This window comes from Cyclopterus lumpus, chromosome 2 (assembly GCF_009769545.1).
Source record: "Cyclopterus lumpus isolate fCycLum1 chromosome 2, fCycLum1.pri, whole genome shotgun sequence".
Classification (NCBI taxonomy): domain Eukaryota; kingdom Metazoa; phylum Chordata; class Actinopteri; order Perciformes; family Cyclopteridae; genus Cyclopterus; species Cyclopterus lumpus.
Window position 1 is genome coordinate 12,714,583 of NC_046967.1, and position 70,099 is coordinate 12,784,681.

The 70,099-nt window shown below is 43.9% G+C and overlaps 5 protein-coding genes across 11 annotated transcripts; 4 read left to right on the plus strand and 1 right to left on the minus strand.

The window, feature by feature from the left end:
• Positions 1-10,156: 10,156 nt before the first annotated feature.
• LOC117741076 (chloride intracellular channel protein 4) lies at positions 10,157-18,744 on the minus strand. 3 transcript variants are annotated; one of them, XM_034547776.1, is made up of 8 exons: positions 18,247-18,744; positions 16,879-18,141; positions 16,105-16,719; positions 12,383-12,492; positions 11,245-11,370; positions 11,036-11,142; positions 10,492-10,673; positions 10,157-10,318 (listed from the first exon to the last, which is right to left on the minus strand). In XM_034547776.1, the coding sequence occupies exons 1-8, from the start codon at positions 18,742-18,744 to the stop codon at positions 10,157-10,159; spliced, it is 3,063 nt and encodes a 1,020-aa protein (XP_034403667.1). The 3 variants fall into 3 exon arrangements, with proteins under 3 accessions (XP_034403667.1, XP_034403683.1, XP_034403674.1); XM_034547792.1 differs by lacking the exon at positions 16,879-18,141 and having other exon boundaries at positions 16,105-16,131; positions 18,547-18,570; XM_034547783.1 differs by lacking the exon at positions 18,247-18,744 and having other exon boundaries at positions 16,105-17,011.
• Positions 18,745-21,529: 2,785 nt separating this feature from the next.
• LOC117741088 (calcipressin-1-like) lies at positions 21,530-29,071 on the plus strand. 3 transcript variants are annotated; one of them, XM_034547815.1, is made up of 5 exons: positions 21,530-21,825; positions 21,908-22,075; positions 27,023-27,196; positions 27,682-27,841; positions 27,944-29,071. In XM_034547815.1, exons 2-5 carry the CDS (start codon positions 21,950-21,952, stop codon positions 28,126-28,128), a joined length of 645 nt encoding a protein of 214 aa, XP_034403706.1. In that variant the 5' UTR covers positions 21,530-21,825; positions 21,908-21,949; the 3' UTR covers positions 28,129-29,071. The 3 variants fall into 3 exon arrangements, with proteins under 3 accessions (XP_034403706.1, XP_034403696.1, XP_034403716.1); XM_034547805.1 differs by having other exon boundaries at positions 21,531-21,825; positions 21,927-22,075; XM_034547825.1 differs by lacking the exons at positions 21,530-21,825; positions 21,908-22,075 and adding an exon at positions 24,740-26,263.
• Positions 29,072-29,639: 568 nt separating this feature from the next.
• LOC117746419 (histone-arginine methyltransferase CARM1-like) lies at positions 29,640-44,715 on the plus strand. 2 transcript variants are annotated; one of them, XM_034555535.1, is made up of 16 exons: positions 29,640-29,881; positions 31,047-31,124; positions 32,258-32,390; positions 34,839-34,965; positions 35,592-35,717; positions 35,799-35,950; positions 36,035-36,139; positions 37,945-38,055; positions 39,869-40,046; positions 40,703-40,793; positions 42,129-42,210; positions 42,328-42,413; positions 42,877-42,966; positions 43,172-43,309; positions 43,431-43,520; positions 43,746-44,715. In XM_034555535.1, the coding sequence occupies exons 3-16, from the start codon at positions 32,289-32,291 to the stop codon at positions 43,771-43,773; spliced, it is 1,506 nt and encodes a 501-aa protein (XP_034411426.1). In that variant the 5' UTR covers positions 29,640-29,881; positions 31,047-31,124; positions 32,258-32,288; the 3' UTR covers positions 43,774-44,715. The 2 variants fall into 2 exon arrangements, with proteins under 2 accessions (XP_034411426.1, XP_034411417.1); XM_034555526.1 differs by lacking the exons at positions 29,640-29,881; positions 31,047-31,124 and having other exon boundaries at positions 31,607-32,390; positions 43,431-43,562.
• A 159-nt stretch (positions 44,716-44,874) lies between these two features.
• Positions 44,875-47,309, plus strand: LOC117745116 (CCR4-NOT transcription complex subunit 9-like). 2 transcript variants are annotated; one of them, XM_034553195.1, is made up of 5 exons: positions 44,875-46,115; positions 46,209-46,319; positions 46,413-46,477; positions 46,590-46,665; positions 46,800-47,309. In XM_034553195.1, the coding sequence occupies exons 3-5, from the start codon at positions 46,447-46,449 to the stop codon at positions 46,966-46,968; spliced, it is 276 nt and encodes a 91-aa protein (XP_034409086.1). In that variant the 5' UTR covers positions 44,875-46,115; positions 46,209-46,319; positions 46,413-46,446; the 3' UTR covers positions 46,969-47,309. The 2 variants fall into 2 exon arrangements, with proteins under 2 accessions (XP_034409086.1, XP_034409095.1); XM_034553204.1 differs by having other exon boundaries at positions 44,880-44,979.
• Positions 47,310-49,880: 2,571 nt separating this feature from the next.
• plcd4a (phospholipase C, delta 4a) lies at positions 49,881-59,958 on the plus strand. Its single transcript, XM_034547029.1, has 15 exons — positions 49,881-49,899; positions 50,047-50,205; positions 50,437-50,665; positions 51,027-51,156; positions 51,243-51,474; positions 51,555-51,756; positions 52,338-52,482; positions 52,967-53,119; positions 53,503-53,670; positions 56,688-56,844; positions 57,031-57,147; positions 57,792-57,970; positions 58,047-58,179; positions 58,757-58,906; positions 59,304-59,958. The coding sequence occupies exons 1-15, from the start codon at positions 49,881-49,883 to the stop codon at positions 59,393-59,395; spliced, it is 2,265 nt and encodes a 754-aa protein (XP_034402920.1). The 3' UTR covers positions 59,396-59,958.
• The last annotated feature ends 10,141 nt before the right edge of the window (positions 59,959-70,099 follow it).

The window sequence follows — 70,099 nt, forward strand, 5'->3', positions numbered from 1 at the left end:
TCTCAAAGACTGGACCTGTGTGTTAGAATGCATTAACATTAAACTCATTACATGTAGTTTATAGAGCAGACAAAGTGAGTGTGGATGCTAAACTTCTTTACAAACTCAATGCCATTACGATGTTGACTGATTCAAAATAGGCATACAAATCTGTGGAATATTTATCAGTTATTTCACAACGTAAAACAATTTTAATATAGGTTTAATCAAATGAAGAGAAGTATGGGACCTTGGAAAGGGACAAATTAAGATTTGGATGGTAAATTAAATTGTTAAAAACAACTTTTTGGTCCATTGTGTACTGCTGGCATTTCTTTCATTCCTTACAAAACTACACAATCCATATCCATCTATTGCTGTGTGTGTTTGTGTGTGTGTGTGTGTGTGTGTGTGTGTGTGTGTGGACATCGTTTTGTCTAAACACAAACACACTGAGCTGCATTGTTGCAAAACCTCAGACGTCATTACGCACACACATAAACACAATTCATGCAACTCTTATGTCACAGCCGAAGGTCTCGTAGCAACTCTTCTAGCAACCAACAAAGCAGTGGAATCCCACCAAAATACAGTGTGTGTGTGTGTGTGTGTAAGGTCATGTGAATGCAGACTGAGAATCAAACAAAACCTAATCTGAGTTAGTCGCTGGGAATAGATTATTTTCAACCAACCCGTTAAAAACTCAACTAACTTCACCCATGTCAGAATTAGATTGCTAAGCTAGGAGGTTGGATGAATGGTTGGGTCAAACAAACACAGACTTTCACCCAGGAGGGAGCTGTCCATGTCTTGTGTGAAACCAAGGTCATGACTTATTTGACCTGTCTCATGTTACGTAACCTACATACTTAACTAACAGTATGTAACAAAGATAGCTATTCCACGTAACAAAGGTTTCAATCTTTCATGAACCTAAACCAGTAGTTTTGCTGCCTAAACATAACCAAGTAAACCTACAGACTAAGATAGGACACATTGTACGCAACCAGCATATTAAATGTATGATTTTATGTACATTAAGCTTAGCTTTCCCAGGACCACAGCCCCTACAGGACAACCCAACGACTCACAGGACAACCCAACGACTCAGCAAAGGGAAAGTCTTGTGTGCCGGTTAAAAGCACATCAAAAACCAGTCCCTCTACAATTGTATTTTCCCAGGCTTTGTGAAACCTCTTCCGAGTCTCACTCATGCAGAGAAGTCTTCACCACTGAATCCAAGCCAGTACCTGAAACACTGGCTTCTGAGTACCAAAGCAGCTGGAGTGGACAGGACAACAAGAATCACTGACAAAACCACTACGAGGACCATCACTGCTGGGAACAAAGCGAGGAGGCTGAGGACCAACTCTGAGACAGCCGGTCCAGATAAACAAGCCCAGATGCTGAAGATGATCTCAGCCCTGGAGGATTTGCACAGGACCTTTAACAGCACGCTGATCTCGCGGATCACCATCATGCCACGAGGTAACATACTGTGGACATGTTAGGTTCACTTGCTGCAGGTGTTTTGAAACTCCATGAAGGCGTTGATGAGAGAGCTTAAAGATGGGTGGCCATTCAGTCAATGAAATCAATGGAAAGTTGCAGATTTATTATAGGAAGCAAGAATTGAAGTGAGGACATAACATAGCACCATTTCTACTCTTTATCACCAAATACCATCCAAACTGTTATCACAGATCAAGGTAGGACAAAGGAGGAGAGACCACACATGAGATTTTAATTAACAGCCTGCACTAAAAGGGAAGTTAGGGTAAAGATAAACTAAATGTAACACAATCAAACAGCCACCTGGCTTACTGCTTGTAATTTAATCTCGGAGCCCCCAATTTGTCACAAAATGGCCGTAAATCAGTTGTAAAAACAGGAAATCACACAGGAAAAGACGTCATTGTTCATTGTAAAATGAAGTAGGTGGATAATGAATGCAGAGTATAGATGTGTCATGGGTATGAAGTGAGAGATGAAGCCAAGCTGACAGGAAGTTAACGTGGAACCAAGCTGTTTTCTTTGCAATGCAATTCTGTTGAAACGGTCTTTAGGCTTAAGGCCAAGTTAATCAGGGATGCAGTTTTCTGACGTCTGTTCCCACTCTGCCCATTGGCTCTTGAGAAAAATCTCTTTTATGTCTGTTTTTTGCCACATAAACTCACTTCTGAGATACTGTCCTGCTCTCCATCTGAGGATTTTCACTGAAGTCTGTTTGGTTTTTCATTTCAGCAAACACCAGACATTCAGGAAGAAGAAATAAAGTGGTGAGTTGAAATACTTGCTCTCTTGTATTTAAGGAATACTTCAGCTTGCTCACTGCCACTTTATATTCTTGTATAGTGTTTCTATTCTCATTTTATGTTTAATAGCTCTTATTACTTATTCTTTACTTTCTCTATGTGTCTGTACGCATGTCATCCTTGTGCTGCTGCAACAACCTAAATGATACATTTAAGTCCAAAGAAATATGTAATCAATTCATGGTAGAACAGTATAAATGGATAAAAAGGAGTTCTTGTTGTGGGTTTACGAGGGTGCAGGCACTTAAGGATCCTTGGTTTCAGTAATCATCAACTCTCCATTCTTTCTTATGCTGCTGTTGAAGCCTCCTGCTCCCGAAGGAGGGGTAAAGCCCACCACTGCGGCCCCGGCAGCGGTAGACAGCACTGCGTCCAGAGCAAGTGTCAATGTCCCCAGTCTGACTGGTCGAAACTTCAAGAAGTCCATCCCACCGCAGACCAAGAAGACCAACAAAAGAGGTGAAAGTCAAGGACCTAGTCATTGCCTTATCATAGTAACTTTACAGGGGAATAAAGCAGAATTAATTTGTGTGGGTTGGTATTTGGTAGCTACCCAGAGAACAACACCAACATGGCATCCACCCTTAGCACCATTAGCTCTATTTAAGTGCCTTAAAAAATTAAAACTAAGCTCTATTGTTGACAAAACCAGGGCCATCTGGTAACATGAGCTTGTAACGTGAGCCTGTAACATGAGTCAGTAACATGAGTCAGTAACATGATTCAGTAACATGAGCCTGTAACATGAGTCAGTAACATGAGCCTGTAACATGAGTCAGTAACATGAGCCATTAATATAAGCATGTAACATGAGTCAGTAACATGAGCCATTAATATAAGCATGTAACATGAGTCAGTAACATGAGTCAGTAACTTAAGCCTTTAACATGCGCCTCTAACATGAGTCAGTAACATGAGCCTGTAACTTAAGCCTGTAACATGAGTCAGTAACATGAGCCTCTAATATGAGTCAGTAACATGAGCCTGTAACTTAAGCCTGTAACATGAGTCAGTAACATGAGCCTCTAACATGAGTCAGTAACATAAGCCTGTAACTTAAGCCTGTAACATGAGTCAGTAACATGAGTCAGTAACTTAAGCCTTTAACATGAGCCTCTAACATGAGCCTGTAACATGAGCCTGTAACATGAGTCAATAACATGAGTCAGTAACATGAGCCAGTAACATGAGTCAGTAACATGAGCCAGTAACATGAGTCAGTAACATGAGTCAGTAACATGAGTCAATAACATGAGCCAGTAACATGAGTCAGTAACATGAGCCAGTAACATGAGTCAGTAACATGAGTCAATAACATGAGCCAGTAACATGAGTCAGTAACATGAGCCATTAATATAAGCATGTAACATGAGTCAGTAACATGAGTCAGTAACTTAAGCCTTTAACATGCGCCTCTAACATGAGTCAGTAACATGAGCCTGTAACTTAAGCCTGTAACATGAGTCAGTAACATGAGCCTCTAACATGAGTCAGTAACATGAGCCTGTAACTTAAGCCTGTAACATGAGTCAGTAACATGAGCCTCTAACATGAGTCAGTAACATAAGCCTGTAACTTAAGCCTGTAACTTAAGCCTGTAACATGAGTCAGTAACATGAGTCAGTAACTTAAGCCTTTAACATGAGCCTCTAACATGAGCCTGTAACATGAGCCTGTAACATGAGTCAGTAACTTAAGCCTTTAACATGAGCCTCTAACATGAGCCTGTAACATGAGCCTGTAACATGAGTCAATAACATGAGTCAGTAACATGAGCCAGTAACATGAGCCAGTAACATGAGTCAGTAACATGAGTCAACTAGAACGGGCACTCGGTAGAGCGCATACCTTCGCCGCAGCCACTTTTTGGTACTTGGCATGAGAGTGTGGGGAACAGTAAATTGATGTAACTTGATACCAGATATTGTGGTAAACATCACAAAAGAATTATGTATGAACATCAGCCTTGATTTATTAATTTCGAAAGAAAACCATGTAGTGGTATTTGATACAATTTGGACTGTACTGATATTGTGGTAGTTGCATGCAAATTGGATAAAAATTTACCGCGTTATGATAAAAATACGATTTTGACCTTTTCATGACCTTGACCTTGACCTTTGACCCGATCGCTCCCAAAATCTGATCAAATGGTCCCCGGATAACAGCCAATCATCCCACCAAATTTCATGCGATTCGGTTTAATACTTTTTGAGTTATGCGAATAACAAACAGACATATTTACAAATAAATACACAGCGATCAAAACATAACCTCCGCAAAAGTATTTTGCGAAGGTAATAACATGAGCCAGTAACATGAGTCAGTAACATGAGTCAGTAACATGAGTCAATAACATGAGCCAGTAACATGAGTCAGTGACATGAGCCAGTAACATGATATGATCTTCTTCTTTTTCTTCTTCTCCAACAGTGTGTTTCTGGAAGTACTGCTCCCAGAACTAATAGTGTTGACCTCCCGACTGCTGGTATCCCTACATACTCTCCCAGCTTATCCCACACCTCACCCTCCCGTCACCTTCTCCATCTATCTGTTCCTCCGTCCATCCGTCCATCCATCCATGCACCCAAAGGTTCTTACCTCCACTCTCCCATAATGGTTAGATGCTGTATTCAATACTTCTGGTCAGATTCTGGTCATTATCATGAAGTGATCCTGTTGATTGTTCTTTTCGAAAGAAAGTAGCCGGCAGCTCAGGGCCTTTACGCTAAGATAGCTAAGTGGCTGCTGGCTGTAGCTTCATATTTGCTCTGAAAAGACGCTGCACAAGTGAACAAGTCTCAAAAAACGGTTCATTTGTTGATGTGTAATCAGAGTGTAATTGTTAATCAGAACATTTGTTATTTGCAGGTCCAACCTAGAATATCAGCATCAGTGCAGCTCATACCGCTTCATCCACCCATCTTTCTCTCCCTCCTTCCACCCATCCAGTCTCTCTTCCTCTCCTCTGGCTCTTATCGGACCTCTGCGTGCTTTGACACTGTTGCCGTGACATCAGGATGCCCCGCTCCTCCATCCACACCGGCGGCAGCCTCGACTTGGACCTTTCCTTCACTCATTAATTAACAAGACTGACTAATCAGAGAAGACGATGTGTGCTCGTGGCCGGGCACATGAACATGTTAACCCTTTCTCTTCATTATAAGACAGACACACATCGTTGTTGTATGTGTGCACCCACTTTGAAATAAAGTTCATTTCTAGCATGAAAAACCACTGTGACAATAAAGATTTTATTTTTTATCTTACACTCCCTTCAATTGTTTATTATGCAGACTGACTGACGGGTCACCTGCTGAATTACGTCCAATAAGAATGAAAGAACTTCACTTCTACACAAGATAGAATACACTTTTACTTCAATTAAATGATAAATAAACAGTCCTTGTGTGAGTTAGGGAGTCGTATTGCTCATTTTACATCCCAGCAGCATCATCAGCATCACAGCTGTGTGAGATGTAGTCTGTCCAGGTGTTGAGATCAAAAGGAAGGCTGAGCTTTCAGATGTTGTCCGGATATAGGGGAGTACATTGGGGAAGGTGCCATTGGGCCCCCACTTTACGCCCCTGGTCTGATTTAGTGGTTGATCTCCAGTTATTAATGCTCTTAAAGAACAAAGAACTGTTCGGAATTAGAGAGTTTGTGTCACAACACTTATTGAAATCAATTAATTCCGGGCTACACTTGAACCAGGACTATTAGTGAAAGACCAGCACTTGAATGATGAACTGTGTTTCATCCTTGAACTGTATGATTATCCTATTAGAAGTGTGACTTCACCCAGCGTGATGAGTTCACAGCACCACGGTATGAACACAGGACATTCATCCTCTGGATGTTTCTATGGTAATTGAGCTGTGTTTGCTGTCTGGGTGTGTAAACTCTGGGTCATTACATTCAGAAGGGTTCCACAGAGGTCACCCTCTGTCGCCCCGGTGATCAGTGTGTGTGTCTGCACATGCGCTAATGTTTATGTGTGTGTATGGTGTTAAGTACAGTGGGTCGTATCATTATTTAGAATTCTTTGAGCCAAAATTCTTCAATACCAGGTAAAAGTGCAAAGTGTTCTTAGCAGGAACCATACCAGGAATCATATCAGGAACCGTATCAAGAACCATACCAGGAACCATACCATGAACCATATCAGGAATCATACCAGGAACTATACCATGAACCATATCAGGAATCATACCAGGAACCGTATCAAGAACCATCCCAGGAACCATACCAGGAACCATATCAGGAACCAACCATACCAGGAACCATATCAAGAACCATACCAGGAACCATACCATGAACCATATCAGGAATCATACCAGGAACCATACCATGAACCATATCAGGAATCATACCAGGAACCGTATCAAGAACCATCCCAGGAACCATATCAGGAACCAACCATACCAGGAACCATACCAGGAATCATACCAGGAACCATATCAAGAACCATACCAGGAACCATACCATGAACCATATCAGGAATCATACCAGGAACCATACCATGAACCATATCAGGAATCATACCAGGAACCGTATCAAGAACCATCCCAGGAACCATACCAGGAACCATATCAGGAACCAACCATACCAGGAACCATACCAGGAATCATACCAGGAACCATATCAAGAACCATACCAGGAACCATACCATGAACCATATCAGGAATCATACCAGGAACCATACCATGAACCATATCAGGAATCATACCAGGAACCGTATCAAGAACCATCCCAGGAACCATACCAGGAACCATATCAGGAACCAACCATACCAGGAACCATACCAGGAACCATACCAGGAATCATACCAGGAACCATATCAAGAACCATACCAGGAACCATACCATGAACCATATCAGGAATCATACCAGGAACCATACCATGAACCATATCAAGAATCATACCAGGAACCGTATCAAGAACCATCCCAGGAACCATATCAGGAACCAACCATACCAGGAACCATACCAGGAATCATACCAGGAACCATATCAAGAACCATACCAGGAACCATACCATGAACCATATCAGGAATCATACCAGGAACCATACCATGAACCATATCAGGAATCATACCAGGAACCATACCATGAACCATATCAGGAATCATACCAGGAACCGTATCAAGAACCATCCCAGGAACCATACCAGGAATCATACCAGGAACCATATCAAGAACCATACCAGGAACCATACCATGAACCATATCAGGAATCATACCAGGAACCATACCATGAACCATATCAGGAACCATACCAGGAACCGTATCAAGAACCATACCAGGAACCATACCATGAACCATATCAGGAACCAACCATACCAGGAACCATACCAGGAATCATACCAGGAACCGTATCGAGAACCATATATTCAAAATAAACTGAATTGAATGTAATTGAACATTGAATATATTGGTGCTGTGCTAAAGGCCCACCACCACTGGGAGGAGCTCTAATGTAAAGCACTTTGATTCAGTTTGGGACAATGTTGATTCAGTAAAGCATGTATATGATACTTTCAATGCATTTCATATTGTAGACACATTGTTATAGAATTGACAGATCACACAATGAAAGGATGAACACAGAAACCCGGAGACATCAGTGATACAATCAGTTTAATAAAGATTCTCTCATGCAGAGAGGATATAAGGCCAGAACGCAGCAGGCTGGACTCACGGCTGGTTTGGTGCCGACAACTCAAACATCTCAAACCCTGAATGTCTGGAAGACGTCCATCAAAGTGCTGGTTTGAACCACTCCTGTCCATCAATCAAAGAAATAAAGCTGCATTCAAGGGAACTAGGACTTTTGTCCTGAATTATGTTATTCTCAAAAGCCTGTAATAAAATACCAACATTGATTAAAATAAAACAACACAATTTTATCATGTCACACTCAAATCATTTTGTTTTTAGAAATAGTAAATGACCATGACAGGAGGCACTGACTTTGACTGATCAAGGTGATTATTGCTGCACCGACAGGAGCAGGGGGACGATGAGTGAGGATAGTATTATGATGGTGGACCTTCAGGATGAGTCCATCAAAAGGTCAAAAGGTCATTATCAGCAGTTAACCAAGGCCCGCCAACAATCAGCCAGTCAGTGGCATTAGATACAAAAGCAAGATGTCAACGATGATCACAATCTGAGTACATGGTGTCATTGCATCACACATTCAGTCCAATGAAATGTTCACACAGCTGAGCTGTCCATCTGGATTTTACCTCCGATTCCTCAAGTAAGGCTTCAAGGAAGATGTCTGATTCATTCCAACTTGAATATGACTTATTATTGAATATGTCCTGCAGTGTCAGCAGGCTAATGATGGCGAGCTAACGTTGATCCCTGGTCCCGTTCCGCCTGCACTGTGTTACTTTTTTACTTTTACCTTCATTTCAAAGACCAGCTGGTCAAGAAACACCAGCGGTCCGATGTTCCGATGTTCTGCCGAGGAACAGTGGACCGCCATCTTTACAGTGACACAGGAGGTCAGAAGTTCAGGAGGCTGGACTGCACTACGCTGAGGATGTCATGACGTTATGTCCTCAACCTGTGGGCTTGGTGAGTAAGCCTACAATGTTATTATTATGTTATGTAACATGAGAGCGCTATAGGACCAGTAATACCTGGACAGCTTTGCACAGTGGCACACTTTGTGCTATTTAAATCTCAATTTGTCATTTGTCCATCTACAAAGTAGTAAATATTCTAAATGTATGATACACATGAATGATACACATGAATGATACACTATATGGCCCACTTGTAATTGTAATGACGTTGAGATAAAGCTGGGGCATGATCGCAGAGAAGATGGCGTTCAGTGAGCCAGTGCAGGGGCATACATAATCAGAACTCAGCAGTTATTAAACTATGAAACATGCCATGTTTCAGCTGAGATATTTGTCAACCTGGGCCCTAGATGTGAAAGTTGAAAGGCTCTCAGAACCCAGATGCACATTAGATGTCATGTTATGTCATAAGCCATAATGTCCAAGAGACACGTTCTAAGAGATGTTCTAAATTCCTCTCTTTCCAGGGGTTAGATAAGAAGAAATGCATGTACGCTAAATATGAAGCTTGATGTTAGCTTAGCATAAAGGGTGAAAACACGTGGCTAGCCCAACTCTTAACTCACTAATTACCATGAACTGTACACAAACAGTTACACACTGGACCTGTTTGTGGGTCAGTGGCTGTATTGTTCTTTAATTTCACATATTAACTGTTACAACAATTTAACATTTGATGTTATGTTCAGATTCCACACAGTTATTATATGTTAAAGGTTCTAATTAGAAACAAGTTGTGAACTAAACTCTACATTGTTCTAATTATTTAGTCTCTGCAGTGAACTTGGACCGGCCATCATCTGAAAAGTCAAACTAATAAGATCTCTAATAATTACTGCTTGTGGTTATTTGTAAAATGATAGGTACAAAGATACAGTAAATTACTGTGCAACCCAACCTGTGAGAGCACACACACACACACACACACACACACACACACACAAACAGGTAATCATGCCTCCACTTCCAACTGATGCAGCGACAGTACAGTTAAGCATTATGAGTTAATAGAATGTATTAGTATGGATCGGCCTCGTCTATAACCTGGAGTTCTTATTCTTCATATAGCTTCCTACATCATCAGGATTTTCCCACCAGGTGGATTTCTTTCCTCAGCACCAGTATTCTCCATCTTTACTTTTTCTTGAGCCTCATCTCTCTGGCCGTGCTTCCTTACTTGTCGTACCATCTCCATACATCTCTTCAGGGTTTAGAATAAACCTTTTTCTTGTCTATGTTGTCTCTGTTATTCCCTACTCTTGCTCTCATTTGATTTGCTTTGCGACATCCAGATAGGCAAAGTGGATCTCCCTCTCAGCGGGGCAGGTGCTGGTGAACTCCTCCCTCTGGTATGCGCAGTTTAAATACCTCCACACTCCTGCCATCTCTGCTGGGATCTCAAAGCCTCTGTATTTCTTGGCTACGACCTGCAAACAGAACAATTCAATTAAATTTATTTGTAAAGCCACAAATTAGCCTCAGAGTAACCAGGAGTGAGCTGACAGGTGTTGGGAACATTGTTGCGGGGATCTAAGCAACCCTAATATTCCCAGAATGCATTGTTTCTTTCCCTACAGTATGAAAACCAGGCTGCGTGAACCTTCAGGATGTGTAGTTTAGGCAGCAGGTTGCAATCAGCCAGGGAGAGCTCAGACCCGTCCAGGAAGCTCCTGGAGGACTCAGGCAGGTCTCCTGAGGCGTCGGCATCGATTTCCTCCGGCAGAGGGGTCCTCAGGAAGTCATCAAGACGCCGGAGAGACTTCAGCAAGGTCTTCTCTAGGGCTGCAGACAGAGATGGAGATGGAGCTTCTTGAGTGAGAGATATAACCATCACAGATCTATAAAGACATATTGACATTACAGCAGAGCAGCCTAACAAGCTGTGAACTCAACACTGACACATTATCACCTTATAATATATATATATATTACTAATATTCTCTCTCTTTGAGCTATGTTTTTGGTCTCCACCCCATTGTGAGAGAAGCATCCTAATGCTCCACAATGTTCAGCAGCTGCTCTCTAATCTGTGCTGTTTGCTTATTTTCATCAAAGCCTTTCAGCCCGTATTCGTCGGCGTGACGACCACTTTGGTTAAAAGGAAAACCCCTTTGAAGCCAGCCTGCACACGTCCTCTCTCTTACCGTCGTTGGTGTCTTTCCTCGGGTTTTTGACGTAAGCTGAGAACTTGGCGAACACATCGATGCCCGCTGTGTTGGCTTCAGGATGTCTGGGAGCCAGTCTGGGGTAGCTGAGGTTGAAGACAAGTTAGAGAAGGCCGCTGTATGCCGCTGAATGCCCCTGTAGGCGTGTAGTAAACGTGTGTACATGTGTGTACATGTGTGTTCGATACCGTGGCGGGATCAGTTTCTCCTCCAGGAACTCCTCGATCTTGTTGACATCGACCTTGACTTCGCCATTAAAGGTCACAAAGGGAGGGTTTGTTCCTGGAGCGAGGTCCTGCAGGTCGGCCGGCTTCCTGACAACACAAAGCATATGGTGATACGGTGTCTCCCAGGTTATCACTATTAATGTCACATAAAGCCACAGAGACTAAAGTAGACTTAGGTTGTTACTCTTCACACACCAGGGAGAAAACACACAAAAATACTGAAATATGGAATATGCGTTGAGGACGCTCAGACCTTTATCTTCACCGATTATTAAATGTGGGCACAATCATTAATAGACCATGTGTTTATATTTCTATTACAGCTGTAGCGTTCTAGGAGTCAGAACTAAACATGGAGAAGCAGCATTCAGATCTTCTGGTACATTTCTGGAATAGAGCTACAGGTCTGCTGAGACCCTCAGAGACCCTCAGAGACCCACAGAGAACCTCAGAGACCCTCAGCCCCTTCAAATTCAGATTGAAGACTTTTCTCTTTGCTGTTGCCTTTAATTGAACCAGATTCAAGGATATTAATACATTTCTGCATCACACTACGGTATTTCATATCTTGAACTGCATTGCAACTTTTATTATATTTTTAGCTTTTTGACGTTTTACTGTTTTTAATGTTTAAATGAATGTTCCTATTAATTGTTATTTAATCTTCTTTTTGTTTGCATTATGTTTTGATGCTTTTAATGGTTTTATGTGGAGCACTTTGAATCGCCTTATTGTTGAACTGTGCATACTGTACACATAAACTCTCGGTTCTGACACGTGCAATGTCTTACCCCTCTTTTGTCTAATCTAACTCCCCAGGTGTTTTCTTTATATACATTGTCTTTATCATCATTACTTTGTTTGGAGATCACACGGATAGCATCATATAGCATCATATAGCATCATATATAGTATCATATATATATAGCATCATATATAGCATAAGATATAAATAGCATCATATAGCATCATATATAGCATCATATATAAATAGCATCATATATAAATAGCATCATATAGCAGCATATATAGCAGCATATAGCATCATATAGCATTACATAGCATCATATAGCATGGATATGTGTGTCTAGTGTGTTACCGTTTGAGGTCGATGGTGGTGACGTTGAAGATGACTCCTTTAAGCCACAGGATCATAAAGAGTCTCTGAGAGAATGGACAGTTACCAATGCTCTCCCCATCACTTCCCGCCTACACACACACACACACACACACACACACACACACACAAACACACACACACACACACACACACACACACAGACAAACAGAAATGAGAGCATGCCATAGATCACATAATACAAAGCCTGAGAGAGTGTCAGTGCCTACACTTTAGACCTGACCTATGACCTGGGTACCAGCGCTCTGTTGATGGTTACAAAAACAAAAGCTCCTCTGGCAGAAAGTCTGGAGGTGTATCACCATGACCTCACGTGACCTCACATTTCTAATGACCTGGCCCGTCAAACCCATTAACCGTAACCATGGCCGTTGGTCGGACTCCACCTTTCCCCAACGCTGCCGTTCATGGTTACAGTTGAAAGGCATTACCAGTGTCTGTGATTCTAATTAGTCAAGGAGTTCACCACTTCACTTACCTTCACAAAGAGCTCAATGGTAGGGAAGCCCAATGTCTTAACTGCAGTATCACACCACGACATGGTGACCGAGTGAAAGGTGAAAGGTCACACTCCTCTGAAGGTACCCCAAAGACAGTTTCTTACCCCAGGAGCAACAAGCAAAGCCCAACAAATACAGTATGGTCCATGTTTAGTTCATTCTCTCCAACTATCCCATAATAATAACCACAAACCAGCAGCGTGCCTGGCTGCCTGTCCATCTGCCCGCTTTCTGTGTCTCCTACATGCAACCCCTCTGTGTCACACTAATGGTATATGTGTCTGTGTATTAATCACAAAGTTAGGATATGGGAATAAAAGCCATGTAGGAGCAGGCAGCTGGGCATTGTCCCGGTGAGGGTTGTAGTCGGGGGGGGGGGGCGTGGTTTACTCCTACCCCGTGGCCAGAAACAATGTTGGCATTGTACGGTCAATGTTGATGCTTCTGAACTTTTCCGTGGTTAATGTAAAATGTATCATGGTTAATGTTCAATAACAACATAATGTAACCGTACCAACGTAAAGACCATGAATGAATCACACCCAGACCTGCCATTGGCCACATTCTGCCTTATTGGACATAAAACCCTAATCAGTGTGTGTGTGACAATGGGAGGCAGAACAGTGCAAGAGGAGTGGGGGGAGAGGAATCTCAGACACTCACAAAGTATCCAGAGAGAATGTCACTCCCACAGCAGCTTTGTTGGTTAACCCTAACCATCACCCCAACCCTAACCCTCACACTAACCCTAACCCCCTAACCCTAACCCTCACCCCAACCCTAAACCTAACCCTAACCCCCTAAGCCTAACATTCACACTAAACATCACCCTAACCCCCTAACCCTAAGCCTAACCCTCACACTGGAAACATCCAACATGGGTTCACCAAGCTGCCAGTAGGACTGAATTCAGCCAGAATGGCTGTGAGACACACACTCTGTGTACCTCCTCTCCTAAGGAGAACCAAGTGAGTGAGTGAGTGAATGAGTGAATGAGTGAGTCTACATCATATGAAGTGCCCTGTTAATACTGGTCCCGTGCACATACAGCTTTCTCACAGCAGACACACAGTGTATTCAGCAGAACACTGAGACTACTACTCCCCTTCCATGTTAGAAACAACTAGATCAAATGAAGTCACATAAAGTAGGTCCATAAAAAAGTTAATTCAAGATTGTTTACGAGTTTACGGGGGAGCAGGAGTGTAAGTAGATAGGACAGCATGGCTCATCAGATCAGCAGAGCAGGGTCACAGATCTAACCGTCATAAATGCCCTGTGTTTAAATACCACACAGGGAACCTTGAGTCAACTCGGCTGTTAAACATGATGCACATGCAGTAGTTAGTTTGAGGAGAGCATGTGTTGTTCCTACAGCTCTCAGCAGGCTAATCAGCTTACAGAGTGAGAATGCAGAGCTTAACCCAGCATGCAACAGCTCTGTTATTCACTCATTAGTGCCAGTCATACAAAACTATACCCATAGTATGTCACGATCACATCTTACGAGTTGGCCAGGTGTTTGGTCATCATGAAAGAAGGACTCTATGAAATCCTCCACAGACATGTACGAAGGGGCTGGCTTGTTGTCTCTGGGGGGTAAAGCCCGTCTACATTGTGTCCTTCAGGTGCTACTGAGTGCAGCAGCACAGAAGGACTCTTGAGCCTTTTGATGATTGTTCTACCTCAGTCTGTGCTGCCAACAGAGTCCCCTTTGTCTGAATGTGAGCACCCACAGAGAACCGGCTTGTTGTGTGAAGATATTAGTGCATTTCTCATGGTGTTAAACCTCTCTGGCCTGAGTTTGGAATGTGCTGCTGAAGCAGGAAGTGACCTCTGTGTGTGTACATGTGTGCAGGTCTTCACCTGGTATACACATCAGAGTTCATTCAAGCTTAAGCACACACCTGTAGAGGGGGGAATGGACACCGACATAAACTAACCAGTATCAGCTTCACAAAGGTCACAGTTCTAACAAGGTTATTGCATTGGCTTATATTGTAATATGTGTGTTCCTATTATTTTGTCCACAACCTTAAGGATTGCATGCATAGAGCAATGCAGGCTACCGGATGGATTAGTATATCACTGACTAAATGATGTAAGCAGATCAACAGCTCTGAAACAGTAAATATCAGCAGTACTTTATTTAGTTGTGAACAATAATGATACAATATGACCATCATACATAGGCGTGATAGTACATGTGCACCTTATCAGGGGCACGTCTTAAATGGTTTCAGTTGAGTCTGCAAGCTAACTGTGTTGCATGGCTTGGTTTAAACTGATTATGTTAAGATTAGCAGGTGGCTAAATGTTTAATTGTGTTTTTCTTAAAAGTAGCCACAGAACAGCAACAATGTAGCCATTAACACCATGCTGTATGTATTTGTCTGCTGGGTGGATGTTTTGAGCTAATGTGAAAGGTGCTGCTTTGGGACTTTTTGTTGGTCCACATTACTGAACGTGGCCTTTGTGCAGCGACGTACCTGAGCCGCCTCACGTTCGGGCCAACCAGCTGGAGTTAGTCAAAGGTAGCTGGCTACCTGTATTCTATCCAAAAAGGTTCTAGCTGATGACTTCCAGAGATTGGTTTCCATGGCAGTGTTAACTCCCTAACTGTTAGACTTCAAAGGCGAAAGACCTTGAAGCACAAACTAGGAAGTCTAGATTGAGACGTGCTTAATCATGGGTTGACACGTCAACTCTTCAGTACCACTGATGATGTCCATCAGCTCTCGACAAAAGAAATCATTTAATCCCAGACCAGCACATCACAGATAGGGCTTGACTTCCTGTTTGTATGATACATACTGTGTGTGTTATGGATGTCAAGTCATCAAGATTAAAGGCTCATCACACAACAACTGCACAGCTATTAAATGCAGTGTAATACAGGAAGTTACAACTATATTTTCAATGTGGCATGCAGACGAACTAACAACGGTCAATTCACAGTGAATTGACGGATATGTCACATTGCAAAAGTTGACAGATCAACATTTTTGCCTGACGACAACAATTAATTGTCATCTTTTAACTGTTGTTTCTTTTATTCTGTGTACAATTCTTATTTGTACAGATAGCCTTCAGTTTCATTGTGTCATTGTAGGGTGCTAGAACCATCCAAAGGGATGGCGTACGGTATGTTGACAGCATGTGTCGGTTCATATGGTTCCTTACCTTGACATACAGGGAGATCTCGTAGTCCTGGTCTAGGGGTGTTCTGCTGTTCCTGTGCCCAAGCAAAGGGTTCTCCATCCTCTTGTGGGTGATCAGTTTCACCTCCTCTCTTTTCTCTTTGATCATCTCCTCCCGCTGGGGGATGTACGAATGGCTATCCTCCAGCAGCACCACTCGCTTTTTCTTTACATGCTCATCCTTCTTTTTGTATAGGGTCTCATGTTTGATCACTGACTTCAGCTCCTTTATCCAGTCCTCCTTCCTCGCAGGGCTATTCTCTGCCTCTTTTCTCCCCCCCTCAGATTCCCAGATATCTTTTTTCACAGGCCTCAGTTCTTTCCTCCAGAGTTTCATGTCTGGTGTGCTCTCTTCCTCTGGTTGAACCTTTTTAATCCAGTCATTATCTTTCCTTCTGGGTGACAGCACTCGTGCCGTCCCCCATTCTTCCATCCTGAGCGGCTGTGGCTCACGATACAAGATCCCATTCTCCATTGCTTGTTTCAGTCCTTTAACTCTTTCATTTATATCCAACTCTACCTTTCTGTTGCCATCAGTTGGCCTCTCATACTTCTCCACCTCTTCTTTTTCTTCTTTCTCATTCTCATCCTTCTTTACCTCTGCTTTTTCATCTTTCTCATTCTCATCCTTCTCTACCTCCTCTTTTCCATGTCTCTGTTCCTCATCCTTCTCTACCTGTGCTTTACCATGTCTCTGTTCCTCATCCTTCTCTATCTCTGCTTTTCCAACTTTAACTTTCTCATATTTCTCTTTAACAAGTTCAAGCTTCTCTTCTTGCAGTTCTTGAGTATCTTGATCCTTTGTCTCCAGTGTGGTGTGTTCAGAAGGGGGTGTAATGGTGGCAGGCTTTTGTTCTTCAAGTTCTCTCCTCAGACTGTCCTCTATCTCTTCAATCTCATCGTCTAAAACAGTCACAGGCTCTTCCGCCATCTCGCCCTCTCCTTCCTTTGCTTCTTCTTCTGCTCCTCCTCCCTTCTCATCTTCGACAAGGGCATGCTCTCTTAGCTGTTTTCTCAGTGTTTCTCCCCAATCGGTTCCTCCTTCTTTGAGAAGCTGTGAAGCATGTTCTTGTGAATCACCTCTACCTCTACTTGTGGCCTCTACTCCAGCGTTATCAGGTACATCTTCATGCCCTTCCTCGAGTTCAAAGACTTCCTCCACCTCGTCCAATTCCACATCCTGCTGTTTGCCTAACGGTACCTCCTCCGCACACTGCGGTAGTGGTTCTGGAAGATCTTCCTTAGCCTGGTTTTCAACTTGAACACTCTTCTCTTGTTGCACTTTTAGCTCACCTCTTCCTCTGTGCTCTTCTTCCCCCATTGACTCTCTAATAACGTTATCACCCGTCTTCCAGTCCTCTTCCATACTGTGTCCTCTCCCATCCATCACAGTTAGAGTAGTAACCCCAACCTTTCGCACTTTGTTGATCCTTGCCATCCTTGTTTCCTCGATCCCTCCTTCTGTCTGTGGCTGTTCTTCAGAGGTTCCAAAGGCAAAGTCCGGTGTCTCTACCTTCTGATTCACTTCACCCTCTATTTCTAGGACATCATGAGAGGTCATTGCATCTTTCACAAACTCGTTGGTTACCTCATCCTGAACTTTTGCTTCTATACAACCCTCCTGTTGTCCAGCAACTTCCTGTTTGCTGGATTCTGCTTTGTCCTTCTTATCAGTGTTTTCCATCTCATCATTCTTCTCACTGGTTAATTGGTCCGTCTGATTTACCACCGGTTGGATTATAGCACATGTATCAAAGTGTATTCCAATGTATTGAACAGTTGAGGTTCGGCATCGATCCTCTTGATAGTGGACTTGTTCTTTTATTCCCATGGTAACAGGGGTCACATCTCCTGATGCATCCTCAAAGTGTACTGTTACATCACCATTGGTTGGTAGAGTAACAACTTCTGCTTTGTCTGAGTTTCCTGAACACGACTGTGGACCCTCTCCTGGCTCTTCTACTAGAGTACCTGAGTGCTGACCATGCTCTGCATCAAGAGAAGTGGACACCTTCTGGTGGTCTCCCAACCCATTGTTTCTGCCACTAGTCTCATCCTCCCTTACCTCTGTTTCGAAACTTGCTGCCACTGCTTCTTGTTTATTGTCTTCATCTTCTGTGTCTTCTTCCTTTTCCTCTTTGCTGTTTATTAACTGCTCCTGGCCTTTCTCAAGCTTAATCAATGCTGAAGAATGACTTCCAATCATTGCCTTTGTGTCTTTTGACTCTGGTGCAGCTTTGGTCTCTCTTGTCTGTTCTTCTATCATGTTGTGCTCTTCATCCCTCACTTCTACTCCTGCCTCCCCGTTTACTTCCTGTCTGGCACCTGGTCTCTCCCCCTCTCGTATTGCTTCATTTGGTATCAGGGCCACTTGGGTAACCCTCACTTCCTCCCTTTCACTCTGCTCTCTGCTGTCTTGTTCGGCTTGCCCCTCTTCTGCTTCAGTCATCATCAAAACCTCCTCCCCCACTTCCTCGGCTAGTTCCACCTCCTCATCATCTTCTTCTCCCTCCTCCTCTTCTCTTCCTCTCGGGGTATCAAGGTCTGAACAAATACCTAGTGGGCCGTAGACAATGGTGCCATTTGACACGTCTGGGTCTGGGTAGGATCCGGACTGAGACATTGTGAAGGTTTGAGGAAATGATGGGACACTTACTTTGAAGAATTGATGCCCAAGAGTCCAAGATCAGTTGTCCTTACAAGATGTGGTCTGTGGTTTGGGCCCAGTATTCCAGAAACAGTCAAAGAAGAATTTTGGAGGTATGACTAAGATTGCAGAATGGATCCAGTTTCCAGATTAGATCCTAGAGCAAATCTCAGCGAGTTTCAGAGCAAAGAACATATAATGAACCCAATACTCCAGAAAGATATTTGTAAAGGATCTCACAGTTGTTCTGATGTTCAAAGGGGTAAGAATAAAGTGTTACCGAGGTCCCGAGAGGATGATTTCCAGATGAGTCCAGGTTTCAAGAGCAGTTCCGAGATGGATCTCTAAATGTTTACACAGCCCTGAAGATCTAAAAGACCTGTTGGCTTCCCAGGAAGTTCCAAAATTCCAGGCAAAGGGAAGAAAATCCCGATTTTTATATTCTACCTCCACCGATCATAAAGCAACGTATATTATTCTTGCACACAAGTTTAGGGTTTGAAGTACACACTCTTTTTATTCTTTGCTTGTGGCTAAGGTGCTCGAATTAGAACTGCATCTTAAGCCCAGTTAGACATCAATAAATACAGTCTCTCTCTCTCTCTCTCTCTCTCTCTCTCTCTCTCTCTCTCTCCGTCTCTCTCTCTCCCTCCCTCTCTCTCTCTCTCCCTCCCTCTCTCTCTCTCTCTCTCCCTCTCTCCCTCTCTGTCTCTCCCCCTCTCCCTCTCTCCCTCTCACTCTCTCTCTCTCCCTCTCTCTCTCTCCAGAGGATTAAATGGAGGCTGATCCCCACATGACCTGGAGCTTAAACCCCTCTGCCACCCAGGGACCAGCACCACTTGAGTTGAATTTCCTTAAATACAGACACACAAAACACACACACACACACTAACACACACACAAACACACACAAACACAAACACACACGCACACACACACACACACACACACACACACACACACACACACACGCATGAGCACAGTTGGAATAGAAATCTTTTCCAGTCTCATGTAGTTTTCAAGGTTTGCTGACACACAGTTTTTTCTTCTCTCTTTTCCCCTCATTTTGAAAGTGATTGTGAAAGATTGTATGTATATATATATATACATATATATATATATAAATGCTCTATTTTTTCAGCCAATTGTTGTAGATGCTTGGCTTTACGTAGCCTATCAAACATAATTATCATTGAAGTCAAATATTGATCTCTTGATATGGTTTAAACAGTATTACACATGCTTATCTTCAGTAACGTAGATTACTTGTAATACGTAAAGACCGCCACCAGAGGGCAGAAGGTCGACTTTAAATAATATCTTAACTACAGGATGAGTAGAACTGTTGAATGAACATTTAACTTCAAAAAGAAAGAAGTTAACTTGTGTTATAGTTTCTTGTTCTTCAATAGTACTAAAGTTCTCTTTTATATAGAGCTCGATATAATCAGTTTTTTATTTCTTTGTTTCTTAGTTTTTTTAACATGAAAGTTGAATTTTGAAATGTGTAATAGAATAATTATTGTATATAAAATCACATCACAATGAATGTTTCAAGTTCTATATTTGTAATATTTAGTTACAAATATATAAATAAACATTATTTTCACTGCACATGTGTAATGATAGCTTACTAATAAACTGGCTTCATGGGCTTTCAGGCCACTTCACATGAAAGATAATACAATATGAATACAACATACACATTATCCTGAGTTGTGTTTGTTTCAGTTACATTTGAAGATATATCAATGGGCATTATTCCTTTCCTGGTGAAAATATTTCATTTAAATATTGTATTCATTTGCACATGTCCACCTGAAATATGACTACTGGGTGGCTTTGATAAACACTTTTTAAAATATTTTATTTAGACCTTTATTTAACCATGTAAAATCAAGGGAAAATGGCTAAAAACAATATAGGTAAATTAATAAACACTATGTACATAAAAAAGGTGGATTACTGGATGTTCTTTGTAAAAATGGAAGAGAGAGAGAGAGAGAAGTGATGACTGGTCAGCAAGTACAGCAGTCAACTATGACTTGTTGCAGCTTTAGTTTGAACATGTTGAGAGAGGTGAGATCTGTTAGTTTGACCGTGTTTTGGGGAAAATGAAAGTCGTTATGACCAAACACAGTACGGACTTTTGGAATGATGAGCCTAATGAAGTCACTAGATCTTAAACAGCGATTGCTGTCAGAACTGTGCAGAAGATTTGAGAGGTAGCGAGAGTGTGTGAAGGAGGCCTTGATTTAAAAAGGAACGGAAGATGTTTTGGTTGTTTTCAGTGTTTTATTTTCACTCAGTCGTTTTGTTTTATTCTCCTTGTATAAAGAACAATTGTTGCTAATATAAATTAATTGTTGCTCTGTCCTATCATTCCTCTTTGACTATGCAAATTACTACTATTTTAAGTTTAAAAACGAAAAGTCTAACGTTTTTTCCTTTGATTAAACGTTTACATGTAGAACTTGTTTTACTGGGATTTGCAATACCGGATGTGGTTTATAATGCTCAATACCGATTTTCTGCAAAAGATTCATTTGCGCCATCTAGAGAATCCTCAAAAAAGAAAATCCACTACTGTGTTGAACTTCTTTTTAACGGAAACAATCACACAGCCTGTGTGTGTATGTGTGTGAGTTGTGAATATATATATAGTTTCAATGGAACCTTTATTTGTGGTTTATTGTGGATTCGCTCTCACTAACACCAGCAGGTGGCGGTAATGCAACAGGATCGAAGCTGCCGCTAAACACCAAAGAAGAAGAAGCTGCTTTTCCATTGACGTCATCTCCTTTATCCTCTGCGCAATGCTAACACGGCTATCCGAGAGCTCTACGTCCGGTTAATACCAAAGAACACTGTCCGGTGTTATTCAACGACCACACCCGCTGACCGCAGCCCTCAGCCCGCACTAACGGAAGGAGATATTCACGGAGAGGCGTGGTTTGCTTCCTCCAGCTTCCGGTTAGCATCGGTGCTAGTTAGCTTGCGTGTCGGCTGCCCGGAGGAAATATCAAAGAGGATGAAATAACGTCTCGAGCTTCATCGGTATGCAGGACACGTGACTACAAGCTTATGTTAGCCTCACTAAGTCAGCGTGTATCTATATAACTATACATTTATATATAAGTGGCTCCTGTGCTCCACAGAAGGGACTCGGTCAGGCGTCGTGATGCAGCAGACGGGGCGCGGAGGAGCCGCCGAGGAGGCGACGGTGGACGTCAAGTTCACCGACCTAACCAACGCCCTGATAGCCTGCAAGGTCCCGGAGGACCTGTTCACCGAGGGCCGCCTGAAGGTAGGACGGCACGCCGCGTCGGCCCCGTGCACTGCGGCTGCGCGTGCACTGGTTGGCCCTGATGGGTCTCTAGAACGTGGAAGTAACGGCCTTCTGGGACCTACTCCGTGCTCCAGAGATGCACTTGTTGGTGGCCTTAGACCACAAGATGGAGTTGTTATTAGTAGCTATGAGGCCCACACGTGACATCAGACACAGAGATGCTCCATTGGGAGGTTCTTGCTCAGTTGGCCTCCATTCTCATGCAACATGTCTGCTCTGCAATAGATTAGGAAACAGCAGGTAACGTGCACACAACCTGGGTGTGTGTGAGTGCGTGTGTGGCTGTTGATGACAACGTTTGGAACAAAACTAACCCCATAACGAGTACAGTGTTGGTCCCGACTTGCTGATGAGCTTCTCCAGGGCGGGGACATGAAGTCTGACCGGAAAATAACAACAATAAGGGCATGCCTTTGGAAATGGTGCAATGGCTAATTATGAATCTCCTTATCCCAACAACCAGAAGGGCCAGGCACCTTCATCACAGGCCACAAAGGTACAACGTATGTGGCCCATTCCTAATCTAGCATTCTTTGTATTTCTACAGTATCATTCAATAGGACCTTTTAACCTAAATAAATCAATCATGTGTTTATCATTGTTCATAAACAAACAACGCTGATATCCACACAGTTTACCAACCAGAGGAGTATTTTTGGAGATGCTTTAGGGTTTGCTGACGTGATGTAAAAGGCAAAACAACAGAGGGTCAAAGGTCATCCGCTGAAGTCCCCTTTCCCCATGATCCTGCTGCTTTCTTCCAGGGCTTCAAGGACCAGGAGGTCAGCTGATGTATCGTATGACAGAATATTCCACTGAGGGTGTGTGAACGTTCATAAATAGTCCCTGGAACAAACTGGAGCGCTGGTGAATGTGCTGCTGTTATCTACAGTGGGACTCTAGCTGGGGAGTAAAGCTCTGTTTTAAGTTAACCGGTCAAGAGAAGCAGTGAACGTCATGGATCTTAGCTCTCAGGCTGCGGCCAACAATGCTCATTAAATATGAAAAAACAGTTTAATGATTGACTTACCTTGTTTTACAGTATTATTTCCGGCTTTGGTTGCAACTGTCAGCTATGATGCAGAATATTTAGGTAGAGATGCTCCTGCTGGACTCCATGTACATTACATGTATTCATGTCTCCTCTGTTGTTGTTGTTTTGTTGTTCTGCACTCGTAGCCAACATGCAGGATGAGACTTTTGGTCTTTGAGGCATTTGTCCCGCCCCTCCTCCATTGCAATTGGACAGATGGGTAGTGAAGTGACAGTGATAGAGGACAACTGTAAAACTCTGTCAACACACCAACCATACGGCCACTTGTAGCATATTTTAAATAAGAATTACACAAAGAAAACGGGCATATAGCCAAGGATCCGTCTTTTCTAACAACCCGGTCAAAGCCAGCTGACTCTTCTGGTGCCGGTCTATCCGTGGTGTTACGGTACGGGTGGTGTTACAAACAGGTTTTAGTCCAAATGGTTTTGTTCTGTACATGCTCTGACTCTGAGTCCGTGGCCGAGTGAGAGGTCTACTGTGGTTCTTCTGAAGGGTTCGGTGGAAAGGGGACCGGTGGGTCACGGTGAGGATGTGGACCGCTGTCAAAGCCTCAAGGAAACATCCCGTCAGTGGAGGCCGGCTTCCGTTACTTGATGCCAGTTTGGCTGAAAAGGGACTTTGTCTCACAACCGGTTTAGAGGGGGAAGGGGGGGGGGGGGTTGTCATGTGGCTTGAGGGAACTGAAGCCACCTCAAAGTACAAAGAGAGTTTTAGTCTGTTTCCATGACTTGAAGCACTGAAACACAGCGCGATGAAAACAATGAATGAATTATTCACTGCCCTCACACACATCAAATCATCCAGTGGTATTATATCATTTAGACTTCATGTGAAGTGTCTGTCGCCTCTTTATTTCTAGAAGAAGTGAATGTCTAACAAGAAGCATGATCATTGTGTGCGTGTGTGTGTGCTTGTGTGACCTGCCTTTCTGTCTACTGAGGGAATGGAAAAAAAATGTGAAGATGAAACAAAAACATTGGGATGGAAAACATGCAGCGCTGTGCACACGCTCGCATAGCGACCACAGCAGGGCGAGGTTCTGGAGATGATTAGCACCTACACACACGGTAATGTTTAACATCAACAAACAACACTTACATGGGCTTCACTGTCGGGAGGCTCAGCAGCATTACAACACTTTATTTTCCATCCGACACACACAGTGCTATTAATCATTTGACCTGCATTACCGCCTGCACTCAGTCAGCCTCAGACATTGTGGACATGTCTGTCATAGAGATGGACACATTCCAACCAGAGCACCAAATGATCTGGTACCTGTGTTACCTGTAACACAGGTACCTGATCAGGCCCATGGTGTACCTGTGAGGGCGTACAGACTGAAAACATCTGTACGTTTATAACGGTTCACACAGTCGGTTCACGTGATGAATTTCATGTTCTAACAAGGGTAGTAAATGACCACTCACATGATATCATTCACCCATTCACACCCTGATGGGAGGAGCTACGGTTCCACCTGTCCATCAGCAGTAACTAACATTCACACCCTGATGGGAGGAGCTAAGGTTACACCTGTCCATCAGGAGTAACTAACATTCACACCCTGATGGGAGGAGCTAAGGTTACACCTGTCCATCAGGAGTAACTAACATTCACACCCTGATGGGAGGAGCTAAGGTTACACCTGTCCATCAGGAGTAACTAGAGAAAGCAGAACCAGCATTTCTCCCTTTATATCCTCGAATGTGTATTAAAGAACATACCATAATTAAAGACCCAGTACTCCATGCAGCATATGAAGTGATGCTTTGTGAGGAGACAGTCCACACGTCAAATGAATATTTTCTGCATAATTAACGTTCCACTGGACTAGGACTAAACAAAGGGCGGCTTCCTGTGTACAGGTGGAACAAGTGTTCGTCCTCTTCTTCCCAACCCAGAAGTGTTTAAGTACTCACTCAAAGTGCAACGGCTGCACAGCCTGCCCTTGTTTTTCCAACTGCTGGCTACACACACACACACACACACACACACACACACACACACACACACTTCCCCTCCACTTGAAGCTCTCTGCTATTAATACCTCATAAAAGCATGTTATCAAGCTGCATACTTTCCATGAGCACCACCTCTTGCTTTCCATCCCTTCATGCCTCGTTCTTTATACCAGTCATGTCTCCTTCAACTCTTTTTCTATTTCCTCTCCCCCCCCCCCCCTCTCATCTTCCTCCATATGAAGTGCAGTCAGCTGATGAGTCTTTGGTATGTGTGTTAAATCAAGAGTTCAGAGTCACATTTTCCCTTCAACAAAGGATGCAACAACAAGCAGATTAATGTGTCTTTGTTTGCTCTGCAGTGATGTCATTATTTTCCAGTATCTCTACACACACACACACACACACACACACTGCCCTCCTTTCTGTGTGATTAGTCAGCATTGGCTAGTATCTGTCAGTAGAGGGATAGAAAGGGGCGGCCCCTCTTCCTCCACAGACGATTGGCTCGCAGTGAACAGACAAATGAATGAGGAGAGGGAGGGGATTGTGGGTAATGCGTCATCAGCTGGTAGGAGCTCATTTAAACAGCAGTGGAGCAGTAGGAATGAGAGAGGAGAGGGAGACATGTTCTGCTCCACACCAAAGCTCTGGAAGATTCCTCCAGTGAGCCAGCTGCTGCAGAGCTGAGGAGGTCTGAGGGTAACAGGAGCCGGAGAAGAAGATCAGATCGCCTTGGTTGTGGGTTAGGAGGCCATGCGTTGTACCTCAAACCGCTGACTGGTTCAGTGTGAAGACAGGAGACTGAGGAAGAAGATCCAGGTGTAAGAGGCCAGTGCTGGAGGAAACAGAGCAGCTTCCTGTGAAGGAGCATCTATCACTTCCTCCTTATCCGTCAACCTGGGGAAGGCTACGCTCCATCGATCTCCCCCTTCCTCTTCATCCTCATCCTCGCCCCAGTTGAAGACCGTCTCGGCGCACTGTTGCGCCCTGACCTCCGCTATCGGGTGGAAAAGGTTCCGGCTCCCCGGATCGCCCGTCATGCACATCAAGACCACCAAGTGTAACCGCTTCTGCCTGGTCGCCTCGGTGACCAACCAGGAAGTGTTCGACCGTCCCGAGGCACAGGTGAGAGAGCACTCGAACCAGCTTCTTCGTTCTGAAACGACCATCATGTGGTCATCGTGATGTCATCAGGGTCCTCTGGGCTTTCAGACTACGTCTGCATAACAGTGAGCAGGCAGGGGGGTTGGTTTGCATGGTGTGACATGTAGGATCCAGTTTTCATACTCGGGGTCTTAAAGATAATCTGTTTTCTTTGAGTATTGCTGGGGGAGGTGGGCGGGGCCTCCATCACTAGAGTTCAGGTCTCAAATGAAGATAGTCGGGCTTTACTTCGTCCAGTAGCAGGAAGTGAAGAAGCGGCGTCCATCTTTATATTCAGTCTATGATGAACAATGTAAGCCTCCCGCTCACTTCCTGTTTGTATTTCCTCTCTGGAAATGTTCTTTAAGTGCTTCCTGTTTACGTGACGGGCCGTAACGAAGGCGCTCTGCGTCACAGCAGCTGAGTGGAGAGAAGGCAGTAGTTAGCTGAGGCTGCAGGGGTCATTATGGGCTGGGAACGAGACTACTGGAGGATCAGTCAAGATGTCTGTGTCCATAGTAACGGTCTCCTGTCAGCCATCGCGTGCGTGCGTGTTTTCCCTGTAACTCTGGCTGCTCATGTAAAGCCAGTCAGACCCAGAGAGGAGGGTGAGATGTGAGGCTGGTCTCATATCTGTATTCATGGCTGCCTCTGGCTCCCAGTCTTCAGTAGGTTTCAGATAAAGGACTTGACTCCAGTCCTCCTCCTGCCCCCCTCCTCATCCCTTTGCTCTCTCGCCAGGCCAGCTTTGAGGCCTTGTTCCGTTCATTCGACCCGGAGGTGCAGTTCCAGTACTTCAAGTCCTTCCGGCGGGTGAGGATCAGCTTCAGTGACGCTCTGGCTGCAGCCGAGGCCAGGCTCCGCCTCCACAAGACCGACTTCAGCGGAAAAGAGATGCGACTCTATTTCGCCCAGGTAGTGCCTTTTAGTCCTTTGAATATACATTCAATAATTACTTGATCATGAAATGTTATTTCATCTAACCCTACCCTTATCAAACATTTTCTGTAAATAAATGTTTTCATTTCATAAATGCATTTTTTTTATTTGTAAGAAGTAGGGTTTTGCACCTCTTCCTCATGTTTCAGCCAATCACGCGCTTCCAGCTTTTGAATTTAGCCTGTTAGCTTCTGTTAGCGCGTTCGCTTCTGTTAGCCCGTTAGCTGCTGTTAGCCCGTTATCTGCTTTTGGCCCGTTAGCTGCTGTTAGCTACTGTTAGCCCGAGCAACAGCGCTGTAGTTCCCCAACTAGAAGTGGCTGAATGGCATGGGCTGACAACAACAACCACTATTAATAGATATGACACAACCTATTGCGTATTTTTATTGATCTCATATTGAACACTTTGGGGCTCCATGTTGTCGACCGTCTGACATTACTAAACTGTCTCGTGTCTCCAGTCCGTCCACATAGGGAGTCCTCGTCTGGAGCCCCCCAAGCCTGACAAACAGTTCCTGATCTCGCCTCCTGCCTCCCCTCCAGTGGGCTGGGCCCAGTCTCAGGACGCCATGCCGGTGGTCAACTACGACCTGCTGTGTGCCATCTCAAAGCTCGGACCAGGTAGCGCCCCCCTTTGATCACACCACACCCTCTTAGTGGTTCAGTGGCCCCCATCCGAAGGCCCCTGCATTACCACTGCACTTCTTCTTTGTGTGATTCCAGGAGACAAGTACGAGCTCCAGACCGCCACCCCCACCACCCCCAGCGTGGTCGTCCACGTCTGCGACGACGAGCGCGGCGTCAACTCCGCCCCCGACGACAGCGACCAAGACGACCAGCCCCGTCCCCTGCGCCAGAAGATCGTCCAGACGCGTCGCCCCGACTTCACGCCCGGAGCGGAGCAGTGAGAAGCGCGATTGGTCGAGAGCTCGACGCGCTCTGAGCTTTGAAGGTTTTGGGGACTTTGGAGACGCCCGAGGGTGCTGCCACGTCCCGGAGACGGAGAGGGACCATCTGTGTCCAATGCTGCATTAAAGTCCTGTGGGGAAGACGGGAGATGAATGTGAGACGGAACTGAAGGAAATAATAGTTTTGAAACGTAGGAAATAATGTCTTCTGGTGTTTTGATCGTAGTGCTCGGCTACGAGGGCGAAACACCTTGAAACCGTGACCAGGTGTTTGTGAAGCCGGTCGGCTGCATTCATCAAAGGGATGTGGACGTCCGTTCTTCCCACAGGACATGAACGCAGCATCATTGTGACTAGTCGTGTTTATCCTCGTGAGACTAAACGGACAGACGGAGGATCTTTCACTAGAGCTCTGTATGTAGATATCATAACGTGTGCGTCAGTCAGCTGACGCTGTGATGTCACTTCCTCTGCAGCCGTGGACGTGCCGCAGAGTGATGACATCACAACGAGTCGTCCTGGACTAACTTCTGACTGGGATCCTTCAGTCTGTGCTAGTAGTTTAGCTATTACATTTAATACAGCTTCATTACGAGGCCTTTTCTTTTTCAATGCGCACACACACACACAAACACACACACACACACAAACACACCTTGATATCTCGTCTGTAAAAACCAAACAGGGCTAACCTTTAAAGTATCGTGAGAGGCTTCTTCAGGATCTTCTGGTGCTGCTGTGTTCCCTGTGTGTGTGTGTGTCATTTTGGTAATCAATGTATTGATCAGCTCTTAGGTGTACTTCCTGTATCGTGTCCTCTTGCTGGTTGGTTATTAGTTCTTAGTTGTTTGGGTTGTGAAGCTTGCAGAATGAAGCACTGAAGAGCTCCTCTCACTGCCGGTCACTGCCGGATTTACCGTTCAATAAAGTCCAAGTTCACACACCTGTTTACTTTCATGTCTCACTTTGACCTCCTGACCTTTGAGAGGATTCTCCTGATTGAATTAACTTGTAGTGGCTTTAGACACATTTTTGAACTTATTCCCAGACCACTTGAGTTATTGTTGTTAATACTTGTTTTAATCCCAGCGTTTAATTTGAGGAAGAGTCTCTTGTCTCCTCAGCATCATCTTCCTCTGATGAATGCCGGAGGACGCTCTGAAGACTCCCTTTGAGAGGCGCACAACGACAACACATGAATAGTGTCCACGTGGCATCTTTCTGATGTGAATGGTTTAAACTGGTTTCATATGAATATTCAGACCCACTGTATGAGCAGAGAGACTATCATGTGTTCTAGTAGAAACGCCAAGGACCAGGATGAGGTCTCCAGGTTGAACCCAGGACCTGCTTAAAGGGATCGTGAGAGGATTCGGACAGTAGGGGTTTTGGTACCAACGTGGATCTGCTCACAACAAGGTCTGGATTATCTTGAGGAATCGGGTCAGGATTTCTGTTAAATGTATTTGGATGTCAGCCATGACCTCTGTGCAGAAGAGAGTCCGTTTGAACCCTACTGGCCCCGAGAGGGTCTGCTGGTTGCACTTCTCTCTCCAAACAGCAGAGGGCACCGCTGCTTCTCAGGAACTTCTCATCTTGCGTTGCAGTTGGTGCCTTCTCCACCCACGTGGCTCCACCCGTCCTTCCTGGTTGGACTGATGAAGATGTAAGTCCACCTGGACCAGATGTCCTCATGTGTTTGTGTCTACGTGAAGATGGCAGCGTAACCTGTAACATTAATCCCATGGATGAGGTGAGCAGGAGCACACTTGTGTATTTTTTCCCATTGAGCCTGAACGCATCACTAGTGGCCTCGTGGTCGTACACGTGACCCACTGCTGAACCACCTCTACAGGTATCAAGAGAAGCAGTAAACCATGCTGAAAATACTTGTTTTGCATTAAAATAAAATGAAGATTTAAAGCATGTCTTGTAACGGGAGCAAACTTATCATCTTCATCATCACTCTAATCTTTCAGGTAATTAAACTATGAAATGTCATCTCTATTTTCATAATGAATCTCAGCCTTCAGGTCTTCTGGTGAGCCTCATGTTCAATGAGCTATCATCAAACTCACTTCATGTGTTGCATGGTCAGCTCTAATAACCTAATAGAAATCTACTGCAGCCTTTTTATAATTCTTCTCTCTCTGTCATTTATTCTTTATTTGATCTGTTCATGTTTCCTAAATGTCAGCCCGTCACCTGCAGAGCGTTCAATATTCAATCAAATGCATATGAAATAAAACAATTAAAACGTGCTAAATTGTGTGAACTACATTAAGTAGTGTGTAATATCGGTATAAATAAACAGCATTATTGTTTTATGCTTTTGGGTTACCTTTGTGCTCACGTCTTTGAGTCTGCTTTAAATTCTCTTATTCACAGTCATGTGTTCTCCTTTCATTCATAAAGGATTAAGTTATTTCGTATTCGCTGTCTAGAACCCCATCTCACCCCTAAGATTATGAGACTTAAACTAATTGTGCGTGAGGACTGAAGAGGCATCGCTGCCCTTCACCTTTCATTTCAATGATATCAATCTTTTTATCAAAGTCAATCTTGTTTCAGTCAAACGCAGCAATAGGCTTGAGCATTCACAGCAATGCATTCACACTTGGTGTTGTTTTAGAAGTCAGAAGAGTTTACTGGAGCAATGGCCTTCAAAGCAACTTCAGCTCGTCTCTTAACTAAAGATTGACATCTTAGTTTTTCTTCACATTTCCTCGGCTTCTCCCTCAAGAGACCCTCATGGAGAGGTCCGTACTGGTGTTTGTGGGGGACTGGGTGGATCTAGCGTGCTATAATCACGCCCCCCAACGCTCTGCAGGTCTGGTGGACCAGGACAGGCGGCTGTTATGCAGATATGTTTTCATAAAGGTCCAGTAATATTGAATCTATCATCTGATGCACTGCAGGGTTCCTCTTCTCCTGGTGTCTATCTTTGAGGAGATATCTCGGGTGGAGAAGCACAGCATCTTCATATCAGCCAAATGGTGAGTGACGATGGAGAATACCATATTATATCAATATATTTTTGAAACCAGGTGAGTTCTCCTCACTTCTTAATCTTCAAAAATAAAACAGGTTATTCTTGTTGTGGCATATTAAAGGCTATTTACCACAATAAATACAAGCTGAAGCAGCTGTCCAGGTCTTTGTTTGGTTGTTCAGTTTGTTTGTTTTTTATTGTTTTTGCAAAGGACATTTTAGTCAGTAGTAAATGTGTCAGGAGAGTTAATGCAGCTTTAACACATAAAGCATAGACTTCTATACAACCAGAGGAGTCGCCCTCTGGTGGTCAGGAAAGAGAATGCAGCTTTAACACATGAAGCATAGACTTCTATACAACCAGAGGAGTCGCCCTCTGGTGGTCAGGAAAGAGAATGCAGCTTTAACACATGAAGCATAGACTTCTATACAACCAGAGGAGTCGCCCTCTGGTGGTCAGGAAAGAGAATGCAGCATAGACTTCTATACAACCAGAGGAGTCGGCTCCTGCCACACAACTGCAAAAGAGCAAATAATTCATGTTCTTGTAAAATGAGATGGGTTCCAGTTTCCTCTAATCTTGCAGTGATGCAGTTCATCCTGCAGAGGGAGTGTTGTTATTGTAAATGTACTGATTGGAGTTACATTCTATTATCTCTACAACATGAATTGTCTTACAAACGTCTCGGTGATTGAAAATCAAATCAGAAAAGGACCTCCACCAAGTCTCACTGGCCTTTTCATGTGGAAACAGTTGTTTTAAAATGACTTTTCCTCTGACACAACTTGCAGGTTGAAATTTACTAATATCTATTGGATGGATTGGTATGATATTTGGCTGACATATGCATGGTAATAAGTCAGTAACAGTAATAGTGTAGAGGCATGAATGGTTGTCCTCTCGGTGTCCCAGTCTCCTGTGACGTTCCCTCTCCGTCATCTGCAGATGTACTTGATGTTCCTCCTTCTGAAGCAACAGGACCAGACGCTCCATTAAAGTACTGGTTGCTTCCAGTAAGACTAAAATATAGATTCAAAGATGTTAACTTCTGTTCCCCACTTTTCTTCCTCTGATTCTTCCCCCATCTCTCCTCCCCCTTTCCTCCTCCTCTCTCCTCTTCTTTCTTCAATGTGAAAGTCAGCTGCTCAGCTGACTTTCACATTGAAGAATGGAGGAGAAGAGTGAGGAGTCACTGGCTTTCTCTGTGAGGGTCTTCACTCTGCAGGAGGAGGTGGGGGCTGAGGAAGAGCACATGGAGACACCGGAGGAGGTAACTGATGCATGTTAACCTGGTTTAGGGCTCTTCTCTCATTACTATCTAATCTAAAACTAATGTCTTCTGGTTTCATGCAGTTTGATCTGGTTAAAAATACCACAATCCACGAGAAATGAGATAACAAAGAATAAGTTGTTAGGAGATGTTCACGTTTAAGTACTGAAGGTCTGTCATGTTGACTGAAGGAATATGTCTGTTTAAAGGGGAACTACAGGAATTCTTCAAAATAAAATATACATGTTACTCTAATGGTGGCAGACGGTCTAAAAATGAACAACTCTCTAGTGCTAAAACTCAAATGAGCGATGTCATCATAAAGGGGAGACAATGAATAAAAGATGAGCACCCAGAGGAATGTTCTAGTATATGGAAACATGTTCTGCTTTACAGCTGAGGACAATGCAATAGAATATAGCTCAATGGGTCTTAGAAAATAAAATGCAAACCTGTCACCCATTCGTTGTCCACGGAGCAGCTTGATGACATCACAAGTTGGTTTTGATTGTACTCCATAACATGTTGGGACTCCTACTTTAGGTGGTGTTGCCCTTTAAGAGATGTACGTCCACGTAGTAGAACAACAACCTCCGGCACTAAGAGTACCTAATTTCTGTCTTTATAACTAATATCCACGTTCATGACAACGTAGGTGAGGTGAATTTTGAGGGTCGTCCAGCCTCAACTTTTCATAGCCCAGTATAATGAAACATCATCTGGTTAAATGCATAATCCTGGTAGAATAATAATAAATAACCAAGAAAGATAAGGTCATTGACATATAGACCGTTGTGATACAGTCGTGAGGGAGGAGGTCAGGGTAGAGGTCTAAAACTACCAGGACACTGCTGCCCTGTTCCCGTGTGAGACCGGATGTTAACGTTGACTTATTTGTCATGTGACCTCCGTATTTAAGGGACACCACACTGATCTCCCATGTTGCTGCACAATCGTAAGAAAATGCACCAACAAAAAAAAAAACGTCCCTAAACCAAACCTAACCAGTCCTAAACCAAACCTACCCTAAGCCTAACCTAACTGGCCCTAAATCAAACCTACCCTAAACCTAACCTAACCTAAACCAAACCTACCCTAAACCTGTCACCCATTCGTTGTCCTAAACCTAACCAAACTGGTCCTAAAACAAACCTACCTTTACACTTAACCTAACATAACCTACCCTAAACCTAACCAAACTAAACCTAACCTAGCCTACCCTAACTTAAACCAAACCTAACCTAACCTAACCAAACTAAACCTAACCTAACCTAACCAAACTAAACCTAACCTAACCTAACCAAACCTGTGAGAGACAAAGTGGTGAGGCCTATCCACCCATTGCCGTTAGGTTTGTTCTGGTGAGGATTTGGGAAGGTCCGGTAAATTAAAACCATACTTCAAAAAGAGGAGTGACTGATCGTGTTCATTGGACTGACAGGTGTCTCAGCCTATCACAGTCAGCAGGCTTGTCAAACCTCGGGCTTCCTGCTCTTTGCCCAAATGAAGATTTCAATTAAATTCAGTTTATTTTGGATAGCCCAATATCACAAATTACAAATTTGCCTCAGAGGGCTTTACAATCTGTACACATACGACATCCCTGACCTTTGACCTCACATCGGATCAGGAAAAACTCCCCAAAAATAACCTTTGACAGGGAAAAAAGGGAAGAAACCTTCAGGAGAGCAACAGAGGAGGATCCCTCTCCCCGGATGGACAGATGAATAGATGTCATGTGTACAGAATGAACAGCATTTACAAAGTTACATAAACACATTACATGAATATGACAATGTATGAATGGAACTCCAATCCATGAAACAGAAGGAGGTAGAGAGGAGGGGGGGCGGGGCGATCAGCAGGGCCAACGCGAGACCGGCTCATCAGGCATCAGACACCGCCAGGTCCATCCATAAGTAGAGAGAGAGAAGAGGAGAGAGGTGCTCAGTGTATCCTAAAACATCCCCCAGCAGCTTATAAGCCTATAGCAGCATATCAAGGGGCTGGACCAGGGCAAACCTGATTCAGCCCTAACTATAAGCACTATTAAAGAGGAAAGTCTTAAGTCTATTCTTGAATGAGGTGACTGTGTCTGCCTCCTGGACTGAAAGTGGAAGCTGGTTCCATAAAAGAGGTGCTTGATAACTGAAGGCTCTGGCTCCCATCATAATTTTTTGGACTCTAGGAACCACGAGTAGCCCCGCATTTAGGGAGCAATCTGTACACATACGACATCCCTGACCTTTTGACCTCAGATCAGATCAGGAACAACTTCCAAAAAAACAGAAAAAACCCTTTCATGGGGATAAAAGGTAAGAACCATTCCGGAGAGCAACAGAAGAGGATCCCTCTCCCCGGATGGACAGAAGCAATAGATGTCATGTGACCAGAATTGAATAGTCTAATTTGGTGTGCGGTCATAATCCGGTGTGTTGTTCTCTGAAGGAGGCGCAGCTCCAGGAGGAGGTGAGCAGGGAGCAGCAGGTCAGTGTGTGCAGACAGGGAGCAAAGCGGGAGCTCACTCTGCTCCTCAGCCCAGGACTGGAGCATCAGCAGCTCACTGTGCAGGATGGTGAGCACACATACATATACACAAACACACACAGACATGCACACATGCAGAAACACACATAGACGTGCACACATACACACACACACACACACACATACACACACACACACAAACACACACACAAACACTCAAACACACATAGACGTACACTCATAGATGTGCGCACTTACACACACATGCGCACACACTAACACACACACACACACACACACACACTAACACATACACGCCATGTTTGTTTATTTAGAAAATGCTGTAGTAGTGGAAGTGTGCCCAAAGTGCAGTGTTTCGATAAAGCTGAGGACCAGAGATGGTTAATGATCAGCTGTCATGATGACAGCTGATCATTAATAACATGTGAAATTAAAGCTGGTCAGTGGTGGAAGATTGATTATACTGGTCATTACTGGTAAAGTTACCACAATGTTAAAATACTCTATTTCAAGTTATGCATTCAAATGTACAACAATACCAATTGAGTATTACAACGATGAATGTCTTGAATAAAAATGTCTAAAATAAGTGAACCATGTATAAAGGACCCTGTATGGTTTGAGTGAGCACCTCTATTTATTAAGGTGTCTAAGGTGTCTGTTCCTGTGTGATTTAAACCACCATGTTTTCAGCCAACAGAGCATCAGTCTTCCAGTTCTCTGTTTCCAAGGAGATGGACTGCTGCCAGGTGGGAGGACAGTCCTTCCTGCTTACCGTCGGCAAACAAAGTCTCCTTCTGCAGTTCAAAACTCCAACTGGTTTGTACACACATGCATGAGTGCACACGGTTTATGACCCTGTAGTCTGGTTCCAACATCCTGTCCTCTCTGACTCTCCAGATATGAAGAACTTTCAGCGGTCATTGAAGACAGGGGATGATGAAGAGACTAGGAAAGGTTGCACAGAAGACGATGAGAGAGGAAACAAGGATGTAGAGAGAGGCCAAACAAGACATCAAAGGACTGAAGATGGCCCTACACAGGGCTACCAGGTAGGCCATTCAGTAGTTCTGACTTAGCAGGTGCAGGGATTAATAGATACTATAATAACCTTGTTCATTGTTGTGTGTGTTTAGTTCCACAGCTGTTTGTCCCAGCATCAGAGCCTGCTTCAGGACTACCTGAGGATCGCCACCTACCAGAGAGCCATTTTACTTAATGAGAGTGACTTCAAAGACAAGGTGACTCCTTGTGTTCACATGTTCCCCAAGACACATCAAACTCCATTTAACTTCCTTATCAGTAAAGCCTCCAAATATGAGGCCCTGGTGCTCTGCTGGAAACCGGTGGATTGCTCCCTCCAAGTGGGGACTGAGTGCCTACCGCAAGCTAAGGAATTCAAGTATCTCTGGGTCTTGTTTGTGAGTGAGGGTAAGATGGACCTTAGAAGATAGGTTAAGGAGATGAGTTTCCTCTGTAGGGCTCAGCCTTAGAGATAGGGTAAGGAGATGAGTTTCCTCCTTAGGGCTCAGCCTTAGAGATAGGATAAGGAGATGAGTTTCCTCTGTAGGGCTCAGCCTTAGAGATAGGGTAAGGAGATGAGTTTCCTCTGTAGGGCTCAGCCTTAGAGATAGGGTAAGGAGATGAGTTTCCTCTGTAGGGCTCAGCCTTAGAGATAGGGTAAGGAGATGAGTTTCCTCCTTAGGACTCAGCCTTAGAGATAGGGTAAGGAGATGAGTTTCCTCCTTAGGGCTCAGCCTTAGAGATAGGGTAAGGAGATGAGTTTCCTCCTTAGGGCTCAGCCTTAGAGATAGGGTAAGGAGATGAGTTTCCTCTGTAGGGCTCAGCCTTAGAGATAGGGTAAGGAGATGAGTTTCCTCCTTAGGGCTCAGCCTTAGAGATAGGGTAAGGAGATGAGTTTCCTCCTTAGGGCTCAGCCTTAGAGATAGGGTAAGGAGATGAGTTTCCTCTGTAGGGCTCAGCCTTAGAGATAGGGTAAGGAGATGAGTTTCCTCCTTAGGGCTCAGCCTTAGAGATAGGATAAGGAGATGAGTTTCCTCTGTAGGGCTCAGCCTTAGAGATAGGGTAAGGAGATGAGTTTCCTCCTTAGGACTCAGCCTTAGAGTTAGGGTAAGGAGATGAGTTTCCTCCTTAGGGCTCAGCCTTAGAGATAGGGTAAGGAGATGAGTTTCCTCCTTAGGGCTCAGCCTTAGAGATAGGGTAAGGAGATGAGTTTCCTCCTTAGGGCTCAGCCTTAGAGATAGGGTAAGGAGATCGGACATCAGGAGGGAACTTGAGGCGCTACTCCTTCGTGTCAAAAGGAGTCAGCTGAGGTGGTTCGTGCCTTTAATTCGGATGCCTCCTGGACGCCTCCCATTAGAGGTTTTCTGGGCACGTCCAACTGGGAGGGGCCCCCGAGAAAGACACAACACACGCTAGAGGGATTATATCTCCCAGCTGGCCTGGGAACACCTCGGGATCCCCCAGAAGGAGCTGGAAAATGTTGCGGGTGAGAGGGAAGCCTGGGTCAGCCTGCTCCCCGGAACCCTATGTTAAAAAGCCAAACCTAACAAAAGAAAAAAACATGTTTAAAACTGGAACAAAAAAACCTATTGGTCTCTATATCGGTTTCCCCTGTTCAGGACAACTGTACGGTGAATTTTCACTCACACATTAAGATTATATAGAGGCGTAAAGTTGCCTCTTTAAGTGGCAAGTCACATCTACGCCATTGCTCTACAGTTGTACTAAGTGACATGGCTGTTTATTCTTTCCAAGAAGTACATTACAAACAAGCCTCATTTCTTTTTGCTAGCCAAAATTAGCATCCCAAATAATATCCCATTTAACATGAACTACAGATGCACCAATCCCATCTCTCTGACATCATGTTTCCTGGGCAAAATAAGAAAGAGAACAAGTTCTGCATGTTCGCTATGAAGGTCATGTTTTCAACTCAACTGTTGAAAGTGTATATGTATTTAGTTTGCCATTCCACGCTCCCAGCAGCCGAACCAGCTCTCCCTTTCTCTTCCTGTCTCTGTAGGTGGTTCTGGATGTGTGTTGTGGTTCTGGTATTCTGTCTTTCTTTGCTGTCCAGGCAGGAGCCACCAGAGTGTATGCTGTTGAGTCCAACCCTATGGCCAAGTATACAAAGGTTGTCCTCCATCTTTGTCAGTACAATGTCAGCTTTAAGATGGTGTAAGCTCCACTTTGACTGCATCTCCCATGCAGATCTTGAGGAGCAACGTTATGTGTGTGTTGGCCTCGTTAGAGCCTAAAAAGAAACCGCAGCAACGCACTAGACAGCACACTCACACACATGGACATACATCACATGCAGAGCGTGGCATACTGGGGAGTTAATGGGTTGCAGCAACATCTGGCCCGATGTTCAGAAGGATAGGGGCTGCAGCACAGTGGTAGCTAGAGACCGATATTTGGAGATTATACCGGCATTCCCATGAATATTGAACATTATCATGGATTCGGATTTACCTAACAGCAGGTAATCTGATGGAGTCCAAAGAGATGCTATATTATCAATGGATTTTGATACCTCTTGTTGAAATGATCGTGCTTTGTTCTCAACTGGAACAACAAAGTGTTTTGAATTGGTTCTCACTTAAATTCCTGCGTCTGACTGGCCATGACTGTCTCCATGGCAACGACAATGACATTGTTATATGTTGAGCCATCAACCATACCAACGTGGACAAAATCTACAAGAATTTTATTTGAACTCAGAGATGTTCCTAAAATAGAACATTTACATGACAACATGTCATTTTTATGATGATGATGAAAGCTTTTAATGACAAGGTCAAGCTTCAGATGATAAAAGACCTCCATCACTCCAACAGCAAACTCTTCTCTCTGCCTGAAGGCCAACACGGAGATGATGAGCTCTCCCCCCACACTAATACATACCTGATCAATATAATTAATCTATCTGGCATACATTGCATGGGATATAAAGTACTGGTTGTATTGTTTTTATTTCTCTGAAACGTACTGTTATATTGTTTTATTGTTTCTTTTAATGTGATTTATGTACTGTATGTGTAAGTGCTTCTACCTTACTAGGAGTTTATTGATGCGTCTATTGGGTTTTTGGTTTGTGTTATTGTATGATTGGTGAATCCGAACTAACCCTTTAAAACAACAACACAAGCAATAAGAAGCTGAAATTACTGTTTTTGTCAATGGAGTCGTGTGGCTGTGAAGAAAGTGTCAGTTCCCCGTCAGAAAGGGCTCTCTGAGGCCAAGGTGGAGTGGTGACGATATTCTAAATGTAGCCGACAATGGATCTTCTTGTCTAAAATACATTTTGTCCACAGCAGTCCATTGCTTTGCTCCAGTGGGTACCATCTGTTTCTCCAAATAATACAGCAGAATTATTCTGTTTCTGTCAGCGTCGGAGGGCGATGTGAGAAGAGGCTCCACTGGTCGCTGTTTACTCTGGGCAGCTCAGGTTCTGGAGGGTCCTCCCCGCTGTCAGCCAAATTGCTGTAAAATCTACACTTTAAAATCCAAACCCTAACTAATCCTTGTCCATAAGATCCTCTCCACTCATATTTTAGAACAAGGAATTTTCCCTTTAAGTAAATTGTATTCTTATTGGGCTTTTATTCAGATAATTACTGTAATTGAAGGCTCCATGTGAACACAGCTAATCATGTGTAATGCTTGAAAAGAATGGAATTGCTGGCTGATTTTAGTGGTAAGATTGTGGCACAAATAAGAGCAACTAGAAACCTGAAATGACTTCCTTGTCCAGATGTCCATTGCTGTAGATAGGCCTGGTTGTATAGTACATTGATGGACCTTTCCATCTCACAACAATGAGACATTTACTTCCGTCTCCAGACCGCATGGTCCAATGTGTTTGTCATGGTCTTATTGGGAAAATGGGGACGCTTTAGTCGTAATGTGGTTTTACAGTGCACATGTTTCTTTCTCCTGTGCAGATCCTGGTCCAGAATAACTGCCTGTCTGAGCGGATCAGGGTTTTAGAAGGGAAGGTGGAGGAGATCAGCTGTCCCGACATGGTGGACGTCATCATCTCTGAGCCAATGGGATACATGCTGCTTAATCAAAAACTCATGGAGAGTTTCTTGCATGCCAGAAAATGGCTGAAACCCAACGGTAGGAGTAAAGAAACATTAGGGACACAGAGGGCAACACCTCAGACACTAGACCCAACGTGTTGATGAAGCAATGAATAAAACTAATACTCACATCATGCAAAATCTCTGACATTTAAATTTGAGTACTGATGGTCACAATTCAGGTCACAATCTTGAGGACTGTCTTGTTTAGAGTATCCTATAGGATACTCTAAATTGAGGTAGGGCATGACTGGGGAATAGTTTGCCTTGCTTTGGGACTCACTTGTTATGACTTGTGACTACATTGTATTGACTTGGGACTTGCTTTGGGACCGATTGGGGACTACTTTGTATCGACTTGGGACTTGCTTTGGGACTCACCCTTCATGACTGGGGACTACTTTGTATCGACTTGGGACTTGTTTTGGGACTGACTTGGGACTAGTTTCTATTGACTTGAGACTCACCCGTCATGACTGAGGACTACTTTTTATTGACTTGGGACTGGTTGGTACTAACTTTGCACTTATCCTTTCTTGACCTGGATAGCTCATCCCCCCCAAAGGGGTTACTCCAGCTGTCAGTCAGTCTAAGTGTCTGTCTTTCACTCTGTGTTTAGCTCTCTGTCTTATTTGCCCTTTGTTTCTCTCTCTCTCTCTTCTCTCCCTCCCCCCCCCCTTTCTCTCTATCCAGGTCTGATGTTTCCCTCCTATGGTGATATTCATCTGGCTCCCTTCAGTGATGAGCAGCTTTACTTCGAACACCACGCACGAGCTAGTTTCTGGTCTCTCTCTCTCTCACATACACACACACACACACACACACACACATAAGCATGTACAGGCACAACTCCATGCATGAGGACACAAACACACTGGCTCCCTTTCTTTCCCTCTCTCAGACACACATGTTCCTCAGGCTTGCTTCCTGTTGGGTGTTCAGTCCTAACTCATGCAGGGGAACCAAGAGTTGGACTAGTCTGAGCTTTTGTAGGTCACCAGGGGGCGACTCCTCTGGTTGTATTGAAGTCTATGCTTCATGTGTTAAAGCTGCATTCTCTCTACTGACCACCAGGGAGCGACTCCTCTGGTTGTATTGAAGTCTATGCTTCATGTGTTAAAGCTGCATTCTCTCTACTGACCACCAGGGGGCGACTCCTCTGGTTGTATTGAAGTCTATGCTTCATGTGTTAAAGCTGCATTCTCTCTACTGACCACCAGGGAGCGACTCCTCTGGTTGTATAGAAGTCTATGCTTCATGTATTAAAGCTGCATTCTCTTTACTGACCACCAGGAGGCGACTCCTCTGGTTGTATAAAAGTCTATGCTTCATGTGTTAATGCTGCAGTCTCTCTCCTGACCACCAGGGGGCAACTCCTCTGGTTGTATAGAAGTATATGCTTCATGTGTTAATGCTGCAGTCTCTCTCCTGACCACCAGGGGGCAACTCCTCTGGTTGTATAGAAGTCTATATATATGACTCTACTTCTCTCCTGATTTATAAACGTGAGTTCATGGACTCAATCTCTAGTCTCAAGTCTTCTTCAATACAGCATGATGTTCATTTAGTACATTTGGGTCCATTTAGAGTCAAACAGACCATAAAGCAGGGGATGCTTTAGGGCGGTTTGGGGACTCAGACTTTCTTCTTAGCTCTTTACAGATGATGTGGTTCTCTTGGTTCCTTCAGAACATGACCTTCAACAGCACTTGGGTCATCAACTGTGTGCCAAGGGGTCGGGGTGAGAGTTAGTAGTCCTCTGAGGCTGCGGTTATCTGCCCGACAACTGTAGATTGCTCCTTCTGGGTAGCCCAAAGTATCTCAGGTCTTCTTCATGGAGCCACATCTTTGTTGTGAATAAGGAGCTGAGCCAGAGGCTCTGGATTTACCACTCCATCTACACTACGACCCTCACGGATGGTCTTTGGCTTTAGTGACCGAAAGCAACTAAGAGAGGCTTATGATTGGTCGATTATGCCAGACACAACTTCACAGAGCACAGGTGACGACTCTGTACTTCCTCTCCAAATAAATCCACCACAAAATGAACAGCAGACACCGACAGAATGATGTAATCATTCACCTGAGTCCATCAGCTGACTGAATGACTTCTCTACAGGCAGCAGAGAAGCTTCTATGGCGTCAACCTGAGTGCTCTTCACGGCGCTGCGGGGGAGGAGTTCTTCAGACAGCCCATAGTGGTATGTGTGTTGTGAAAGGCCGAAGAGATGTGTTCAATGATGCAGAGGCGGTCTAAAATATATATTTATTCCCATTTTAATTTAACTTTCTGATTCTTTATTGGTTGTCTTTTTCAGGACTCATTTGAAGTGCAGGTCCTGATGGCCCGGTCAGTCAAGCACTGCATCAACTTCATGGAGGCTAAAGAAGAAGATCTACTCAGGTTAGATTCATAAGCATCATCTATGATGAGTCACTGTATGAACATGTAATGAACATGTACATCATCTGATGCATGTGTAAGCAGGTCAAATGTCAAATAAAGCCAATCACCACAATCAGGGTACCATTGGGAGGAGTGAAGGGAGCACATCTCAGTATCGGTGCAGAATCATCAAGCAATCAGCACTTTGTTGATGTCACTTCCGGTTTGCTGAAAGAGGATTTAGATGCCTCAACTACCAAGAACCGTTTAGGTCCACTAAAGAGTCAAAAGGTGTGCTCGGTTATTAATCAGCAGCCTGAGCTGTTTGATTGACACATGATCCAATCAGGACACCAACGATTTGAAATATATGAAATTATAGATATTACTAATGAACCAATGAATGAAATGCTCACAGGTTTAGTGCACACGTTAAAATGAATGAGTGAAACTGTGAGTCACACCTGTTTGTTCCTTCCAGAATGGAGATTCCCTTCGTGTTCACCCTGCTGCAGTCTGGTCTGGTCCATGGTCTGGCCTTCTGGTTCGATGTGGCCTATTTAGGGTCCAAGTAAGAGATGCACAACACTTCTAGTTGGACATATTGTTTTGCTTATACAGCTCTAGTTGAGACCTGTCAATGACAAGGTAGCCCCGCCCTGAAGCCTTCCCTGCTTTATGGTCAGAGGAGTCGCAGGTAGAAGATAACACATGTTCCCACTTGCCTCTACAGTCTTTCAGACTTACATAAAGTGCCCCCCCCCCTCCCCCTCCAGGGCAACAGTGTGGCTCTCCACAGCTCCCACGGAGCCTCTGACCCGCTGGTCTCAGATCAGGTGTTTGCTTCAGACACCGCTCTTCGCCAAGCTGGGACAAACTCTGTCTGGGACCGTCCTGCTGGCCGCTAACGACAGGTACCACTGCTATTCAAAAGGTTCCCCTGGAGTCCCTGAGTGGGACTAGAACCAGAGACGGTCTGTTTTTATGTCATCACAGTAGTGACCTTACTAATCATGAACATGTTCCACTTCCCAGGCAGAGCTATGACATCAATATCACCGCCACAGTCGACCAATCAGGCTTCAGATCTGGAAACGTCCTGGACCTCAAGGACCCCTTCTTCAGGTTACTCCTTTTCCCTCTGATACGTTTAACGTATTCACACAGGTAACCCTGCTTCATATGGATGTTGAGCCCCTTGGTTTCTTTTATGTCTTATGTCTGTTCCAAAAGGTCCATGTTTCCTAAAGGAGGTTCAAATAAACTGTTCTATAAAGCAGGTTTAACTAACCCTGAACTCTGAATGTAATAACCCTAACCCAGCTTCTCTGTCCCGCTTCCATGAAACAGGTGGGAAAAACAGGAAGCGTTTCAATGACAGGTGAACCGGTGTGCAGCGGGGGCCAGGAGATCACAGGTGAACCTTGAACTGAGTCACATGAACATGAGCCACATCCACGTTATGGAACATGGATCAACACGTGCGCAGCTTCCAGAAGAATCCACTAGAGGGCAGCAGAGTGTCGACTAGACTGTCGAGCATTCCCCTGCCAAAATATCATACTGTAAAACATTCACTGAACTAAATATATAAATGATGTGCAAAACTAGCACAGTTTACATTTTTCATATCAACATTTTTTTTTAAACTTTAAAAACCTTTTGCTAATTCCATCTCAGTCACACAATCTATTTTCTCTGTGTGTGTTATTGTGGCCACTGTGGATGATGAGAGTCTCATCGTTTAAGGACCTTCTGGCACAAGTAAGATGTGTTTTACTTTCTGAAGAGTTATTCAAATCCAGCTGACATAATATGTTAATTATTATAAAATCATGGTTAATATTCTCCACCATATATGTCTCTTTAATCTCAGGAGCCTCATGACGTCACACCTCCACATCATACAAATGAGATTGTTTGGTCTTGTTCTGAATACAGTTTGTTTACAGACATTGGTGCTGAATGTTAAGACTAATATGAAAGGTGACGTCCTTTTAGTATGAACCTTTTGTATCTGTGTATCAAACACGTTGCTGAACAGACCTCACAATGTGGTAAAGACATTCACAAGGAAAGTTGGAAACAATCCTTTTAATACTGTGTATACTGTTATTCTGTGAGCATATTTAGTATTCTGTAATAAAATGTTCCCAGAATAAACGGTTTTAACGGGGTTCATTGTTCTGCTGTCAGGCGACACATGTTATCGGGCCTGGATGGTTACATGAATACACAGTTTGGGGCAGACACACACACACACAGATTAGACCTGTCCTGGCACCGTTCCCTGAACAGGGTTACCTAATTAACATATTAACCTAATTTCAGATATTGCAATATAATACTTCATCTTAAAAGGCTGTTGTTGATGGGGTTGTTTATATATGTGTGTGTGTACTTCAAAATAAACATGTAGCAATACTCTGCATTAACTGCGCTTTTAATTTGAAAACCGCACACCGGAAGCGTTGTAGTTGTGCTAGCTAGCAGAACATGGCAGGCAAAGTAGCCTAATATCTGGGTTACAGCGAACTAGTTTGTGTTCAGTTCTCACATAAACTTGGTGACGCAAGTTTACAAAGTAATCTGTTTGATTTAATCCAAGAGCTGCAAGCCATGTTTGCTCCAGGAGCAGTGAATAGACACCAGACCAGGCTGTGTGCGCCCAACAGACCTAACATTAGCTAGCGGGAGCTAACCGGGGCTCCGCTGCGGAACGAGTTTGCTACCGGAGACCCGTAGTACTACGTGTATTTCATTATAGTAATACTATAATAACACGTAGTACTATAGCCGAGACGTATACTTCATCATAGTAATACTATAATAACACGTAGTACTGTAGCCGAGACGTATACTTCATCATAGTAATCCTATAATAACACGTAGTACTATAGCCGAGACGTATACTTCATCATAGTAATCCTATAATAACATGTAGTACTGTAGCCGAGACGTATACTTCATCATAGTAATACTATAATAACACGTAGTACTATAGCCGAGACGTATACTTCATCATAGTAATACTATAATAACATGTAGTACTGTAGCCGAGACGTATACTTCATCATAGTAATACTATAATAACACGTAGTACTATAGCCGAGACGTATACTTCATCATATTAATACTATAATAACATGTCGTACTGTAGCCGAGTCGTATACTTCATCATATTAATACTATAATAACATGTAGTACTGTAGCCGAGACGTATACTTCATCATATTAATACTATAATAACATGTAGTACTGTAGCCGAGTCGTATACTTCATCATATTAATACTATAATAACATGTAGTACTGTAGCCGAGACGTATACTTCATCTTAGTAATACTATAATAACATGTAGTACTGTAGCCGAGACGTATACTTCATCTTAGTAATACTATAATAACATGTAGTACTGTAGCCGAGACGTATACTTCATCATATTAATACTATAATAACATGTAGTACTGTAGCCGAGTCGTATACTTCATCATATTAATACTATAATAACATGTAGTACTGTAGCCGAGACGTATACTTCATCTTAGTAATACTATAATAACACGTAACTAGTACAAGGGCCTTTTCCGTCTTTCTCTCTTTCCGTTCTAGCTTTCACAATAAAAGCCCCAGACACATACACTGGAACATTACTTCTTAGAGGGATCTTAGGGTAGCCTTCACAATAAAAGCCCCAGACACATACACTTAAGGGTCATAGGTAAGATGTGACCACTGATCCGGGGTCAGAGTTAGAGACGTAAGAAACGAGTCCTTGTCGGGAAATTATAAACTGATCTGTGAATCTGTCTAGGTGCTCTGGTGAAAACCGACGAGCAGGACGTGATCAACTTCCGGCTGACGACAGAGATCATCCCGCTAGTGTCTCCGCGTCAGGGAGTCTGGCAGCGAGCTCTCGAAGACGGTACCCTTATCTTCATAGTCTCCATTCAGGGCCGTGCTACACCTTGTGATCACATGATCTCCAGCTTCAACGTGTGCTCTGATTGGTTTCTAGGTTGCAACGTTCATACTCCAGAAGATCCTCCTGGATGACACAGGGCTGGCGTACATCTACCAGACGTACGAGCACTTCTCCCACATGGCCATGATTCTTGTACGACCTGCTGTCATTACTCAGGTGTCGTTGTTTGTGTGTTTTCTTTTCACCTCATTGTCTGTTTCTCTGTTTCAGGGCAAAATGGTTCTCCAGCTGTCCAGAGATCCGTCAGCGTGGTCCGCTGTTACATGCGTCTGTCGGACAACTCCAGGTACCTCCATCAAGAATTCATCTTATCAACATGTGCAATGGTTCCTACATGTTCTAAACAACATTTGTCTCACAGTAGAGAGAATATGTCCTCATAAGGGTGAGGAAGTGTAACCCTAAGTTTCTCCTGTGCAGAGCCACTGAAGCTATACGGCAGTGTCTCCCTGACCTGCTCAAAGACACCACCTTCGCCCAGGTCCTGAAGGACGACACCACCACCGAGCGCTGGCTGCCCCAGCTGGTGAAGAACCTGCAGGAGGGTCAGGTCACCGACCCCCGGGGAATTCCCCTCCTTCCACAGTGACCCCCTACCCTGCAGAGAAGTGCCTTGCTCATGGACGGATGGATAACACCAGAAACCTGCCTGAGGATGTTCTCAGAAGCTGGGAGCTTGAGCTCCTGCCGTGGTTTGAAAGACATTCACATATGTTGCCTCGTGTTTTGCAACATCTACAATAAATGCTCCACAAACAGCCGCTTGAGCGCATTCATTCTGATCTGAGTATTGAAGGCATGTTCTGGAGACCAGGAAGTAGGGTTCCCTCTCCTCTGACATCACTTTCTGTTTTCAACCAACGATCTCAAACTCTTTGTGTCGGAGGACTTCACGTTTACATTCTCAGGAATGTTTTCATGAGGTGCTGCACGGAGGATGTGTTTTAGTAACAGGAAGTGAGCCTCTCCCTTGGTCCCTCCATTAAAAGCCAATGGGTTTCTTCCTCCCACGTTTGGATCATCTACAAAAATGAACACCATTTATGATTTTTGAAGCGTGAATGCAGCTGTCAGAAGTAAAAAGGTAACGTCTTGTGGGCGGGGCTTCCATATTGATTCCATCCTGGATCCAGTATGTGGGGTCTCCTCCAGTCCGCTGTGTGCATTGCAGCTGAGATCCGACATAGCCTTGGTGCCGGTATGCTCTCTCCCAGGCCCTTTTAGTGTATTCAGGTTGGACTACATCAACTAACCCACTCACTGCTGGGAGGCCACTTATTGGAGAGGTTGCTGCTGGGTAATGTAGTCTTTCCTTCCTGAGAGGAGGTCATGGTGAGGGAGCCCCTCCATCTGAGTCTTGGCTCAGTTTGTGTAACTCGAGCTGGGAAGCTGATCCCAAGCTGTGGATTATTGATGCCTCAGAACCTGAGCAGGGAACACATGAAGACCACAGAGCGAATATTAATATTCACAACTTACAAACGTATGTCAGCTGTGATGTGATGACTGCAGAGGTGATTTGGGGTCAGTTTTTTCATCGGATGCTGGACCTCCCGGCGGTTCTGTCCTTGTGCTGCTCAACCAGCCCGATCAAAGTTTGATGAGTGCTGCTTAGTAACATTGCACAGGCTCTGCTGGTCCTCCACCGGATGGACTGAGGAGGTCCAGGACCAGACCTGGGGGAACTGGCTTGTATGAGGCCTGCATGACAACCATGAGGGGTCTGTGAATCTGATGCTGTGAGGGTCCGGTCAGACAAAGCCTTTATAGCTGTTTGTCTCATGCTTTTTTTCACGTTGCTAGGCAACCATGGCACGTGTGCTAATGTTGTATTAACACAAAAGCCACGAGCTGTACACGACCTACAGTGAATCATAGTTTACCTGATGGTCATATCATTTATAGTTTACCTGATGGTCATATCGCTGCAAGTATCCAGACATTTCAGTCTGAAAACATTTGTTTTTTTACTTTATAGATAGTTTTTTTACTTTATAGATAGTTTTTTTACTTTATAGATAGTTTTTTTTAACTATATAGGTTGTGTGTTCTGTACGACGCTAAAAATCACAATATTTAGAATCTGTATCCTGATGCTTATTGTGTTGCCGATACGCAGCCCTCCTTATCCAAGGACCGTAATGAGGAGGGGGGGCGTCACCCAGAGGAGACTTGCTGGCGTTGGTGCTGAATTCCTTCATTGCAAAGCGGCAGCAGCAGGTCCCGGACATCTGATCCGTTCCAGCTCTGCAGCAGCGGCATCAACCCGGTCTCACCATGATCCTGCAGCAGGTCAGACTCACAGCTCAAGCCTCTTTTACATCACAGAGTCACACATGACCATCCAGTAATAGTTGGACCATTATTATGCAAAAGGAAAAAAGAAAGCAAAGGAATATTTAGCACAGTTTGTCTTTTTGACCACTTTGTTAGGAACATGTAAGACCAGGGAGAAGCTGTTGGATATATATAAAAAGATATGGACCTGTGAATGTATAATTTGTCTGTGTGCCATCACAGAACATTTCCATGTTATATCTGACTTTATTTAAATAGATGTGCCTCCTGTGAGGGAAACACAGCACCGCTGCCCCTGTAGAGCTTAATTAATATTTCAATTCAAACCCCCTGGACCTTCTGATGGAGTTCATTTTGTGTGTATTCTGTGTATTCTGTGATAATGTCATGTATTCGCTGTGTTTTTGATCAAATCATATTGTGGTGTACATGAGAATGAGCTGTATTCATGAAATAACTGGACCAGCACTCAGCTAGTGGAGTTCAGGAGTGAAAGGAATGCTGGGGATTTGGGGAGATTAGTTGGCTTAGTGAGACAGAACAAAAGTGCAGTGAAAACACAACAGAGGAGCAAGAGAACATCCAGATCAGGTGACACAGAGCAGGAAGCATCTCCATCCAACTATCCAACCTCGTATCACAGCGTTAATGCACCTGGATGTGAGTACCAGAAGGTTCTGTAGCCTGAGCTTCATTTAAGAATCCACCACGTTGTCTTCTACATCAGGAGTGAAAATCTAAATGTCCTAATAACTAACCTCTTTTCTTCAGATGGCAGAAGTGTGAGACAACAACAAATGGCTTCCACAGGGGCCGGCCTCCGTGAGTCTGTTTTATTATGGTTTACAATTCAAAATATTAGACTAGATGTGTAGACTCTAGTCTGGGCATCATATATAATATTACAGTAACGATAGTATTTATAGAGCCGGTAAAGTAGACATCTTATTTTTATATTACACACGTGAGAAAGCTTTTGTATGAAATTCTAGGGTTGAAATAGTAACATATAATCATTTAATCCAATTGTAATGTAGTTGTTGATATAGGTGTGGAATGTGCATAGCTTAATTAAAATCTCAAAAAATTATATTAATTTAAAATATTTAAAAAATGTTTTAACTGTTATAATAACTACCAAAATGAAAATGTAATTGCAAAATGTAACATGTACATTTTCCGTGTACTCATAACACTGCCATAATGTTAATGACATGTGAAGGTGGGCAATGTGCAACCTAAATATAGTCATGAAACCACAAATGGGATGTTTACCGTTGGATTTCCCTCCATAAGACCGAAAATACCATCTAATTATGCGCTTTATCAATATAAAACTAATGGTTATAACTGTACATCTCTGATCCAGGCATCCAGGGGGATGACAACCTCCAGTCCATGCTGGTGGGCACGATCATGAGGAAGATCAAGTCTCGTACCTGGAAGAAGCAGCGCTACTTCAAACTGCAGGACGACTGCATGACCATCTGGTACAAGTCCAAGAAGGCTGGTAACACCCACTCCACATGTAAGACCACATGTAAGAGTGGTCCAGAGAGGTCCATCACATGGTGAACCATGTGATGGACCTCTCTGGTCCGACATTGAGCCATGGCGACCATGGTAACCACAACATGCCCCTATATTAAAAATAGATGCAGCACATATCTTTGATACCCTTCCAGTAGAAGAAACATCATGAATTGCCCTTGAGGGTTCCCTGATAGTAGAGCTTGAAGCCGCTGGTCTCTGTGCCCAGTTTCAGTGAGCGACGTGGAGGCCATACGAGATGGACACCAGTCCGAAGTGCTGCTCAGCATCGCTGATGAGTTCCCAGCCGACCGGTGCTTCACGCTGGTCTTCCGTGGTCGCAGGGGCAACCTGGACCTGGTGGCTGAGTCGGCCGAGGAGGCACAGTCCTGGATCCGAGGCGTGAGGAAGCTGATGGAGAACCTGGAGAACATGGGGGAACGGGAGAAACTTGACCAGTATCCTTCACTCAGGGTTTGCTGGTTTCCAGTCCCACCAAGGAAGTAGTGAGCAATGTGGTTAGGTGGGAAGTAAGGTTGTGGAAGTCAGGCTGGTGGATGGGTGTTGGTCAAAGACCAACAATTAATGAGATGAAATGAGATTTCAAACATAAAGCACCTTCTTGGCCAATGCACCTTTGAATTATTGATACAGTCAGAGCGTTACTGCTCTGAGAAATTAGTAAATATACAGTATGTGTAAGTAAGTGTATCGTGCAGTGTGTCAGTCTTCATCCAGTATCTCTTCCAAAGCTCTTAGAAACTCTGGAGTATTTCAGCCACTCTTGAATGGGACACCTTCCTCAAGTGGCCTCCCCAGATGGATCGGTGACTGGTTCCGGAAGGCAGACAAGAACAACGATGGCAGGATGAACTTCAAGGAAGTGCAAGATTTACTGAAGATGATGAATGTGGACATGAACGAGCACCACGCTCATCGTCTCTTCACAGTGAGAGTCTACATAGTGTCTGGTTACTCTGGCTGCTGTAGGACCTCTTAGGTTTGTTGAGCAACAGCATGATCCTCTCTTCTCAGATGGCCGATAAGTCCCAGTCGGGTTCACTGGAGGACGATGAGTTTGTGCTCTTCTACAAGATGTTGACACAGCGAGAGGATGTTCTGAGGGTTTTCCAGGAGTACTCGTTCGATGGCCAGAAGTTATCCCAAAGTGACTTGGAAGACTTCCTGAGAGAGGAGCAGCTGGATGGGATGGGCGTCCAGCAGCAAGCCGAGCAGCTCATTGAGCGCTACGAGCCCTCTGACACGGGTACGTGGACTGAATGTTGTATATAATGAACCTCTCTTGGGACTAAAAAGGTCTAACAACCCCCTCTGCTGTATGTCCAGCCAAGCTGCTAAAGGCCATGACGTTTGACGGCTTCTTGATGTACCTGGGTTCGGCTGAGGGCTCCATCTTCAACCCACAGTGGCGCGGTGTCTTCCAGGACATGAGCCAGCCACTGTGCCATTACTTCATCTCCTCCTCCCACAACACCTACCTGATGGAGGACCAGCTCCGAGGGCAGAGCAGTGTTGAGGGATACATCAGGTGATGCTGCTGGGTCAACTGTTGAACATGTTTTTGTGATGTTCCAATGACCACAATAGGTGTCCACTAACATTAACATGTGCACAGTGGAAACTGTAACTGGTGCTTGACAACGACTTGCAAGCCACTGTGGCTGTGAAGATAATAACGCACTCATAGGAAGCTGGACTTTCCAGTTGTCTGTTTATAGGGACAGTAATATCTTTGGTATCCATATGTACACCGACATCCATAAATCTTCTGGGAAATCATAAAAGAAGACTTATAATTGATTTGAATCCAGGAACGCTACCGCAACTATCACCTAGCCATTTCCAAATCCACTTCGGAACCAATTTGATAGATTTTAGGATTTCCATCAAATCCCTGACCTAACGTGTTGAGCTTCACTGTGACGTTGCTCTGCATTAATCTTCCACCATTCATTAGTTTTACAACATTCATCAATAGAATGAGGTCAAAGGGATTCATTCTATTTCATCAAGTTGTAAACGTTGATGAATTTAATGAATGAATTTAACTGGAAACCAGTATGTGTTCTGAGTAAAAAGATGAAATAATGAATTGGTTCTGCCGCTCAGGGCTCTGAGTCGTGGCTGTCGGTGTGTGGAAGTGGACTGCTGGGACGGTGCCAACGGAGAGCCAATCGTCTACCACGGACACACCTTCACCTCAAAGATACTCTTCAAGGATGTGGTCACCGCAGTTGGCAACTATGCCTTTAAGGTAGCACTGGTTGTATCCCTTTATTGATCGTTCAGTGTAGAATCAATGAAAACATCTCGTCGCAATAAAAAGCAATATGCTGAATGTTGGCTTTGGGATGAACTCGTCCTTTAGTGGATCGAGTGGTAAGCAACCTACTTCTTCTTTTTGAAGACTTCACACATCACATTGGCTTTTCAAGTAGAACAAGCGTGTTGTTCATGGTACATTTATGAGAGGGAGAACAACAGTGCAATGATATCCAAGACATCAATGTGAAGTCAGCTAGCCAGCCTCATGCCAGAGTGAACAGCTGCCAGGGTCACATGCATGACAGAGCCTGTTGAGTCTGAGCATCTGTCCTCAGGGAACCCTTTTCCATCCATCTGCTGGTCTCCCAACCAGCCACAGACCACAGGTATATGGCAGCAGGCGTATTAGCTTTCCCAACAATAATGCTCTCCGGTGTTAAATTACAAACTCCCTCCTCCTCCCCTCCACCCAGGTATCGGAATATCCAGTCATCCTGTCCATGGAGAACCACTGCAGTGTTGAGCAACAGAGAGTCATGGCCCAACACCTCAAACACATCCTTGGTGACAAGCTGCTGAAGAGCACGCTGGAGGGCAAGGCCCTCACCGGGCTGCCGTCTCCTGAGGTGAGCACCTTGTCTGCACCCTACTCCACCATATGAGGTTACACTTGGGTCTCTGCAGTGCCTCCTAACCCACAAACCTGCCTCCATCAGAAAACATGTGGTTCAACAAGCCAATCAGATGTGGCTCCCCTTCTGATGTCACATGCAGGCTCATTAGAATATACTGGCCACAGCTGGAGAGCTACCTTTACAAAGGTGCGCCATGTTTTTCTTTCAAGCCAATCAGAGCAGACTGGTTTTTTTCTGGAGGGGGCTTAAAAAGATAGTTGATAAAACAGAGCGTTTCAGACAGACAGTGTGAGGCACAATATGTTTCCCCCTCTTTCAATGATGAACACGGATTGTGAAGGATGACCCTCTGCTTTATTTGATCTCGCTGTCAGGATCTCAAGAGGAAGATTCTCCTAAAGGCAAAGAAGATTGGTGGTCTGGAGGAGAGTTTCAACGGGATGGGGGAGGACTCTCAGACCGGAGAGGTCAGTGATGAAGATGAGGTGGCCGAAATCAACGAAGATAACCTCCACCGCGAGAGCATCTGTCGCAGGGTAAAGGTAGGCCAGCTTGTTTAGCACATGGCGGTCCACCTTTAGGGACCCAGACACCCTATTATACACAGTCTGATGAACCAGCATGATCCTCTAGTTCCATCCTTTTTAGGCTGATGACGCAACACAGAGACAGATTTCAATGTAGGAATGGAACACTTAATAGATTAAGCTGACGAACCCAAAACGAGGGCAGATTAACTGGGACATTAGTGAAACTAATCATCATTTACACAAAGCTCAATGGATTGGTGATTCTTCTGAAATGCTGTCTGAATTTGAGGGACCATCTGATAACCACTACCCCTCGTTCCCGGGTACTGGGATCAGTGTGAGATGTAAACCTAGTGGGTGGCTGTATTCTTCCAGCTGCTGTACGGTCGATATTCTGACATAATGTGCACATTAAGTTGAATCATGACTCCTTTTCATGATTGTAACGAGTTCATCCACACGCCATTCACAGTGTATTCCTTTTGCACTGGACACGGAAAAACAACCAAAGTATCAGCTGAGCCGGAGCTGATCTCATGGAGTTCAGGTTCTCTCATAGAAAAACATCTGTCAGGTTCTTTGAATTGCCATTGGTTTTGTTTGGTTCTAGCATGCAGTTCTACATGACTTTGTCTGACAGTACATCGCAGTAGACTAAATGACCAACGTGTGTGTGTCCTTGGTGTGTGTAGGCAGTGTGTGTTTTGCACTGAGCCACTCAGGGATGCCCAGAAATCTGGTCGCCTTTTAATCAAGCGGAAAAGGATTGCATGAACTCCTGTCCTCTCTCATGAAGGATACAAAGGATTTAAGACTGGGGGTTAGATATGCTGATCTGTTTACACTGTGATAGCAGAGGCAGGGACAGGGAGGAGAGAGAACCAGGACTCCTTTACAAGTTAAAAAAACACATCCACTCCTATGTAACAAAAGGAAAACCACAAGTAGACAAGACAGAGAGGAGAAGGACATACAAGAGGAACCCATGGTTGCTGTCAAACAAGACCAAGCCATGCTGGGCCAAACTACGCTAAGTTGTACAGTCTCCTCTAAAATGAGATATTTGATACTGTGAACAGCACTAATTGCCGTCAGTAATCACCTTGGTTGGTAAATACTGAGGTGGACGTAGGGCAAGAATGTGATATCAAGTATCAACTATAACATTTTAACAGGGATTGCTTAAAGACTAATAATGAATACTTTACTTATCACTAAACTAATCAGAATCAGAACTCAATGGGAAACAAACAAACAAATAGATAAATAAACCAGTCATTTAACCTAGCAGCTTGATACTGAACATTCCTCAAATACTGCATCAGTATCATTACAGCTCATTAGCACGGTGTGGAGGCCAACGCAGGCCTTAGCCAATCAGTTAGAGGATAACGTGTGATGTCTAAGTGTGCAAAAGGAATCATTGGGCAGTTAGAGTCATGTTTATTGATAAGCATCTGAGAAGCACGAAATGCCACACTGGGACTCCTGTCAACGCGGTCATGAGAGGTGAAGCCAGCCGCGGGTTTGGCAACGCTGTGAGCTCAGCAGTGCCCCAGCCAATGGTGTAGGTGTCTGGAGAGAGGCGGTCTGGCTGTCTGGTAAACGGGCGATCTCATTTCATGTGGGAGCAGGCAGGCGTGCATGCAGAGGTGCTCTGCAGGTTACTGTGGAGGATGCCACACCTCTGATCTCACGGTCATGGACTCTGGCAGCACACCTGCTTTAGCTTGGCATTGTGGTCGAGTATCACTTACACAATTCAGGAGGGGTATTGTCTCTGGGTTTGGATGTGCCTGGGGCTTCCATCCATGACAGGATTCCTTTGCATTACCGGGGTTTACCCTCTCACGTGGTGGAGGGTCAGCTGACTTTACACAGAGCCGGCTCATGGCCTCAATAAGCCTCATGTGACTTCAATGTGTAATGACCTCTTTGTGTCATTTGGTTTGGGCCTCTTCAATGTGAAATTACCTCTTTGTGTCATTGGGTTTGGGCCTCTTCCTACACATGAGTAGAGTGATGACACATCTTTAAGTTGCATCTTCTTAGAGTCTAAGAACGAGCTAAACACTCAACAAAGTCACGACTGTTTGCTGTGCTGGCTTCTCAATGGTGGAACGAGCTCCCCATTGACATCAGGACAACAGAAAGTCTCTACATCTTCCGTCGCAAACTAAAAACACATTGTTTTCGACTATACCTCGAATAGGGAAGGTAGCGCCGTGGTAGCACTTTAGTAGCACTTAAATGTCTCTTACTGATAGCACTTTGTAGTTTAACTTTATTGAAGAAATTGTACTTTCACGATTCTTGTTGTTCTGAGTTTGGACTCATGGTTTAATGCACTTATTGTAAGTCGCTTTGGATAAAAGCGTCAGCTAAATGACATGTAATGTAATAAAAGAAGAGGTTACCAAAACCATGATCTTTAGAGGGCAATTGGTGCACGGGTGTTGAATGAAAAGGTCTAAGTCTTAGACGTTTTCATTCAACACCCATGCACAAATTGCCCTCAAAGGGTCTCCAGCCTGACCCCTCTTCATCCCAACAGCCCCATATTATATAGACTTGTGTAGTTACTCCAGTCAGTTGCCATTTCTGCCTGTATCTGTTCTGTGTATCCTATCCCTGAATAAGGTATTCCAACATCTGACGTCCACATCAGGAGGACGACAGCATTGGTCTGTGCCTCCCAAAACCATTTCATGATGGTTACGGTTTGGCTTTGTTCGGTTTCGGTAAAATCATGGTTTTGGTTACCTCTTCCTAGGGTTATGGGACCTTTATCGTCATGTTTACAATCATAACCACAAGGTTAGCTGTAGGTTAAGGGGCAATTGTGGTCATGGTTCAAGCAAACAATGTTGAGTCTTGCTACAGTCTGATCTTTGTTGACCCTTCTCTCTCTATGAAGGCTGCGCCTAACTTCATGCTCACTTGAATGTTAACGTAGGTTTTGGGGCACCCCATAATAACCTATGGATTAATCAGTGCATTACCTATATATCCTCTCTCTTCCTTTTTAGAAGTCAAAGCAGCGTCTGTCCAAGGAGCTCTCCGACTGTGTTGTTTACTGCAAAAGCGTCCACTTCAGTAACTTTAAACACTCCCGCATCCACTCCAAGTTCTACGAGGTGGCCTCTTTCACTGAGTCCAAGGCCCGGAAGCACCTGAGAGAAACTGGTGAGTCCAGCCCCGTCACTCCTCTGGGCTTCACATCATTGTCAACACTAAGGTTATCAGGGTTAGTTATACATTAATACTTTAGTCATTATTGTGCTGTGTTTATGATTGACACACATTAATATGTATTCAGTCTAACCCCATGTGTCGACTCTCACTATACTACGGATATCATTTCCGTTTCAGGGACGGAGTTTGTGCACCATAACTCACGTCAGCTGACCAGAGTTTATCCCAGTGGCTTCCGAACTGATTCCTCCAATTTCAACCCTCAGGAAATGTGGAACGCCGGATGCCAAATCGGTGATTGCAACTGAAACGCAGACCTCAACCCTTTATCTGCATTTCTGTCATATTGTTTTTACTATTATTGCTGCACAGGGCATACTTATTTATTCTTCACTTAAATATAGAAAGAAGCAAGTTTGCTATCACAAAACCAGGCAATAGAATTTACAGCTGAACATGGCAGCGCCCAAAAGGTTTCAATGTTTGAGTGTTTGGCAAACATTTAGTAAAACTTCCTGGTTTGGCTTAAAATGCCCAAGTGATGAACATCTCAGCAATACAGAATGCTGCTGCTGGTATAATCCTAATGCGTTCCCTACGTTGGCTTCCTTTTGCTCGGGTCAAGATCCAAACCCTGTTGGAACCGCTCCTTGCTGCCACCAAGATAAGGTCAATTTCCATCGGCCCAGATGGACCGTGGAGCTCCTCTGCCTCTGGACCTCTGATCTGTTGCTTTAGTCAAGAGTCAAAGAAGTGTAACGTCGATCTTCTGTGTCTCTTTTAGTCTCTGTATCGTTTGGTATACTTGAAAGTCATGTATTGAAGTTTAAATCCGAGCCCGGCAGTAATAACAGGTTCTGAATATGGTGTGTTGTGAATCTAAATTTCATGGCAAGAGAGTCAAAAAGTAATTGTCGTTTCTTTTCCATTGCATTCAGTTGCGTTGAATTTCCAGACAGCCGGGGAGGGGATGGACCTGAACGACGGACTGTTTGGTCCAAATGGCAGCTGTGGCTACGTCCTGAAGCCCAGTTTCATGAGAGAGGTGGAGAAAAGATTTGATCCTGAGATACCCCACCAGCGGGATGGCTACCAACCTGTGGTCCTCACCATACAGGTACAAACCATGAAGAACGTTGCTGCAGTGTATGAGCTGTTGCATGGCTTTATTGAGGACACTGTGTGTGTTTCAGGTGATCAGTGGTCAGCAGCTGCCCAAAGTCAACATCAAAGAAGACTCCATCGTGGATCCTCTGGTCAGAGTGGAGATCCACGGGGTACCGATGGACCAGTCCAAGCAGGAGACCAGATACATCGAGAACAATGGTGCAGTAGAGGCCCTTACACTTCTTCCCTATAGCAATCAATAAAGGAGTGAACTAGAAAAGTGCAGTCAGTAGAGTCTCCACCAGGTGGCCACTGTTGGATTGTTTTGTAAGTCACACACCATACAATCTTTCTTAATGGGGTGGTTTGAGGTACGTATCCATAGTCAGCGTATTAACTTCAGTTTAGAGAAAGAGCACCAAGAGCAAAGCAATGCACAGTGGTCAAGGACAGCTGCAACATGTAGTTTTGACACCAAAAGAAAGACCAACCTTAAATAAATCAATATACGTTTAAGTGTACGTGATATTTAGATATGAGATATCCGATAACTCTTTCCAACTGAAAGTGGATCCTATCTCGTCTCTCTTCAAAGTCCCGAGACTTTTGATTTTGTAAAATAGGCAATAAAAGCTTTGAGAAAGTGTCAACGTCTTTGAACATATAGTCATAACTGGACACCCAACTGTGTTGGCTGCAGCGCAATGAGAGATTAGACACGGTCTCACTCACTATGATAATGGATGAAGGAAGGCCCAGCAGGGGTCCCTCTGGTTCATGTGTGTCCGGTCTGCAGGGTTCAACCCTGTGTGGTACGACACGCTGCGCTTCACCCTGCACACCCCTGAGCTGGCCATGGTGCGCTTTGTGGTGGAGGACTACGACAAGACCTCTAGAAACGACTTTGTGGGCCAGTATACGCTCCCTCTGCACTGCATGCAGCAAGGTGAGGCTGCTTCTCCAACCTCCATTGATACTGTCACATTATATGATCATTTATGTTCAGCATTTCCTTAAATATATGTGTTGCAACCTCGCAAAGAGAAATCTTTTCTGAAAGAGGCAGAGATATATACCATTTCCCATAAAGAATAGCCTCCAAGATCCAGAATGCAGTGCACACATCTGATAGTTAGGGAGACTCTCATAGTCTTATGTGGCGTCCTTTTAAGACATGTGGACGCTTCTAAATTCCCCAGAGGGGTGTTAACTGCCTTAATCTATATCTTAAGAACAAAGCATTACAATCTTAATTAAGGCATCTAACCAACATCACAGCGCCCTCCAGACAAGCAAACAGGAAGTGGCTCTTCGTTGGACTAATCCCTGTGGTTCTGTCTCAGGTTATCGTCACATCCACCTGTTGTCCAGAGATGGAACCAGGATTCCTCCTTCCTCCCTGTTCGTGCACATCAGGATCACGGAGCTGGGGTGATCCTTCTGGGAGGAACCTCCTCAGCACATAGGCGTTCCTTCCTGTAGACGATACTAATCCCACCTACGTAACTGTTTTATTCTTATTTGATGTGAATACATATTATGCCAAATCTTCTAGAGGTCTTATGGCAGCAGATGGATATGAGATATGCATGTTTTTAGTTTTGCTCAGTATCGTGTGTGTTTGAAATGAAGAATGTGCCACCAGTGTGTCTACAGCAGTCAGTTTTTCCCTCTGAGAACAACACTGACGGCTTCCCATCATGCAACGCTCCACACAGCTTCCTGTTAACTATATTTCATAAATCACCAATCAAGCTGAATTCATACTGTTTGAGATTGATTAAATTAAGTTAAAAAGAAACTAGAAATGATGTCCAAATTGTGGCGATACAAAACATTTACAACATAATATAATAATGAAATATAATTATAATAATATAATCCTCAAAGATATCTTCGGCCATTCTGTACTTCTAGGCTGAAACTAATGTGATAAACTAAAATCAGACACACTAATAAATCAGTCATATTATTCAAAATCACGGCCTGCTTTTACAAAACGACATTTATCTGAAAATATTATATCAAAACAATAATAATGAATAGTGCACGGGGGGGGGGGGGGTAAACATTGATTTAGGCCATAAACATCATCCTTTTTTCTCAGATTTGAAAGTGTTTATTGATTTACTTTGAGAAAGACATGTTTATGTCTGCTCTGTCTTCAGCAGTTCACAGGAAAGGCTTCATATGACCCAGTGGAGGAAAGGCTGCATCAGTATTTACAGAACCTTGTAAATCAGTTTTCTTTTCTTTAATTTACGAGTTCATTCTCTTTAAAAAAAAGAAAAAACACAAATGTAAGTTTACCAAATTCAAAATGGAGTGCTCTCCAAACATCTGAACACCTCGCCATAATTAGGGATTATTTTCACAAGATCTGTCTTTGTTCGGGGAAGGTGCGCTTCATTTCAGCGTACCCTCGTTCTGTTCCCTTTCTTCCATCTACACTTGGAGACTCCATCACAGCGTTCTGCTGACCACTGAGCGCCTCCCAGTGTTCCCAGTCACCTTCTGAGGCTGCTGCTCTTCCCATTAACACCAGGCATGTCGTTCCTCCAGAGAAGGATAACGTGACGTAGTTACGCTCTCGTGAGTTGCATTAATCTCCAGCTAGAGTTTAGTATTCATGAGTAGTCCTGTGTCATCTGATGTTATTCTGGTATGTACAGATTACCTGTTTGTGTAATTGTGTTTTGATATGTCTATTTTTGTATAATTCAAATGTACTGTACAGAATAGCACATTGTAGTGTTTATTTGTTGTTATAAATATGATTTTCACTTCATGAAGCACCTATTTCATCCTTCATACTATATTGAAGTGAGTGCTGTTCTTTTTGAGCTGAGTCGTTGCTTAAGATACAAGGGTTAGGGTTATATTAGGGTTAGGGGTCATTTAGGTTTTGGCGCCACCTACTGCTAAAAAGCAATACTGACGCCCGTGCTCTGGCCATTCTGCAAACCCACAACCCTAAGCTCTCGTTTAGGCCCCCAGGTTCTCCTGTGTCAAATACATAGGCGTGTCTAGTTTGAAATAGTATTCCCTATCATTAAGTTGTCTGTGTCCTCCCCATAGATATTGGTCAGGGACTGGAAGTTCCCTCCAGAATAAAACTTATCATCCTGCTTTCAGAATAAAAGTAACATCTCAGGTTTCAATCGGCATCCATTTGAACTATTCTCTAAACAATAAAACATCATTCATTTTCATGCATCATACAGGTAATTGTTACATTTGTCATCAACAAACAGTTACAATAATAAAACAGTGATCATCTCTTATGCTTTATAAAACATTCCTCCAGAATATTCTTCATGATATCCCTTATTAATTATCATATATTTCTTTATGTATTAATTTGCAAGATAAACTTTTCCCACTACAACTCTACAGTTAATTACAAGGGAGCGGAGCAGTGCTGAACTGGTGTTGTTCGTATCGCACACTGCGGGGAAAAGGAAGAAGGGGGGCTGGACTCCAGCTCTGGGGGTGAAATGTCAGGAGGTCAGCTGATACATTAATCCCTTAATGGTAAGTATCCCGATGCAAAGTAGCATAATCACTCACTTCCTCGTCCCTGATCCGAAATGAAATAATAAACAGTAGTTACAGTCGTATAACAATATAGACAATAAGGGTTAGGAGGTTAGGTGAATATGATTTTCACATAGATTTCCACACGGGTTAGGGTTTAGGGTTAGGTTTAGTAAAAAGTGGGGTTCTCCGAGGAGGACCAAGAGGGGCACTGGCACTAGGAGGGCTGCGTTTAAAAAGTTGTACTAAAAATAAATAAATGGATTAAAAACACAAAATAAAATGATTAAAACCCATTAAAAAGCGCAGGACAGTAGAGCCAGGCGCAAATGGGCAGGCGGAAAGGAGTAAACCAGGGAAAGGCTCATAAACGGACCAACAGGAGCAAGGGGTGAGTAAAACACAAAGAATAAAACTAATAATTTACAAAACGGATGCTTCCCAATGTATAAAACAAATACTATATAAAACATGCTTTTAAGATCGACATCCCATTAATTAGGATATAAGTGCTTATTAGAAAATAAGTTAGAAACATTTAAAATGTATACTTTGAAATATACAACACATCTAAAAATGAAATAAGAGCTTGGGAAGTGAATACATGCTATAAAATACACCACATCTAAATAGATAAAACATAATATTAAAATTGACATCACATTTAAATAAGTGCTTAATTAGAAAATAAGTTAGAAACATGTCAAATATAATATACTTTTAAATATACACCACATCTAAAATTGAAATAAGTGCTTTAGGGAGAGAATAAATACTAGAAACCTTAAACGGTGAAAATAAGAACATCAACAATAGAAAAACGCTATACTACAAAATAAGTGCTTGAAATTGAGAATAAAGCTCATGCATTACATTATTACATTTCATGTCATTTAGCTGACGCTTTTATCCAAAGTGACTTACAATAAGTGCATTAAACCATGAGTCCAAACTCAGAACAACAAGAATCAAGCAAGTACAATTTCTTCAATAACGTTAAACTACAAAGTGCTATCAGTAAGAGACATTTAAGTGCTACTAAAGTGCTAAACTACAAAGTGCTATCAGTAAGAGACATTTAAGTGCTACTAAAGTGCTAAACAACAAAGTGCTATCGGTAAGGGACATTTAAGTGCTACTAGAGTGCTACTACGGCTCTACCTTCCCTATTCAAGGTATAGTCATGCAAAAAAATACAATAGGAAACATCTGGTTAAAAATAAGTACCATCTAAAAATCCACTCTCCAGGCTCCATCGTAAAGATGGTTGAGGTTCTAAAACGTCTCGTTGAGCCCATGGGGGTCTATAGTCCCTAGTCTATGGATCCACCTCCTCTCCACCGCCTGTTCTCCAGGCCCACACTCTGAAGGGCGTGTGAGCCATGGAGTTTAAAATGCTTATACAGGACGCTCGTGCCATTCCCACTATTGATTTTATACATGTGCTGTCTTATTCTGAGTTGCAGCTGGTTCCCTGTCTCCCCCACATACAGCCTGCGGCAGGTCGTGCACCTGACAGCATAAATAACATTACTGGCTGTCGGTAGCATGACCTGTTTCACATTAAAACCAATCCTTGATAGGGTTAAGGGGTTAGGGTTAGGTATTTGTTGTAGGTTGAGTTAGATATTCAGCGTGTTTATTGAGTTTAAGCGAGAGGAACCGGGTTGAGTTTGGTTAAATTATTGAATTAGGTTAGGGTCTGGGATTGAGTTTGAGGTTAGGGTTATATTAGGACAATATTAATATTACACTGAATGAAAACATGTCCATGTCCCTGCACAGGGGGCAGAACCCTCTACTGGTCTGGATTCTAGTCCTGTTCCATCTATGTAGTCCTCCACAGGCCTGTTCTCGTGTGGACCCTCTACTGGTCTGGCAGGATCAGTGAACTCATGAATCATCTTGTCATCATGCCCTGTGGTCTCTTAGCATTCAATAGCCAGATATGACCATTTCATTATTCTAGTACTGCATCATCTCGTCAAATGTGAAGTTTACTCTAAACATAGTTTCTCAAATGTATTAAAGTGTGACAGTCTATAACGTGCTCTCAAACAAATATGTATTTAGAGCAAATTCAGGTTCAAAACAGACTGATATTTACCAACAGCCTATCTAATGTTATATATTATACTGCTGATGTCGATTTGATCGGGTTATCAAACTATTGAAAGCAATATTAAATAAAAAAACAAATAGTTCGACAGCGGAACAACATGGTGATTAATAGCAAGGCGGAACTCTCTCTCTCTCTCTCTCTCTCTGTGCCGTTTCCCACCGAACCACTAAGCCGGAACACCAGTCACGCTTGTCATGACAACAACACCAAGCTACCCGGAGTCTAAACATGTACTTCCGGGGTTCGACTTTCAGATTAAAAGAGTTATCAACCTGAATCCCAAACTGAAAATAACTAAATGAGCTAAATGTTTAAATTAATTTGCTCAGTACTTTTATCCCAAATGTCATATTTCTCAGAATATAATACAGAATATAATTCGACACATATCCTAACATTACGACGTAAACAAATAAAAATACAACACCAAACACGACCGAGACTTTTAAATTGAAAAGTAAAACCGATCCACTTCCGGTGATGGCGGCGCAGACTTGACACCACCTCACGCCGTCGACACCGGGGAGCACCCATACAACGGGCCGTGTGAAGCAGCGCTGGTTCGGTTCACCCTGAAGCTTCGGAACAATGGTCGGAAAGATCAAACACGTCCGCCAGAAGCTCCACCAGGAGGCCGTGAGGCTCGAGAGGCCGGGCCGACTCGCGCAGACCCCCGGCTCCGCGCCGCCTGCGGGTCCGGAGCAGCAGCCCGCTGCCTCGGAACGGAAAACAAGCGCTCCTCTTCTGGAGAATCAGAAGAGCGAAAACCAGGTAGGTTAACGGAACCGTGTCGTGGACTACCGGTAGCCTGTGTGTGTGTGCGTGTGCGTGTGCGTGCGTGCGTGCGTGTGCGCGCGCGTGTGTGTGTGTGTGTGTGTGTGTGTGTGTACCAAGGTCGTAGGTTTGCATACGGTCCATAGGGACTAGTCACGACCAAAGTTTTGGGAAATACACAATTGTCCCCACCAATATTTTGTTAATTAGAACAAATAATTGCGCACAATATATTTGCAAACTCATTTGTATTATTATCTATACTCTGTTTGCCGCCCAGAAGAGTGAAAAATACATTTCCAGGTTTTCCAACGCGCCCGCGAGACAAGATGCTGTCATGTGATTGGCTGAAGCGTCAGAGCGAGAAACACCGTGAATCGTAACTTGCAGAAAGAGAGCTGGCGGGAGTCACGGTAAGCTACTAAACACGACAGTTAGTTGATAAAGCCTCATATAAGTATTTAGTATTTGGTCTCAGCATTTATATGTCGACCCTGTTGTGCTTTGTAGTTAGGAAAATGACACCAACAAATAAAAGAGATATCCGAAGTTTGTTCAGCAGCCAGAGGGTCGTTGTTAGTTAGCTAGTAGCGTTAGCAGGCTAACCTTTTGAGATGCATTCAGGAAACTCAGAAATCAGGTTGAGGAAGCAGCAGCTGAACCACCAGGGCTCCTCCAGGTGAGGTCTTACTCATGGTATGGTGTTAAGAATTACCATTTTACCATGCATTAGCAAGGAAACTGAAGGATGTTTGGAGAATCTGACCTCATGTCATCACTTTTTGATTGGCAATTGTGATGTTGAATAAAAAAACAAGGCTGTTCCATAAAACCTGAACCTATTACCTAACTAGTATACATATACTACTCCTATAAGGTCTACATTTATTCATTAAGACATTATTTTAGGGTTGGGGTTAGGGAAATGAAATAAGGGGGGGAGACCCCGTTGGATAACGGGGAATCCCTATTGAACGTCACTGCCACCCCGGGAAACTGCACCCTCCCTAACGCTCGTTAAGCCCTCCCGGCTCTCTGGAATCTAGTTTGGAAATCCACGATTTCTCTGCTCTCCTTCTCTGGCCTGGGGACCATTCCGGATTGCACTCAATGTTCATGACATTGAATGCTGTCCAGCCATGGACCATAAAATGCTTGACCAACTGAGTCTCTGTTTTCTTCTTGTGGAGGATATTGTATTTGTGCTGTGCGCACCTTGTTGCAATGTTGTTCCTTGTTTCCCCCACATATTGAATTGAACATACCTTGCATTCGACCAAGTATATACAATTTTTGGATTCATAATTTCCTGTGTTGAGGTTTTTGAATATTTTCCCCTGACTTGTGGTTTCTGAACCATTTACGGTGATTAAAATATTCCGCCTGTTTGTGTTTAATTTTTGTTAAAGGAGCGATTTTTGCCCTAATTAGCCTATCTTTTATGTTTGGGTTCCTTCTGAATGCTGTAATAATACTGTGGTCCTGTAGGATATCTGTCCCTCGAATTCCAGATTGGAAGTTTCTCCTGATATTCTACGCCACCTGTACTGTGGATGGTGAGTAAGTGGTAATAAAGGGCAGATTGGTCGTGATGATTATTGCTTTGGTCTCCAGAAATGTCTTGGCACAAGCCCTTAAGAAAGATCTCTGGTACCCTCTGCTGGTTAGGGTTAGGGTTAGGGTTAGGGTTAGGGTTAGGGTTAGGGTTAGGGTTAGTGGGTGGGTTAGGGTTAGGGTTAGGGTTAGGGTTAGGTAAATGAAACAAGGGGGGGAGACCCCGTTGGATAACGGGGAATCCCTATTGCACGGGCCGTCACTGCCACCCCGGGAAACTGCACCCTCCCTAACGCTCGTTAAGCCCTCCCGGCTCTCTGGAATTTAGTTTGGAAATCCACGATTTCTCTGCTCTCCTTCTCTGGCCTGCGGACCATTCCGGATTGCACTCAATGTTCATGACATTGAATGCTGTCCAGCCATGGACCATAAAATGCTTGACCAACGGAGTCTCTGTTTTCTTCTTGTGGAGGATATTGTATTTGTGCTGTGCGCACCTTGTTGCAATGTTGTTCCTTGTTTCCCCCACATATTGAATGGAACATACCTTGCATTCGACCAAGTATATACAGTTTTTGGATTCATAATTTCCTGTGTTGAGGTTTCTGAATATTTCCCCCGACTTGTGGTTTCTGAACCATTTACGGTGATTAAAATATTCCGCCTGTTTGTGTTTAATTTTTGTTAAAGGAGCGATTTTTGCCCTAATTAACCTATCTTTTATGTTTGGGTTCCTTCTGAATGCTGTAATGATACTGTGGTCCTGTAGGATATCTGTTCCTCGAATTCCAGATTGGAAGTTTCTCCTGATATTCTGCGCCACCTGTACTGTGGATGGTGAGTAAGTGGTAATAAAGGGCAGATTGGTCGTGATGATTATTGGTTTGGTCTCCAGAAATGTCTTGGCACAAGCCCTTAAGAAAGATCTCTGGTACCCTCTGCTGGTCAGTGCATGAAATAGAGTCTGAGACGCTGTTTTAAAATCACTGATTTGGGTGCAAATCCTATGGAACCTCAACAATTGGGACTTAATGAGTCCTGCAAATGTGTGTTTGGGGTGAAAGCTACTCTTATGGAGTAATGCGTGGGTGTCTGTCGGTTTAAAGAAAACTTTGATGTCAAGTCTATTTGTGAGGTCAAAGTCCGGTCCTTTAAAAGTCGTAGTGTCTAAGAAGTCAACCGAATTGAAGCTCTGAGTGGATTTAATTTTAATCGAGTCCCTGTGGTTATTTAATGTCTTGAGGAATTCCTCAAATTCTGTTTCAGAATGAGTCCAAATTCCCCAGATGTCGTCCAAATAGCGGTAGTAGTGTAGAGGTTTGAGGTCACAGGACTTAAGTGCTGACTCCTCCCAGTCTGCCATGAAGATGTTGGCGTAAGCCGGGGCAAATTTCTTCCCCATGGCTGTCCCTTTGGTCTGTAGGTACCACTCCTCGTTGAATAGAAAGTCGTTCTTCGTTAGGTTAATGTTGAGTAGTTGGAGGAGTTCTTTCTCGGGTCTGTGTTTGTCCGGGTACTTCTGGAATGTTTTCTTAATGGCTTGGAGGCCCTCTGTCAACTCAATGTTTGTATATAGACTATCTATGTCTATAGTGAAGAGGATTGCATCCTTTGGAAGAGTAAGTTTCTTAACCCGTTCAACAAAATAATATGTATCTTTGATGTAACTAGGATGTAGAGTGGAGAGCGGGTTAAGAAAAGAGTCTAAATATTCCGCCGTACAATATGTTTCACTACTACAGTCCGAAACGATAGGGCGACCTGGTGGGATTTTGTGGGGAACGCTCCATTTCTCTGGCTCCTTGTGGATCTTTGGCAGCATGTAGAATATTCTGGCCCTGGGAACAGGGGGTCCAGCTAAGTAAGTCTTCTGTTTAAAATCTATGAATTTTTTGTCATAAAGAGACTGTAGTATTTTTTTGACTTCTGGAATTGTGTCGGGATAGATTGGTTTCTCTAATTTAGTGTAATATTTTTTATCATTGAGCTGTCTGTAGCCCTCCCATAAGTAATTGTTCCTGTCTTGGATCACGACCGAGCTGCCCTTGTCTGCCGGTTTAATGATAATCTGTTTGTTTTTAGAAAGAGCTGTAAGAGCCTCCATTTCTAAATCCTCTAGATTGTTTGCCACCTTGTGCACATAGAATCTGTTTTTGAGGTATCTGTCATTAGCATGAATAATTCCCTTAATTTCCTGTGGCAGATTTGTGAGAGGGGGGGTCCATGTGGACCGTTGAGTGAAAGGTTTAGCCCTTCTGTCGTGTGCCCCTTCATAGTACGCTGCTAGTTTGAGTTTCCTATGATAATTTTGGATATCCAATTTAGTTTGTTCCTTAATATGCTTGTTGGTGCCTAATGATGGAATAAAGTTTAATCCTCTAGCCAGAACTGAGAGTTGCTCCTTAGTGAAGCAGGTATTTTTAGTTAAATTAATCACAGATTTATCCCCCTCCTGTGGTGGCAGGTTTATGGGGACATTCAATTTAAAATACAACACCAGTGGTCCAGAATCACCTTCGCCGTCTCCGGGGTCCAGTGGATGTTGTCTGGGTTCGTGTGGAACTGCGAGACTGGCAGCATCGGGATGTGGTCCTCGAGGGTGGCGATGTAGATGTTGAGTTGGTCCAGACGCTTCCTTTCTTTTACCGGCAGGCCAGGGTCATAATTGACTTGTGGGATGTAAATCCGGGTGCAGGGGAATTGTCTCCGTGCCATTCTCATCATTCCCTGAAGCTGTTTGATGGCCGTCTGTTCCGTCTTCTGTACTCTGTTACAGATCCCGAAGGACAGGATCATGATGTCGACCTCCACCTCCGATGAGATGGACTCCAGAATAGCCTCTCCGTTCCTGAAAGTGGCCCCTGGGAATGAGTCTATTTGTAGATCAGCAATGTCATATGCCGGGAATCTGCTTAAATTTGAGTCTCCTATGATAACCAATCTCTTTCTAATGTTCATAGTCCAGTCTTTTATCTTGTTGTTTGAAGAGAGGTGCTGTGTGGTTTGATGAGGTCTTGTTGCTGTTGGTGTTGAGAGTCCACCTGTGGGTGATGAAGATGGGGGTGAGGCCAGGCGGGTCTGGACTGCCGACTGAATTTTCCTCACTGTTACCGGTGTAAAGATGGAGTTGCTTGTCGGTTCCCCCTCAAAAAGTCTGTCTAGCTCTGTGTTCGTGGATTCATCCGAAGAGTCCCCGACCGGCAGCTCCTTTTGGCTGCAAGGTGCGGAGTGAGAGCGTGGCTTGGTCCGAATTTTCGGAGACAAGGAGAAGGAGGGGCCCTTTACAAGTGGGCGTGGCAATATTTGTCTTGGTCTCTGTGCGAGAGGGAGAAGTTGTTCTGGTGTGGATGTGATCTCCAACCTGTCAGGCGTGGCGCCGTTGTCTTGAGATGATGAGGATTCTTCCTCTGGGTTGCAGGTCTGTAGTGGGCGGTCCTTCTGTGCCACCGTGGCTTGTGTGGGGGGCACAGTGTTTTCCCGGACTTGTGTGTTTGTTGCATGAGCAGGTGCCTCCTCCCGTTCTCCTTGTCTGACTGCTGCAGTCCCTCTGGCTCGAGGAGGTGGAGGTGCAGGCTGCTCATCCTGTGAGGGAAGAGGCCACTCAGGGAGGGTGTCATCGAGAGGAGGGGGCGATCCCCTCTCTGCTGCTGAGGATGGAGGCTCCGATGATGAGCTGTTCTCCCTGTTGTGCATCTCTATTGCCTCTGTGATGACTGTCTCTGCTTCACGTATTGTCTTATTAGTCAGTCTCTTTCCAAAATTCCGTTTGGCCCATTTTGAAGCGATCTCGAAGGGCTCCCGCCATTCTTTGGTCGTGAGTGTGTTAAAGTCCTCCATTTGAGCCTTTGAAGTTTCCTCGTAGTGTTCCCTGAGAATGGTCAGAGTATTGTCGGCCCATTCTTCAGCGTTGTCTTCAATGCGTTTTTTAATCCGTGCATTAGGCAGCGCAGGTTTAATTAAATTGGCTAAATGCCTCATAGTTTTCCTAATTGTGAAGGGAGGATCTCTTCCCGTTATATTAATATAGTGGTGGACCGTCTTTATTACCTTGTGCAAGATGTGACATTTTCTTGCGAAATCTGGGTCGTTTGATTTCTGCCTGTCCTGTTGCGGCTCGTCGCGGCTGGAGGAGCCGTGGTGCTGCGTCGCTTC

Bases quoted from the DNA above. Each gene is read 5' to 3' on its own strand.
- LOC117741076 (XM_034547776.1), bottom strand. From the start codon at position 18,744: ATGTCTCAGTCCGGATCCTACCCAGACCCAGACGTGTCAAATGGCACC. The intron at 11,371-12,382 runs GTAACACACTAG...TTGTGTTGTCAG, and splicing joins ACCACCATCGACCTCAAACG to GAAGCCGGCCGACCTGCAGG. The intron at 10,674-11,035 runs GTAAGAGAGAGG...CTCTGTCTGCAG, and splicing joins GAGGAAAGACACCAACGACG to CCCTAGAGAAGACCTTGCTG.
- LOC117741088 (XM_034547815.1), top strand. From the start codon at position 21,950: ATGCAGCAGACGGGGCGCGGAGGAGCCGCCGAGGAGGCGACGGTGGAC. The intron at 22,076-27,022 runs GTAGGACGGCAC...CTCTCTCGCCAG, and splicing joins TCACCGAGGGCCGCCTGAAG to GCCAGCTTTGAGGCCTTGTT. The intron at 27,197-27,681 runs GTAGTGCCTTTT...TCGTGTCTCCAG, and splicing joins TGCGACTCTATTTCGCCCAG to TCCGTCCACATAGGGAGTCC.
- LOC117746419 (XM_034555526.1), top strand. From the start codon at position 32,289: ATGGAGGAGAAGAGTGAGGAGTCACTGGCTTTCTCTGTGAGGGTCTTC. The intron at 35,718-35,798 runs GTTTGTACACAC...CTGACTCTCCAG, and splicing joins GCAGTTCAAAACTCCAACTG to ATATGAAGAACTTTCAGCGG. The intron at 42,967-43,171 runs GTAAGAGATGCA...CTCCCCCTCCAG, and splicing joins GTGGCCTATTTAGGGTCCAA to GGCAACAGTGTGGCTCTCCA.
- LOC117745116 (XM_034553195.1), top strand. From the start codon at position 46,447: ATGACACAGGGCTGGCGTACATCTACCAGAC. The intron at 46,478-46,589 runs GTACGAGCACTT...TCTCTGTTTCAG, and splicing joins CTGGCGTACATCTACCAGAC to GGCAAAATGGTTCTCCAGCT. The intron at 46,666-46,799 runs GTACCTCCATCA...TCTCCTGTGCAG, and splicing joins CGTCTGTCGGACAACTCCAG to AGCCACTGAAGCTATACGGC.
- plcd4a (XM_034547029.1), top strand. The intron at 50,666-51,026 runs GTATCCTTCACT...TGGCCTCCCCAG, and splicing joins GAACGGGAGAAACTTGACCA to ATGGATCGGTGACTGGTTCC. The intron at 58,907-59,303 runs GTGAGGCTGCTT...GTTCTGTCTCAG, and splicing joins TCTGCACTGCATGCAGCAAG to GTTATCGTCACATCCACCTG.